Genomic DNA, 72,089 nt, shown 5'->3' with positions numbered 1-72,089 from the left:
GAGTGATGGACACCAAGGAAAAATGACTATGGGAAGCAAGAAATATTCACACTCCCTGTGAAAGATTAGTGTGATGGGGAATACAGTTTCAGATGGAACTGTTAGATAGAAACTAATTTGAAATAATGTCATCTATTACAAGCTCAACATAATTTATTGGTCTATTTATCATCCCATCTTCTCTTATGTATAATTTCTCTAAGCATTGCTGTTAGATATTTACAAGTCTCCTAGATTCAGCCTATTATGTCTCTTTTTATCATCCTGCACCCCACCCCCAACCTTGGCCATGCTTAACTACTGTTTTCCATGCTTTATGCTCTCACTAAGACAAATACTTAAGAGCAAAAATCAGTTAATAATCAATCAATCCATCTAAGATGACAATGAACCCAGAAAATCTGGCAGAGTTCCACATAAACACAGCAAATTAGTAGTGGTGACATCCAAGCAGGGATGAAAAGGAGCAAAGACTATTTCATTTGGCTCCTTGTATCACCAGTGCCTGACACACAGTAGATGCTCAATGAAGTCTCACCGATTTGAGAAAGTGAAGGAAAGTAACTCAAATATAGGTTTAAAAAGTGTTGAATATTGTTTTCTCTTCCAGTTTGTAGTAAGCAAAGTTGGCTCAGGAGTCAAGGGATTTAGATTCAATTTTAACTGATACTTACCCATAAGACGTTTGGGATGTGTCTTAAATTCTCTCAGCTTCACATTCCTCATCTATAAATGAAGGTTAGATTATATGGCTTCTGAGATTCCTTCTTCTTCTAAATCTATGACCCTAGGTACCTATAATCATACATAAACCATATCAGTTTAGCAAAGTGAAAGACTGACCTCCAGAATCACACATTGGAAAAATATTGTGTTTTATCAATTACTCCACCACTATTCAGGGAAATAATCTGGAAGACAGGGAGATAACTTTAGGGGATGTTTATCTCTTTAGTTCTAAACTATTACTCTAATACAACCAATATAAACCTTGATAATTCTGTATGGTTATTAAATATATGCTATATACAAGGCACTCTGCTAGATGTTGCTGTGAGAGAAAAATAGGACATGGTCCCTTGCCCTCAAAAAGCATGTAATTTAGATGAGGAGACTAGATATTAGTTATAAGGTAGTATTATATTGCAGATAAAATACTGGACATGGAGTACAGAAAAATTAAAATCCTACCTCATCTATTATTAGCTGTGAAACCTAAGGCAAGAGCTAGAGGCTTATTTTCTTAATTTATTACATTAGTGCAATGCAACCTATACTTCCTATCCCATAGGGTTTCCACGAGTATTAAATGAGATAACCATAATGTGTATTTATAATGTGAAGTTAGGTTTGCAAAGCATTTTCCTCACAACAACCCCAGGTAATGCCCCCAAAGTACTATTTCAAGGCAGCATGGGATAGTGGTTTGAGAGTTGACCTCAGAATCAGGAAGAATTCATTTCAAGCCCTGTCCCTGCCACATCAGTTGGGTGGCTCTAAACAAATGAATTTAGGTTTTGATGTCCCACATAACTAATACTGTAGCTGCTGAATGTTTCCAATCTGCATTGGTATAGAGAGAGTTTGCTCACCAGGAGTTTCGGACACCAATAGAATAATAGGTGATGAGAAGAAGAAACAAATCAGCTCTTATTAAGTCATAAATGCAAGGAAAGTGCTTTAATAGAACAATTATGAAAGAGATACCACAAGTCAATATATAATTAATTCCAATAGCATATATAATGTGTTTATAGACATGTTATATTTTGTCACTCTATGAGTTTATAAGCTGTTTGAGGGCAAGGTCCAAATGCGATTTTTCCTCTTCTACTCCTCATCCCTTCCTATAGTCCCTAGTACAATGCTTTGCACATAGTATTCTCTTAGAATGTCCATATAATTGAATTGTTAAAATGAATTCTAAGGATAGGGATCTCTGGGTCCTGGAATTCCTCAACTTAGTTGAATTCATAGAGGAGAGAGGACTTGACGTGGCCCTTAAAAGACAAGCAGAGAATTGATAAGCAAAATAGAGGGGAAAGAATTTTCTTAGTAGGTAGAAGAGTGTGAATCAAAAAACAAAACCAGGAGGAGGAAGAGTACAAGGTCTGTGATATAAAGATCAACGAGGTGACTTCTGGACAACGTCATGGAAACCCTTACAGGATTCCATTCCTTTTATGGAAAGTAGAAAAGACCATGGTCTCAGGGACTGTAAGAAAGGAGACTGTAGTAACATAAGAAATTTAATAGTACTGAAAAGCCATAACCCAGAACATTACTATTATATTTCCAACAGTTCCTAGATTCGCTACAAAAACTGGAATGTGAAATAAATTGCTGAAAAGAATTCAAACTGGTCAAATTTTTAAATCTCATTTTCAAGGCCATATTGGACTTTAATGAACTATTATAGTATCTCTAACATGACTATTTGAAGAAGATGTGATTTGCTCTATTAAGGAAAAAATTTGATATTTATATAAGCATTTTTTTTTGTCAGATGCTTCCCTCACAACACCTTGTGGTTGCAAGGGTAATTAACCCCATTTTACAGATGAGGAAGCTGAGACTGATCAATGTCAGGCATAGGAATTGAACTTTGGCCTTCTGAACCAAAGTCTAATGCTCTTTCTACTTTCATACTTTTGTTATTCCACTTAGCAGTGACACTTTCAATTTTTACTTTTTCATAGTTAGATTCCCTCCTGGATTCTTTTCTTGCAGAAAATGTGTCCAGTAATAGTATATTCCTCCTCCTAAAAATGTTTAATTTATTCCCTGATTTTGAATTCCACTCTTTTTTTGAGAGAATACCTCAAAGAGAATCAGTACATCAGATAGATCCCTGACTAGAATTAGAGGATGGGGTATGAAGGCTACCTTTAATCTTTACTTCCCAGGTGACCTTGGACAAGTCACTTAAACTCCTCAGCTTCAGTTTGCTCCTCTATAAAATGAGGGAGCTGAACTATGGCCTCTGAGATTCCTTCTGGCTTTATGTCTATGATTATATGATTTTATGAAAAATGCGAACTGTAGCTACCCCTATTTGTTTCACTGTGAAATCACCATTTCCCAACTGAATGGGTTTTTAAAAAATTGAGAAATACATTCTCAAAGCTTTTATTTTGGAAACTGGCACCAAGGCAGAACCATGGGAAAGGGGAAAAACAAAAAGTTTGCTGCTCAATTTCCCTTCCAACTTTAATAATTACTAGAGTTCCAGTTCATAGGAAGTCTTGTGTTAAATATAACAATAAAAAATACCTTAGACTTGCATTGGCTATTGAAGCCACAAAAGCATCTAGGTTGTAAATAATAACTGATGGATTTTTAAAGCTGGAAAGAAACTCAGAGATCAACTAGTACAGATTCTCTTTTCACAGATGAGAAAACTGATGGTCAAAAAGGCTATAATCTGTCTGAGATTACACAATTAATTAATGACAGCTACCTAGAGAAATTTCTTTCCCACCCCCTTCCTAAAGACAAGAGGGTGCTTCAAAGGAATCTTCCCCTTAAGCCGAGGTGGGAGAGAATGTTAGACAAAGCACTTTTACTTGTATAGTCTAGACTCAGGGCTGGAGAACCTGCAGCCTCAAGGCTGCATGTGGTCCTCTAAGTCCTTTGTGTGGCCCTTCGACTGAATCCAAACAAGTGTTCTGTGAAGTTTGGATTCAAAGGGTCACACTTGAGGACCTTGAAGGCTACATGGGGCCTCCAGGCCACAGGTTCCCCACCCATGAATATTAGCTGTCCTACCCCTCTTGAATTCTCCTTCTTATCAGGGAATCTTTAGCTACTACCCACTACAAGTAGAGTACCAATTGGGCAACTTCTCAGATATTTCAGACATTTGTAAAGCAAACTTCTGCTGGCCTCATTCTAGTCATAGGTCTTTATTAGAATAAAGAATAAGAGTTGGGGAGATATTATTGTAGCATTGTCAAGGGAAGACTAGAGACTAAACCAAGGAGATTGTAGGTTACACAGAAAGAAAACAGATATAAGAAATGTTGGGGAAGTAGAATTAATGAAAGTTAAGTACATAATTGTCTATTCTCTTCATGGGATAGGTTTAGATTTATTTGTAAAATCATCGATGTGGACAATCTAGGATAATTAGAAGGACACTGAATTTGGAGTCACAGGACCTGAGTTCAAATCCTATTTCTTCCTTTTTACCTATGTGACTTTGGGCCTCATTTCCTTATCTTTCCAGACTTTTTCTTCATTTATGAAATGAGGCAATAATATTAGTGTGGAGTTCTTAATCTATGGTCCATTAACTTTTTTTTTCCTTTTTTTCCTTTTTTCTTTTTTCTGTTTGGGCAATTGGGGTTAAGTGACTTGCCCAGGGTAACACAGCTAGTAAGTGTCAAGTGTTTGGCTTGAGGATGTATTTGAACTCAGGTCCTCCTGACTTCAGAGCCAGTGCTCTATCCACTGCACCACCTAGCTGCCCCCCATGAACTTTTAAAAAATATATTTTATAACTATATTTCAATATAATTGGTTCTTCTAATTCCATATATTTTATCCATTAAAAAAATATTATTTTAAGAAAGATCTATTGGCTTCTCCAGACTGTTGCTTTCTCTAAATCCAGTTCTTATTGTTGCTGTATTGTTTTTTGGTCATGTCTGACTCTTTATGACCCCATTTGGGGTTTTCTTGGCAAAGATACTAGAGTGGTTTACCATTTCCTTGTCAAGTTCATTTTGTAGTTGAGGAAACTGAGGCAAACAGGGTGAAATAACTTGCCAAGGCACGGCTTATGAGTGCCTGAACTCAAGAAGTTGAGTCTTCCCAACTCTGGGCCTGGCGCTCTATCCACCATGACACCAAGCTGCCCAAATCCAGTTCTAGATCTGCGAAATTCTAGTTTTCTCCTACTATGAAATCTTTTCCTTATCAACTGAATCAATTGCACACACACACACACACACACACACACACACACACACACATACACACACACACACAGTGTTTATACCATCAAGTGTCCTTGTTTAATGAAAAATGCAAGCACACATGTCCATCATGTAAAAAAGACAGCCTGACACATAAGCCCTCTTACTTGACCTAGAAATAAGTTCCCTATATCTGCCAAAACTGTTCTCCATGAGAGACATTTCAATAGTTTTTCTGTAATCACAATCTTTGTGGCAGGTCCCCTTTCGTATTTTACTCTCCCTCCTTCCTTCAGAAAAGCATATATCATCCGTAATTCCTGATGAAAATCACAGACATAGAGGAAACCAGAAATGGGTGCTTGTTCTATCAAAGGTGAATCAGTACCAATTAAATAGAACATTGTAGGACCATAGCTCTACAGCTGGAAGGGACCTCAGCAATCATCTAGTCCAAATTCCATCTCCCATTTTACAGATGAAGAAACTGAAACCTAGGGACATAAGTGACTCGCCTCAATTCACACTTGAAGTAGAAGCAAGATTCAGGATTGCTCCAGTGCTAGTATTCATTCGACTAGGCTGTTTGTCCTTCCTTTTTGAAGAGGATCCGTAACATGATATGGTGAAGTCTTGACTTGTCTGTGAATTGGATTTAAGTCAGGTAGAGCTGCACAAAGTCATCAGCCTCACTTTCTTCCTGTGGCATTGAAGTCCAGTGGAAACACAAAAGTCCAGTGATGGCCTGGGATGAAGTGGATGACCTTGGCTTGGCACGTTTGATGTCTGACTAAGCTCTAAGCACTCCAAAGAGCCCTGCTTCAGCTGCCTTCGTGGCTGTTGGAACAAATTGTTCTCATTTACCAATTCCATGCAGGAAAATCTTCACATGCTTGGAGTAGATATCTCCCTAACTCACAGATGGGTTTGAGGGTTGTTAGTTACTCTCAGCCTGGTTTAGCCTGTCTGCTGAGATAGTTTTGCAGGTGTATGGCCTCTGTGTATGCTATAGCTTCTTGGACCCACAGGTAGATTTTCCACCATACCACACAAGAAAGCTAAAAGTTTCAGTAAAAGTGTCTGGAAGTTTCTCTCTTTGATTTGTCCAGAGGTAGAGATGGGGGAGAATTGGGATGGATTTCTCCCTTTCTTTCCCCTAAATATATCCTCCAACAGAGCAAGAAAATTCCTTACAGAATAGGGTGTTAGATCAACAAAGGATAGATTCCAGGCATTTTATCATACCATATTCTCCAATAGCTTTATCCAGCAATGGAGAACACTGCCCCATGTCCCTTTAAACATTGATGAATTAGGTGACAGCTCTGTGCCTGCCACCATGAAATTAATCAGACAGTATCAGCTGCTTCTGGGACCCTCCACGGAAGGAACTCCACGGCTGCATGATGGGAAGCCCCAAAGACCAGACGCTAGCATGTCCCCAGATTCTTTATTGTTGGAGAAATGGCCTTAAAGAGAAATCCCTCAAAACAAGTCAAAAATGTAAAGAACTTTTTTTCCCTAAGAAATATAATGATGCTCAGTCATAAATTGCAGTTTATTTGAGTGGGAATAATTCTGAATCACTTTACTGGTTTTTTTTCCTTTTGAATTTACTTTCATCACCCTAGTGGGGATGAACAAGGTGCCTCTGGGCATTATGTTAGATAGAGATTCTGAGAGGCAGCTTGACATGTCAGATAGAAAACTGGCCTTGGAGCCAGGAAGACCTGAGCTTAAGTCTCTCCTCTGACACAGGCTGGTTGTTTGACCCTGGAACTTGCTAAGCTGTCAATGATCTAGCCAATTCTCTGAGTCTATAGGCTGCAGAGAATAATAACCAATATTAGCTCTCCTTAATATGCTGCTTTAAAGCTTACAAAATGCTTTACACATATTATTTCATTTCATCTTGACAATGATCCAAATATATATGTGTGTGTGTGTGTGTGTATGCATGTATGTATATATGTATGCATGAGTATGTATATGTACGCATGCACGTATGTATGTATATGTGTGTGTATATATGTATGTGTGTGGGTATATATGTGTGTGTATATATATATATATATATATATATATATATATATATATATATATATTTATATCCATTATCAGAACGTAATCACCCTGACAGAAGGGATTTTTTTTTCATTCTTTATATGTATAACGCCAGTGCTTAGAATGGTACCTGGCACATAGAGAATGCTTAATTGTATGCTTGCTTGTCCATTTGCTTGACAGAGACATTCAAGAACCAAAGGGTTGCTTCAAAGCCATATGGCATGGACCAAAGAAGACTACCTTTGGAGTAGCAAGACTGAGTTTGAATATGGCTCTGTCATTTACTTCCTGGATGACCCTGGCCAAGTGACTTCACCTGGCTGAGCCTGTTTCCTTCTCTGTGAAATGAGTAGATAGGAGAAGATGACATCTCAAGGACCATCTACCTCTAAATATATGATTCTCTGAAGGCCTTCTGTGGATTTTTGTGGTTGTATTTGAAGTGGGTCTATTGTTCATTGTTCCTCTTGTTTAGTAAACCAGGCAAATATCCTTCAGTTGTTTCTTTGTTTTGTTTTGTTTTGTTTTTTTACTGATAATCTTAATCTCTCACAAATAACTGTAGCAAAAGACTGAAACTCAACCCACCTAAATCATCAACATTTGTTTAATATGACCAACAAAGTCCAGCTGCAAGATATAGAAAGAGAAATTCCATTGAAAATAACTATAGACAATATACAACATTTGGGAGTCTACCTGGCAAGACAAACCCAGGAACTATATGAAAAAAATTACAAAACACTTTTCACACAAATATAGTCAGAGCTAAACAATTCGAAAAATATCAATTGCTCATGGGTAGGCCAAGCCAATAAAATAAAAATTCCAATTCTATCCAAGTTAATTTACTTATTTACTACCATACAATAAAACTACAGAAAAAAAATATTTGATAGAGCTAGAAAAAAAAATAAGGAAATTTATCTGAAAGAACAAAAAGTCAAGGATAGCAAGGGAAGTTAATGAAAAAAAAAATATAAAGGAAGATGGACTAACAAAACCAGATCTCAAACTATAGTTTTAAAAAAAGTAATCATCAAAACTATCTCAGACCGGCTAAGAAATACAGTGGCGGATCAGTGGAATAGAACATGTACACAAGCTACATTAGCTAATGACCATAATAACCTAGTGTTTGATAAACCGAAAGACCCCAGCCTTTGAGATAAGAACTCACTATTGGACAAAAAACTTCTGGGAAAACTGGAAAACAATAACTAGACACACGCTAGGTATAGACCAACATCTCACAATGTATACCAAGATAAGGTCAAAATGAGTGAATGATTTAGACATAAAAGGTGACACATAAGGAAATTAGAGGAGCAAGGAATAGTTACCCTGTCAGATCTATAAGGAGGGGGAAGAATTTATGAGCAAACAAGAGAACGGAGAGTATTACATAATACAAAACAAGTAAATTTGATTATATTAAATTAGAAAGCTTTTGCACAAACAAAAGGAAAGCAAGCATGATCATAAGGAAAGCAGAAAGCTGGGAAACATTTTTTTTTTCTGATAAAGGCCTCATTTCTCAAATGTATACAGAACTGAGTCAAATTTATAAGAATACAGGTCATTCCCTGATTGATAAGTGTTCAAAGAATATAAACAGGCAGTTTTCACATGAAGAAATTAAAGCTATGAAAAAACACTCTAAATCACTGTTGATTGGAGAAATGAAAATTAAAATAACCCTGAGGTACCACCTAACACCTATCAGATCAGCTATTTATGACAAAAATGAAAAAATGATAAATGTTGGAGAGGATATGGGAAAACTGAGAAACTAATGCATTGTTGATGGAGTTGTGAACTTATCCAACCATTCTGGAGAGCAATTTGGAATTATGCCCAAAGGGCACCCAAACTGTGCACACCCTTTGATCATTGCGAAATTTATATCCCAAAGACAGCACAAAACGGGGGGGGGGAACTACATGTGCAAAAATATTTTAGGTAGCACTTTTTGTGGTAAGTAAGAATTGGAAATCAAAGGTATGCCCATCAATTGTGGAATGGCTAAACAAGCTCTGATATATGATTGCAGTGGAATTATGTTGTGCAATAAGAAATGATGAACAGGCAGATTTGAGGGAAAAAAAACTCAGAAAGACATGTACAAACTGATGCAAAGTGAAATGAGCAGAACCAGGAAAACATTGTACACAATATCCACAATATTATGAGAAGGTCAACTATGAATAATTAAATCCTGAGGGCAGCTAGATGACACAGTGGGTAAAGCTCCGGCCTTGAAGTCAGGAGGACCTGAGTTCAAATCTGGCCTTAGACACTTGACACTAGCTGTGTGACCCTGGGCAAGTCACTTAACCCCGATTGCCTCACAAACAAAAAAACAAAAAAACAAAAATAATTCAATCCTTCTCAGCAACACAACAATCAAAGACAAGTACAAAGGGACTCTCAAAGAAAAATGCTATCCACATCCAAATAAGAACTGATGGACTCTGAATGAAGACTAAAGCGTGTTTTCATCACCTACTTTATTCTTTTTTTGTGTGTTTTTTTCTTTTATCTGTTTCTTCTCTCACAACTGTGACTAATACGGAAATATGTCTTACTTGATAGCGCATGAACAACCTATATCAAATTGCTTACCATTTTTGAAAGAGGGGAGGGAAGGAAGGGAGAAAAACTTGCAACTCAAAATCTTCTAAAAATGAATGCTAAAAATTGCTTTGACATGTAATTGGGGGGGTGGGAATAACATACCATTAAAAAAAAAAGAAACTGAAACTCAATTATGAATAGATATGTCCCTGAAGGACAAAAGAAACCCCTCTACCCCCATCCCCTAAATATCTTTCTCCTCTGTCCAAAAAGAGTATCATAGACACTCGGGTCCAAGCTTCCCCAGGAAAATATATTTTTGTCCTTCCACTCCAGGCATTAATCACTAGCTATGTTATCTTGCTTTCTCGGTCACTTATCTCTCTGTAGGTTCAGGTGCATTTGAGCACCTCACCTAGAAATGATGTAGCTGCTTTATTGTAGCCTCTTTGGAACATGTGGAATGCCATAGATTACCTGCTTTAACTCTATCTATTGTCACACCACTGCCCCTTAGTTCTATTTTTCATTTAATGTGCTTTGAGCTAGTCAGATAAAGGAGCCTATAGAAGTTCAAAGTCCGGTATTATTACTGCAAGCATCAGAGCTGTCTCCCCTCAATTCATCAATGAAATACTGGTCCATTGACTAAAAGTTGTATATTTTTTTGAAGTATGCTTCTATCATATCTTCAGGGTATTACAAAAATATTAAAGTTCATCCAGTGAATTGCAGGCTGTGTTTTTTTTTTTTTAATGTTGATGTCTATCAATTCTAACAAGCATTTCTAAGTGCTTACTCTGTATTGGGCAGTATTCTAGGGTATAAATACAAAGATTGAAATGATACCTGGTCTCAAATTTTTGTCTTTTAGCAAGGAGGACAGCAAATAAATATAAGTATACACAATATAAACAAAGAGAATAAACACAAGTAAATTTACATTGAGCTACAAGGTAGATAAATTTAACTAAAAAATAGTCAAACACTGGACAGCTAGATGGGGCAGTGCATGCATCATCGACACTGAGTATAAATGCAACCTCAGACACTTACTATCTATGTGACACTGGGCAAATCCCTTAACTCTGCTTGCCTCATTTTCCTTGCCTATAAAAATGAGCTGAAGAAGGAAATGACAAACCACTCCAATATCTTTGCCAAGAAAACCCCAAGAGAGTCAGACACAACTGAAACAATTCAACAACAAAGTTAAATACAAGGTGATTGTGGGATATGGCATCACCAGTTGGAGGCATCAGAAAAGCTTTAGGTTAAAGTGTGGGCTTAAACTGTGACTCAAAGAAAAAGAGGGATAATATGAGATAGAAACAAGGACGGGAAGATATTCTAGACATGGAGGATGGTCTACTGCAAAGGCATGGAAATGGAAGATAGAATTTCCAAGCTTTTGTTAATCAATCATTCAAACTTTTAACAAGCATTTATTAAGCACTATAGAAAACACTGAATCCTTTTCCCTCCCTCAGATTAAACGAGGTTTAATGTATCAATTATTTTCTTTCTTGAAAATGGTTTGAAAAAATGGGGAGAAGTAGCTTGTGTTATGGATGTTGGCAATAGCATTAAGAGTGTTTTCCTCAAATGTAAAAGGTAATGGGCAGAGCCAAGATGACAGAGTAAAGGCCTCACCTGAGCTCTCCTCCAAACCCCTCCAAATGCTTTTTTTAAAAATGACTCTAAATAAATTCCAGAGCAACAGAACTCACAAAAAGACAGAGTGAAACAAATTTCCAGTCCCAAATAACTTGAAATATCAGCAGGAAAGGTCTGTCAGACCAGGGTAAGAGAGTAGGACAGTCCAGTGCAAGCTGCACAGTGCAGACCAGGCCCCAGCAAACCAGGAGCAGGCCTGGGACAACTGAATCACTAGCAGCAGAGGCAGTTCCCAGATATCTCAGCCCGCAGACACCAAAGACAACTTACAAGGTTAGCAGGAAAGTTCTATCACACCTGAGTGAGAGTAGAGCACTGTCCAGCCAGGCTGTGCCAGTATAACCCCAGCCCCAGGAAACCAAGAGCAGGCGTTAGGACAGACTGAATCGGTAACTACAGCAGCAGCGGCTGCTTCCTGTGCTCCCATCCCACAGACGGCAAGGGGGTAGAACAACTAGTCAGAAGGAGATTACAGAGATCTTTTTCCTAGCACTGAGGAAAGATTCTGTTGCTTTGCCCATGCTTGGATCAAGGTTACAGTCTTGGGCGGCAGTCACAGGGAGAAGAGGAGCACCAGCACATCAGAGCTTACAGCCACAGTGGAAAGGGGGAACTCTCCTCACAGTTCCAGGGCAGAAGAGTGCTTGTGGTCACTAACAGACTAGAGCAAAGACCAGGAGAGGAGTAAGCCCCTCTCCTTAGATCATACCACTTTGTGAGAACTAGAAACTTATAGATCCCTAGAAGTATCTCTGAAAATAGCTGTACAAAACCCCTGAAGTTTGGGATAGTGTGCCCTCCACCCTGGAAACAGAGCCTTACTTTAACAAACAGTTAAAAGTCATGTAATAGTGTGGGAAAATGAGCAAACAATGGGGAAAAAAAACTGACTCTAGAAAGTTATTATAATGACAAGACCAAGACTCACACTGAGAAGAAGACAACGAAGTCAAAGCTCCTACATCCAAAGCCTCTAAGCAAAATATAAATTGGTTTTAGGCCATGGAAGACCTCAAAAAGTCTTTTGAAAACTAAGAGAGGGAAAGGAAAACTTGGAAAGAGAAATGAGAGTGATATAAGAAAATAATGAGAAAAGAGTCAACATCTCGGTAAAGGAGACACAAAAAATGCTGAAGAAAATAACACCTTAAATATAGACTAGACCAAATGGCAATGAGGAGAATGCCTTGCAAAGCAGAATTGGCCAAATGGAAAAGGAGGTCCAAAAGTTCACTGAAGGACACAGTTCCTTAAAAATTAGAATGAAGCAATAGGAAGTTAATGACTTTATGAGAAATCAAGAAACAAAATGAATGAAAAAATAGAAGATAATGTGAAATATCTCATTGGAAAAGCAACTGACCTGGAAAATAGATCCAGGACGAATAATTTTAAAATTATTGGACTATCTGTAAGCCATGATAAAAAAAAAAAAGAGCCTAGATAATTTCAAGAAATTATCAAGGAAAACTGCCCTGATATAGTAGAACCAGAGGGCAAAATAGAAATTGAAAGAATCTACCGATCTCCTCCTGAAAGAGATCCCCAAAGGAAAACTCCTAGGAATATTGTAGCCAAATTCCAGAGTTCCCAGGTCAAGGAGAAAATATTACAAGCTGCCAGAAGGAAACAGTTCAAGTACTGTGGAAACACAATCAGGATAACATAAGATTTAGCAGCTTCTACATTAAAGGACCATAGGGCATGGAATATAATATTCCGGAGGGCAAAGGAGATAGGATTGCAACCAAGAATCACCTACCCAGCAAAACTGAGTATAATCCTTCAGGAGAAAAAAATGGTCATTCAGCGAAATAGAGGACTTTCAAGCATTCTTGATGAAAAGACCAGAGCTGAATAGAAAATTTGACTTTCAAATACAGGACTCAAGTGGAACATGAAGAGGTAAACAGGAAAGAGAAATCATAAGAGACTTATTAAGATTGAACTGTTTGCATTCCTGCATGGAAAGATGATATTTATAACTCATGAGACCTTTGTCAGTATCAGGGTAGTTGGAGGAAAAAAATTATATGTATGTATATGTAGATAGATAGATAGATAGAGGGCACAGGGTGAGTTGAAGATTAAGGAGTCATATCTGGAGAATAAAATGAAGGGATGAGAGAGGATTATATTTGGAGAAGAAGAAAGGGAGAGGTAGAATGGGGTAAATTGTCTCACAAAAAGCAGAAAAGAAAAGTCTCTTACAGTGGAAGGGGAAACAGGGGAAGGTGAGAGGGAATGAGTGAATCTTATTCTCACAGGATTTGGCTTAAGGAGGGAATAACATACACATTCAATTGGGTATGGAAAGCTGTCTTACCCTACAGGAAAATAGGGGGGGAAAGGGGACAAGAGAGCAGGGGGATGATAGAGAGGAGGGCAGATTGGGAAAGGGTGTAATCAGAAGTAAATACTTCTGAGGAGAGACAGGGTCAAAAGAAAGAATAGAATAAATGGGAGGGCAGGATAGGATTAAGGGAAATAGAGTTAGTTTTTCACAACATGTCTACTATGGATGTGTTTTGCATAACTGCACATGTACAACTTATATTGAGTTGCCTGCCTTTTCAATGAGGGTGGGTGGGGAGGGAGGAAGAGAGAAAATTTGAAACCTAAAGTTTTAAAAAAATATGTTTAAAAAAATGTTTTCACATGCTACTGGGAAATAAATATAGGAAATGGGGTACAGAAGTCCATCCTGCCGTGCAGGAAAATAGAAGGGGAAGGGGATAAGAGAAGGGGAGAGAGATGAAGAGAGGACAGAGTAGTGGAAGGGATATTCAGAATGCATGACATCTTGGGGTGGGGGAAGGGGGGAGATGGGGTGAAAATTTGGAACTCAAAAACTTGTGGAAGGGAATGTTGAAAACTAAAAATAAATAAATTTATATTAAAAAAAATGAAGAGGTTGGACCAGAAGACCCCTGAGTTCTCCTTTAGCCCTGCCACTCACAAAACCTTCCAAGTCCATTCTGAGCTACTCTTCCATGCTGACCTCCCCCCTCAGTTGCCCCTTCCAGGAGAAAAACAGAAGCAGCAAACAAAAAGCAACTTGCGAGTCCAATGCTTTCCCTCAAGGCAACTCCGAAGCAAGAAGTTCGTCCTGCTAGCCAGTGATCTGACTTGACAGCCTGCAGTGAAGCCCCTGGGGCTGTCTGCAGCTTCCTCCCCATCAGAGGTGTTCCCCACTGCAGCCGACTGGCTCCCCTGCCAACCTAAAGGGGTGAAAACGATGATCAGATAAATACCACTTGGGGACCATTAAACTATGTCAGAGTTCAATTCGAGGTCTTGAGGCAGGTGCAGTGTGGCCCCTGACGTCCCCCGACCCTCGGGAGGGCGTTCAACTGCTCTCCTGCAATTTCACAGCCCGCCAGATTTAAACTCTGGGCCACCAGACAGACTCAGGCAACCATGGGCGGAGCAGAGTTGATGGTCGGTGACGTCAGCGATGGCCTTTGTGAGGTCGGAGCCCACCTGGCTGCCTGGCCACGCGCCTCCAGCCCCATCCACACAGGCCCCCCGCTGAGACGCCAGGAGCCGCCCTCTCGGTCTGCCCATCCCTTGGGTCTTTTCAACCCCCCCTTTCCCCCTCCCGGCCACGAGCCCTACTGGGTTCGTTTTACACACCCCACCCCCAACAGAACCGCAGACAACAGAACCTGACTGTTCTCTTGACCTCCAGCTGGCTTACCTTACTGAAACCGTTGCAGGTGCCACACAGGTATAGAAGAGGGAGCGGCAGTGGACCAGTGTCCATGGAACACTCTAGCCATCTCTTTGGCCATCCCTTGTTCCCGGAGAAAAACCTATTTGTTTGTATCTACCTATCCTCAAGACTTTCTATACGTTTTCATGATGTTCATAATATTGAAGAACTCCCATATTCTCTTTCCATATTCATACTGAGAAATACTTCTGGATTCTTTCTATATTCATATGAAGGACTTCTGGTAGAGCCTCTGACATGGGTACACATATATTTTCTAGGTGGTTCAGTGGATAGTGTCTGGTGTGGGCTCAGCAAGACCTGAATTAAAATGCAGTTGCAGATGTCAGCCTGGGCTATGTGCCCCTGGCCAAGTACTTCACCCTCTCTGCCTCAGTTGTCTTTTCTGTAAAATGAGCTGCAGGGTGAAATGGCAGACCACTCCAGAATCTCTGCCAGGAAAGCCTCAAAATGCACCACAAAGTGTCACAAATGACTGAAAAAACAACGAAATGGTACTTCTCTATTTTTTTCTTCATTCAAGTGTGAGCACTTTTTGTCTTTGTACATTAACAGGTATCCCACCGTTTCCCTGTGGGAGAACATGTGGACTCCTATATGTTGAGAAAGAATATGATGATTCCTATAACAGCATATACACATGGAGAGAGAAAAAGAGGACTCATCTATAGAGAAACAGAAAGAATAGTCGAGGACTTATTTCTGTGAAAAGAGAGAATACATGCATACTTCTATGTCAATAAATGGAGAAGGATGTATGAATAAACATACATAATACTGAGAGATAGAGAAATACATAAATGGGAATGTATCCTCACAATTTATGATGGTTGACATGCTTGAATAGTGAACAGAGGAGTACATATGTGTGTGTATGGATCTAAAGAAAGGATATGTGACTATTATTGTTTGAAGACACTTAGATAATACTGGAGTATTCGTATACGAGAATCTAGATAGAAAATATCAGTATAAATATATATGACTATGGAGATTAGGTGAGTAATCACATGTGTCACCATTGAGAGAATATGAATACCCATCCATAAGAAAGTCCCTAGATTTCACCCACTTTTCCCATGAGATTGGACAAATGAGTTCTTATTCCAAAGCTGTTTTGCCTATGGCTATCCCATCTCTCTCCTTAGAAAGTAAGTCAACTGTTGGGCACAACACTATAGAGCACCCTTTCCTCACCCCCGAATTACAAATGATTTCTCTCAGTTTAAATTCCCCATGAAATGATTGTATGGGGGAGGGGGAGTGTTCCCTGCCTCCATGTGTCTGTGTGTTTGTGTGGGTGTGTGTGAGAGAGAGAGAGACAGAGACAGAGAGGGAGAGAGATCCTTAGCCCTGTCTTCAAAACACATCCACTTTTCCATCATGAGCAAGAGAGAAGAAGAGTTCAGCTTCGAGGAGTTTTTATTGTAAGGCACATTTCTTTTAGCTCTGCTTTGTCACTGGTGTGGGAGCAGCCACTGAGCCTTTTGATAAAGCATTCCAGGACTCCTGAACTCCTGTATTTGTGGCATCATTTCTACAGGCAATTTGATTTAGTTGCTTCCCCGATCTCCTCCCCCTTCAGACATTTGGCATCAGGGAGATGATCTGAGAGCTGTCCTTGAGAATGATCTCAACAAGGTAGGGAAGAACTCATCTTCCTGAGAAAAATCTCATAGACCTGCTAAGGTTTGTAAAGGCAAGGGCACATGAGCTTTGGTCAAGGTGTTATTCAGGCTCCTGTACTCACTGTGACGCCTGCAGGACCCCCATTGAACCCACATTGCTCCCTTTGTTCAGTCCAAAATTGATACGTTTGCTATGTGACCACCTTCCAACCTCTTTCCCATCTTTGAAAGGCCACGTGCAGCAAGCTGTGGCAGATGCCCCTGTCACCTAGCTTTTCCTCCTTTGCCCAACCTCTAACAAGTTCACCATATCGCAGACACTCCTCTCCCCCCACACTAGACTGGGTGTTTTCGGAGGGCAGGAAAGAGGGCTTTGCCTAGGCTTTCACATCCAACTTCCAGGAACACATTCAGGTAGGGCTAAGAGTGAAGCCACTGAAGATCATCCACTCCCTCCCCTCCCATTTCAGAAAGGGAAGAACCCCATTCAGGAAAGGGGTGATATTTGCTCTGACCCACCCTGGTAACTCTCTGGGCAACCTACACAAATCCCACATGAGGCAGGAAGCTGTTTCTTGGCAGTGCTTTGTGAGCGATCTTCCCCCTATGAAACTTGGATGCCAAAGGAGAGAGATGTGAAGACATAAGCCAAGTAGTGTGTCAAGCATGAGCAACCTGAGCTCACGGTCTCCTTCAGGTACTTACTGGCTCTCAACCCTTGGCCATGTCCCAGACCTCCTCTTGTCCTCATTTACACTTTCTGAAAAATGAAGAGGTTGGTGGGGGCAGAGCCAAGATGGCGGAGTGAAAGCAGTGACTTGCTTGAGCTCTCCTCCAAACCCCTCCAAATACTCATAAAAAATGGCTCTAAACAAATTCTGAAGCAGCAGAACCCACAAACAGACAGAGTGAAACAAATTTCCAGCCCAAGACAACCTGGATGATTGATCAGAAAGGTGTGTCACACCGGGCTGGGAGCGCAGCACAGCACGGTGTGGGAGCGCAGGCCACAGCAAACCTGGAGCAGGCCTCAGAGGACTGAATCGCGGGCAGCTGTGGAGTTTTCCAGACTCCTCAATCCATGGATGCCAAAGACAACTTAGAAGGTAAGTGGGAAAAGTCTGTTTCTGTCTGTGCTGAGAAAGGAAGGCGGGGTCTCACCTTCATTCCCCAAGAGTGTGGTCCTGGGGCGGGGCAGCTGCTTCCCGAGCTTCCTGGCCCACAGACTGAGGGGGAATCCAGTGGCTGATCAGAGAAGGACTGCAGGGATCTCTTTGCCAGTGCTGAGGCAGGAATCTCTTCCTTTGCCCATGTTTGGATCTGGGCCACAGTTCTGGGCAGCGTTACTGGGGTGAAAAGGAACGCTGGCTTGGTGGAGCTTGTAGTGATTGCGGAGAGAAGCCCCTCCTCACAGTTACAGGACAGAAAGGAGTACTTGTAGTCGCAGGCCAGGAAAGGAGTAAGCACCTTGCCTCTTATCATACCACCTTGGAAGAACTGAAAATTTGCAGGTCCCTACAAGTATCTCTGAAAACAGCTGTACAAACCCCCGAAGCTTGGGACAGTACATTCTCCACATTGGAAGCAGATTGGTACCTTAACAAAGAGATTAAAACTCAAGTAATTGGCCGGGATCATGAGCAAGCAGCGCAAAAAGAGTAAGACTATATTATCTTACTTTGGTGAAAAAGAAGACCAAAATATACAACCAGAAGAAGACAACAAAGTCAAAGCCCCTACATCCAAAGCCTCCAAGAAAAATATGAATTGGTCCCAGGCCATGGAAGAGCTCAAAAACGATTTTGAGAAGCAAGTTAGAGAAGTAGAGGAAAAACTGAGAGTGATGCTAAAGGAGACCCAAAAAAATACTGAAGAAAATAACACCTTAAAAAATAGCCTAACCCAAATGGCAAAAGAGGTCCAAAAAGCCAATGAGGAGAAAAATGCCCTAAAAAGCAAAATTGGCCAGATGGAAAAGTAAGTCCAAAAGATTACTGAAGAAAATACTTCCTTAAAAATTAGAATAGAGCAATTGGAAGATAGTGACTTTATGAGAAATCAAGACACAGTAGAACAAATCCAAAAGAATGGAAAATTAGAAAACAGTGTGAAATAGCTCATTGGAAAAACAACTGACCTGAAAATTAAATCCAGGAGAGACAATTTTAAAATTATTGGATTATCTGAAAGCCATGATCAAAAAAGAAAAAGAACCTACACAGCATCTTTCAAGAAATTATTAAGGAAAACTGCCCTGATATTTTAGAATGAAAGGGTAAAATAGAAATGGAAAGAATCCACTGGTTACCTCCTGAAAGAGATCCCAAAAGGAAAACTCCTAAGAATATTGTAGCCAAATTCCAGAGTTTCCAGGTCAAAGAGAAAATATTTCAAGCAGTCAGAAAGAAACAATTCAAGTATTGTGGAAACATAATTAGGATAACACAAGAGTTAGCAGCTTCTACATTAAGGGACCAGAGGGCTAGGAATATAATATTCCAGAGGTCAAAGGAGATAGGATTACAATCAAGAATCACCTACTCACAAAAACTGAGTATAATCCTTCAGGGGGGAAACTTGCATTCAGTGAAATAGAGGACTTTCAAGCACTCTTGATGAAAAGACCAGAGCTAAATAGAAAATTAGACTTTTAAATTCAAGACTGGAGCAAAACATGAAAAGGTAAACAGGAAAGAGAAATCATAAGGGACTTATTAAGGTTGAACTGTTTACATTCCTGAATGGAAAGATGGTATTTGTAACTCATGAGACCTTTGTCAGTATTAGGATAGTTGGAGGGAAAAACTTTATGTATGTAGATAGATAGATAGATAGATACAGGGCACAAGGTGAGTTGAAGATGAAGGGGTGATATCTGCAGAATAAAATTAAGGGGTGAGAAAATTATACTGGAAGAAAAAGAAAGGGAGAGAGAGAATGGAGTAAATTATCTCACATAAAACAAACAAGAAAAGGCTTTTACAGTGGAAGGGAAACGGGGGAAGGTGAGAGTGAACCAATGAATCTTATTCTTATCAGATTTGGCTTAAGGAGGGAAAAACATACACACTCAGTTGGGCATGAAAATCTATCTTCCCTACAGGAATATAGAGAGGAAGGGGACAAGAGAGCAGGGAGATGATAGAGAGGAGTGCAGACTGGGGGAGGGGGTAATCAGAAGCAAACATTTCTAAGGAGGGACAGGTCAAAAAAGAGAATAGAATAAATGGGGGGTGGGATAGGATTAAGGGAAATATACTTAGTTGTTCACAACATGACCACTATGGAAGTGTTTTGCATGACTAAACCTATATAACCAGTATCAAGTTGCTTGCCTTCTCAATTATGGTGGGTAGGGAGGGAAGAAGGGAGAAAATTTGGAACTGAAAGTTTTAAAAACAAATGTGAAAAATTGTTTTTACATGCAACTGGGAAATAAGATATATAGGCAATGGGGTATAGAAATCTATCCTGCCCTACAGGAAAATTGAAGTGGAAGGGGATAAGAGAAGGAAGGGGGTGAGATAGAAGAGAGGGCAGATTAGGGGAAGGAGTATTCAGAATGCACACCGTCTTGGGGTGGGGGGAGGGACGAGATGGTGAAAAAATTTGGAACTCCAAATCTTGTGGAAGTGAATGTTGAAAACTAAAAATAAATTAATTAATAAAATCTGAAAAAAAAAAAGAAAAAGAAACCGAGCCTCAGGGTTAAGTGCTAGGTCTCACTGACTCTAAGTACAGTACTCTAATTACCTACGGTATGTACTTTAGGTTGATATGGAGATATCCAAAAGAAATACCAAATAGCAAATAGAAAATTCCAGAATTCCCAGGTCAAAAAGAAAATATTGCAAGCATCTACATTAATGTAGAATTGGACCAGTATTACTAGAATGATTACTCCTTTCATGTGGGCAGAAGACATTAGAATAAGGTACAAATGGATAGTCGTAGACACACCACATACAATGACGCACCAGGTGAATAAAGTCAATAATAGAGATATGAAAAAATATATATGTATACATACATACATACATACATACATACATACATATACATACACACAAATATTATATATGTATGTGTGTATATATATATATATATATACACACATACATATATATGTATACGTGTGTGTGTATATATACGTGTGTGTATATATATATACATATATATATACATATATATATATATATATATACACACACACACACACATATAATTATGATGGAAATAATGGGAAGCAGTTTTGAGTGTTCCATATCCATACTGGACAGAACAATAGGAAGTGTTCAGTTTTTATCCAACTTAGGAAGTTTTCCATAGAGTGGAAAGAATTTCATTGCTCACAAGATAACTATTAGATGATTAGGGAGCTCTTGGACCATAATGGGGTCTTAAGAAATAAATGCTGATTAAATGAATGAATTGAATGCAGAGGCAATGCAAATATGTAACATGGCTTTTTTAAACTATTGTGATAATGATAATTAGCATTTATATAGTGATATAATGTTCAAACCTAATTTGATTATTGTGCTTTTATTTTAATTCAATAAGCTTTTTATTAAGCAGCTACTGTGTTCCAGACATGATGCTAGGTGGAGGAGAAGATAATATGAACATGTATAAGTACATACCCATTAGAATGTAAGCTCCTTGAGGGTAGGGATATTTTCACTTTTTCTTTGTGTTTTCAGGGTCTAACATAGTTCCTAGATGGAAGGAAAGAAACAAACTTTTAAGTGTCAACTATGTGCCAGGCATTGTGGTAAGTGCTTTAGAAATATTATCACATCTGATCCTGACTAGAAGTTTGGGAGGTAGGCACTAATATTAATCTCATTCTACAGTTAAGGAAACTGAGGCAGATATTGGTTAAGTGATTGACACACATGTAGTAAGTGTTTGAGTCTTGATCTGGACTCTGATCTTCCTATCCCTGACTGTAACATAAAATCTCTTAATAAATGCTGGCTGATAGATTTGCTGATAAATATAATTTCCCAAGGGGTGTCACTGGCATCTAGGGGGATGAGGGAAAGCCTCATATGGGATGTGGTCCATTAGTGAACTTTGAAAAAAGCCAAGAATTCTTTTTTAGGCGGGTTTGCAGTTGGGGTTAAGTGACTTGCCTGGGATCACACAGCTAGTAAGTGTCAAGTGTTTGGTCTGAGGCTGGATTTGAACTCAGGTCCTTCTGACTTCAGGGCTGCTGCTCTATCCACTGCATCACCTAGCTGCCCCTGCAAAATAGTAATTTTAAGAAGCAGAAGTGTGGAAGGAATGTGTTCCAAGTGTGGTAGCAGGTAAAAGTAGGTCAGGAGAGTATTTTAAAAATGGAACTATAAAAGAGGTTCAAAAGATCAGAGTAGTACAAACACTCAAAGAAGACAATTCCCCTAATTATCCATGTCACCTAAGACAAGTCACTACATCTCTCTAGAAATCAGTTTCCGTATCTGTAAGTTCAATGGTTGAGCTAGGTGACCTCTAAGTTTGAGCAGATGTACTTGAGATGCAGGGAACTAGGGAGTAAGGGTCCAGTATGTGGGGAGTAGTTGGCAAAGTGCCTTAAACCTGGTGAGTGGATTATGTGAATTACTTCAGGGTATCATTTCCCCTTCAACTTTTTATCTCTCCATTTCAATAAATGAACAAGTTGAAGAAGAGAAAACCTCTCTAGTCAGTTGAGAATCTTGTAGTTACTTTACATTACCTGCTCTTTCAGATGAACTTCAAATTAACAAGGTCTTATTACATTGAAATTGTGTTAAATCTCATTAGAAGGGGGCTTTGTATTGTGAACTTCTAACATGCAATAATAGAAGCCCATTGAAATATTAAGAGGATAAATCTACCAAGTATTAGATGCCGTGGAAATTCAAGAATTTTCAAGGACTATCAAATTCAATATGAAGGGTAATGCTAAAGAATACTGTGAAACAGATAAAAGTGGACTTCAGTGTTCTTCACCCTCTGCTCTCATTTGGAAGTAGTCCCTCTTATCTGAAGAGAAACGTTAATGGTCTGACATTACCTTGGGTTCGCCTAGCGTTATCACATCAAATGCCGCACCTGGTTATACAATGCCCCTTGCTCAGAATTGTCCTTGTCTTTCCGTTACAACTTGACTTTTCTTCTATACACTCTAGGGTCTGGCAGAACTATAACCGTGACAGGTGGACTAGGACACGGTTGCAGGTCACCAGCATTTACAGAGAATAAAACAAAAATTGATGATTTTAAAAGATCAAGAAATTTTGAAGATCATAACCTCTAATTTTTTAAACACTTTCATTCCTTCTGTGGGGTAGAAAATATCAAGAATAATTAGATGAACTAGAAAGCTACTAATTGGTATACTTCATTTTGCAATCAAATACCAAGAAAATTCCTCCTTGGCCCACTCCACCCTGCTCCTACTCCTTTAGTGGACTGCCTAGAAGCAATCATGTGGTACAGGGTCTCTTTCTGTCTTTGTGTCTGTCTAAATCTCTCTCTCTCTCTCTCTCTCTCTCTCTCTCTCTCTCTCTCTCTCTCTCTCTCTTTCTCTCTCTCTCTCACACACACACACACATATGATGGTGTCACATGATCTCTCCCTCCCCAAGAATGGTAGTAATACATATTTTGTGGCTCTTGCTTCTGGCTCCAAAATTATCAGCTGTGGCTTTGTGAACCTCTCCCCTTTCATAAGTCAAAAGAGTGCTTAAACTAAATAAAATATCCTCTTATGAGAGAATACTTTATATTTTATCTCTGGCTATACAATGTCTTCACCTAAGTAGAGCAGTGGGAATACGAAGCATTACAAAGGACTGGTCAGGGAATCAGCCAATAAGCATTGCTAAAGTGTATAACATGAGCCAGACATTATATGTTGTATTAAGCGCTGAAATTGTAAAGGAAGGCAAAAGACAGTCCAAGCTATTATTAACAGTCTGCTTGGAGGATGTGGGGGCAACATATAAGTAACTATTAACAAACAAGATTTATTTATACAGGGTAAAACGGAGACAATTACTTGCAACTTTAAAGAGGTCAGGACGTTGAGACAAAGAGTGAAAGAATCACTGACTGGAGGGCAGCCAATGAAAAAGTATGCAGCCAGGAGAGGAACAGTAAGGAAGCCAGTATCATCGAATCACAGAGCACATTGGAAAAATAAAATGGAAGGAGACTGGAAAGGTAAGAGTGGGCCCAGGTTAAAAAGGACTTTGAATGCCAAATAAAGGATTTTGTATTTTAACCTAGAGGTAATAATGGGCTATTGGAGTTCATTGAATAGGAGAAGGGGTGCCACAATCAGACCTTTGACTTTAGGATGATCATTTTGATAGCTGGGTGGAAGATGGAATGAAGTGGGGAGAGACTTGAGGCAGAGAGACAAATATGCACACATGAGGTGACGAGGACCTAAATAAGACATGTTATGAAGATAAAATTCAAGAGGACTTGGCAACAGATTGGTTTGGGGGAGTATAAAAGACAGAAAGGAGTAGAGCATGCCAACTAGGTTGCAAGCCTGGTTGCCTGGGAGAATGGTGGTACTCTCACCATTGAAGAATGAAGATGGGAGGGGCTTGGTGGGAAAAGCAGTGTAGTTGGCTTTGATATGCCTATTCAACATTGAGTTCAAGGTGTCCCAAACGCAGCTGGATATGTGAGATTGGACGATAGCAAAGAGGTTATGGCTAATTAAAAATATTTGATAAGCATCCATCAGCATAGAAATGACCATTAAATCTCTGACAGTTGATGAGATAACTAGGTCAAAAAGTATGTAGAGAGAACTAAATAGGGCCCAGAGCAGATCCCTAGGGGACACCCACCATTTGCAGTGAAAGTCCTGTGAAGGCTTCCGAGAAAGGATCGGGCAGGTATAACTAGGAGAAGAACCAAGATAGAGTAGTGTCATGAGAATCTAAAAAGAAGAGAGTATCAAAGAGAGATTGATAGTGTCAATGGCTACAAAGAAGTGAAGGAGTTTAAAGGTTAAGAAAAAGCCATTAGCTTTGGTAATTAAGAGATTAATGATAACTTTGGAGGGAGCGTTCCTGTCGGAATGAGGAGGTTGGAAGTCACACTGTGGAGAACTAAGGAGAGATGAGAGGAATGGAAATGGAGCCAACAAGGAGACTGTTTAAAACAAAAAGACTCCTCTTCTTGAGGAGTTTAGCCATGAAAGAGAAGAGAGATATGAGACAATAGCTAGCGGTGATGGATGGAAAAACTAGGGCTTTTCGAGGCTGCTGGAAACATGAACACGTTGGTAAGCAGTGGCGAAACAGTCAATAGACAGGGAGAAATTGCAGTTAGGTGAAAGAGTGGGAATGTCAGAGAGTGTAATCTGTTAGAGGAGATGGGATTGAATAGGATACCTTATGAAGGTGGGGCTTGCCTTGGGAAACTGGTAGATGTCTGTGACATCAAAATATTGGGTTGATTTTTAGTCCTTCATATTATTTAACCACCAAAATATTTAATGATAAAGTGAGATACAATACAGGGAATGTGCTTTGAAAAGTTGGGTAAAACACAGTATCCAAATTACCCTTTGGGTAAGTAATAAGATTAAACCAGGAAAAGCATCGAATAACCCAACTGCCTCCTGGACACCTTTACCTGCATGTACTATTGTCATTTCAATTCCAACACGTATAAAATAGAACCAATTATCCTATTCTCTTCAATCCTCCCAGCTCCAAAATGCCCCATTCTCCCAATCACCTCAGTTTATAATCGCAGACTCATCCCTGATTTTTACTTCTCCTTTAATGTATAATATTATTATATATAATTATTATATTACATATTGTATATTACTTATATATATGAATAAAAATAACATAAATATGTATATCTGCCATACATCACATTCTTTCCATAATCCTCATAACCTCTCTTCCAGGCTATTAACAGCCTCCTGATTAATTTCCCTGCTTTGGATCTCTACCTTCTTCAATTAATTCCACTGGCTAGATTACATAAAAATCCAGAGTAAGCTGTTTGAAGGCAGGGACTGTTTATTTTTATTTTCCTATCCCCAGGTATAATAGCTGTGTTATTCTGGGCAAGTTACACAGTGCTCTAGGGAGCTGCTAAAGTTTCAGAGAAAGTCCTGGCCTACGTTGGTAAAGTTTCCCTACCCAGGAGATGCCGACAACATGGAAATCATAGGTCTAGTACCTATCCCCTTTCTATCCCCAATGCTTGGCACAATGCCATGGACATGGAAGGCCATCAAAAAATGTTGGTTGAATTGAATTGAATTCACCACAATCTTAAAAAAGTTTCCTAAAACACCATGTCTATAACATACAAAGAGAATTAAAAGAAGAGTTGGCTGTCTTACAAAAGAGACCAATAAAATGTATTAACATCTCTCTCTCTCTGCCTCTTTTCCTGAGTTTGTTCTGACTTTTGCTCTTTTCCCTGGCCTTCTCCTGACTCATTCTGAGTTTCAGGCAGGGATGGTGAGTGAGTGATGTGGAACAAATCTGTGTCCTTCACTCTCATCCTCCAATCTATCCCCTGATTTTTTGTTCTTCTGAAGGCTCAGTCAGCTCTCTTTAGCTTTCTGAATAAGATGTCTCTCTTCATTTCTTCTTTTTATTCCACGTTAAACTTCTCTTCAGCTGCTCCATAAATCTGGCCATACTTCGTGTAAAAGGCATTGCAGCAATCCATGCTTTAGAATACAGAATGCCTGTAGTTTCTTAGAAAATGAACTCACCAGCACTTTTCAAGAATCACAAGAGACCACCTTTTCCCATGGAACTGATTTTTTTCCTCTTACTTAATTCAGAAAAATGTTTTGACAGGCTATTAGAAACAGATGAATGTCATACTTTCGGTATTAAACATTTTTTTAAATAATTTTGCTCCAGCATCACAGAGATATTTATCACTTGGCCATGTGCTTTGGCATACCCTTGTTATGGGTCTCCACATCCATGGGAAATGTGAGAAAAGAATTATGTCCCATGTTAGTTAATACAATAACATGAATGAAAAAATAGCAAGCATTGTGTATAAAAGCCTTCATCATAAAATCATAAGATCACATATTCCGTGTTGGAATAGACCATCAGGTCCAACTCCTCCATTTTATAGACAAGTAAACTGAGATGTAGAGAAGTTAAGTAAATCACTCAGGATGGAACAGCTAATCTGAGTCAAGATTTGAATCCATGACTTCTAAACTTCAAGTCCAGAGTTCAAGATAACTGAAACAACCTCCTGACAAGTCTCCTTACTTCCACTCTTTTTTTTCTAATCCATCCTCCTATTCATTAGGTTATTTCTCAAGTCACTTAAATAAATATTTTTAAACATCTACTCCAAAGCAATAAAGCAACTCCTCTTCTCAAGAAACTTGCATTTACTCTCATCCATTTACAACACTGTTCAGGAAAAGTTCATTGCCTACCCATTGCCTATACAACCAAGTTCAAATTCATTATTGTAGTAGTTAAGGTCCTCCATAATCCTCTGAATACCTTACCTGTTTAACTCTATCTTCCCCTAGTCACATAAATGGAGACCATTTTTGAGTCAAGTTAGTCTTATAACTTCATAAACTTCACCTACTACTTGAATGCACTGTCTCAATATCCTCTATGTCTATTTGAGTCCTAGCTCATCATTCAAGCCTGCTTAAGTTTTGCTTTAAGAAATGAACACTTCCTCAACTAATTTGATAAGCAAACTTCTGATTCCTCTCCCCCAGTTCTTGGAACCCTGAGTTACCACCTGCCAGGATGAAAATCCCATTTCCCCCTGCTACTTCCCCACCTCCTTTGATCTCTTATCTACCTTAGTGTCTATTGCTACTTCCCCACCTCCTTTGATCTCTTATCTACCTTAGTGCCTATTGACAGGTTACACTCTACTATGCCATTATCCTACCCCAGCTTCCATTTTCATCATGTCCTATGGAACCTCCATTTCATTAAATCATGACTTTCCTTCACCCTAAACCTCTTCCTCTCATATTCTGCTTTCCATATTTTTCTAAGTCCACAAATTCATCATTTCCTATACCACAGAAATATTCCAACCTTATACTGCCTAATTTTTTAAATAGTCTAAAACAATACTGATTAATATTGCTGAGATAGAGTTTAATGCTCCTATTTTTCTCTTTTGATTGACTCTATTTTAGATTTAACATTGTCTGAGATCATTACCACCCCTGCTTTTTATTCCTAATAAATTCTATTCCTAATCTATATTTCATTTTTGTGTTTATCTCCTATTTTCTATCTCTCCTAATTTCTCTACTTTATCGCTACCTGCTGCTTTGTCCTCCTATTACTTAACCTACCCCTCCAAATATCCCTCCCTTATTCTGTCCCCCCAACTCTTTCCCTTTTCCCCCTTGTTTCTATCTGAATTTAGACTTTATAGCCCTCCGAATATTATAGCCTTATTCCCTCTTCATCCCACTGTCATTGGTCTACACACTCTTCTATACCACTTTATCCTATTCCCTCACTCTCTTATTTCTTTGTAAATTCAGAATACTTTTACTCCCTTATAAATGTATATATTGTTCTCTCTTTAACCCAAATCTGATGTGAGTAAGGTTCCCTCTATAAATCCCTCCCTTATCTTCCCCCCTCCCTATTCCCTTAGCCTTTTATTTATTTCTGAATTTAGAGAACGTTTATACCCTAATATGTATATATATATATATATATATATATATATGTATATGTGTGTGTGTGTGTGTGCGTGTGTATTTGTATTGTTTCCTCTTTAACTCATTCACAATAAGAGTAGGGTTCCAGAACTACCAGCACTCTTCCCCCATCTAATTACTTTGTGTCAGTTCTTCCTCTCACACCTCATTTATATAAGATGATTTACTCTTTTTTGCCTTTTTCTAAATGGTTTTACTCTTTGGAATCACATCATACTCAGGTCTACCTCAATCTTTTTTTTTTTTTGCACTACCCAATTGCTAATAACAAGCTTAGACATACATTTTACATTTCCTCATATAAAAAGTAAACAGTTTGTCATTATTGAGTCCTCTGTAATTAACCTTTGATGTGTACCTTATATTTCTCTCAGATCTTATATGTAATTTTTCTATTAGGGTTTTTTTTTTTTGGCAACAAAGTCCTGAAAGTCTGGCAATTCATTGAATGTCCATTTTTTCATTCATCATTATGTTTAACTTTGCTAGGTATGATATTTTCAGCCATAACCCCAGTTCTTTTGCTTTCCAATATATAGTGTCTCAAGTCCTGTGGTCTTTTAGTGTTACCACTGCTAGGTCCTGTGTGATTCTAATTGTGTCTCCAACATATTTGAATTGTTTTTTTTTTCTTATTGCTGATAATTTTTTTTTTCCTGAGCTTCAGGTTTTGGAATTTGACTATGATATTCCTGTAAGTTTTCCTTGAAAGATCTCTTTCAGGTGGTGATCAGTGCATTTTTTTTCTATTTCTACTTTCCCCTCTTGTTCTAATGCTTCAGGATATTTAAAAATCATTTCTTGTATTATTGTATCAAAATTCTTTTTTTAATGGTGTGTTTCAGGTAGTCTGATTATTCTTGTGTTTTCCTTTCTTCATCTGTTTTCCACATCAGATGTATTTCTTATGAGATTTTTCACATTTTCTTCTTTTTTTTCATTCTTTATATCTTGTTTTATTATTTCTTTGTCTCTTATAAATTCACTGGCTACCCCTTGCCCAATTATAATTTTCAATGATTCCTTTTCTTCCTTAAGTTTCTGGATCTACTTTTCCAATTGGTTAACCTTTTCATAATTACCTTGTTTTTTCAAGGATTGTTCTTACTTTAAAAATATTCCTTAATCTCTCTCATTTGATTTTTGAAGTCTTTTTTAAGTTCTCCTACGAATTCTTTTTGGGCAGGTGATATTTGATGTTATTCTTTGGGATAATGTAGGCATTTTTTTCAGTATCCTCCTCTGAAGATGAAACCCAGTCTTCTCTATTCCCATAATAACTTTCTCCTTTGCCTGCTCATTTATTTTTTTTTTTAATTTGTAACAGCTTGTTATTGTAATCACTTCTAGTCTTAGGGTGTGGGGGATGGTACCTCTGGTCTTAGATACTCCTTCAGTTCTCCCCTCTGGTGTGGAACCAAAAACAAGAACTCCACCCTCCTGTAAGTGGCCACAGACAGGACAGTTGCTTCTGCACTCACCAGGCATGTGTTGGTTCCTTCTCATCCATGAAGCATATCTCAGTAGCACATTTGGGCCTGACATACTTTATCAACAGAGGTTCCCTCACTCTTCCCCATTTCAGATGCTTGACTCCCCACATTGCCCAGGAGGTAAAAATTCCTCTGACTGAGGTGAGGCTACCTCCCCAGCTAGCCCTAGGGCTCACCACTTGCTGTTTCAGCAGAACTGGCCTGGAGGGAGCAGGGACCAAATGTTGGTCCTAGAATTTTTCTTCAGATCTTCTCAACCTTCTCTCAGGAGGACTGCTGTTCTGCCCCAACTCCTGTTTTGTTTTGTTTTGTTTTGTTTTGTTTTTTAATCAATCCATTTTTGCCATGAGGTGCTATTTTGTCTTGTTTGTAGGAGAAATCTGTAGAACTTGGGATTTTCTGACCTATGCAGCCATCTTCCCAGAATCCTCTCCTCCTCTCATATTCTGTCCATGTTTCTTTACTAAGAGAAATTCAACCCTTGACATAAGACACTATATCCTCAGACAGCTTCTCTGGTATAGGATATGTCTTTTCTCACACACATAAAGGACCAGGAAAAATAAACATATTCCTTCATCTAACCTGCCATTCACAGACCCCCAACCTCCTTTAAAGTTCACTTGATACATGCCTATAACTCTAACAATATCCTATTTTCAGTCAACTATAGGCCTCCAAGTTTTTCTTCTTTTCTTCTTTCATACAGAGTTTAAAAACTCTATAGGCATTCAAGGAAGATTAGTGCCTCTGGTGTGAGAGCAACTGAGCCCTTTTCAGGGCTGCTTTCTACTTTTGGTGTCCACCTGTTACCTCACTCTCACCTGTGGCTCCAAGAAGCTGTAGCATGCACCGTGTCCATGCCCCAGTATACCATCTTGGCAAATGGGCTAAACCAGGTTGAGGGTAACAAAGGAGCCTTAAATTTGTCAAGAAGCTAGGGGGGTATCTACCCCAAACATATGAAGACTTTCCCCAGTGGAATAGGTCCCAAGTGGCCATGAAAGTGGCTAAAGCAGGTACTATGGAGTGCTTAGAGCTTAGTTAGATAGGAAAGATGCCAAGATAATTCACTTCGTACCAGGCCATCACTAATCATCCTATCTTTTACCTTGCTCCTGGACTTTCATAACTCTGGAAGAGAGTGAGGTCACCAACTTTGAGCACTTCTTTCAGCATTTAAATCCAATTTATGCCTGAGTCAAAAGACATCACCCAATGGTGATGTTATTTTGGTCCTCTTTGGAAACAAAGGCCAACCACCATGAACTAAGCAACAAGCCACTCCATATGTGCTTCAGTTTTCCTCCTCCTCAAGTCCTTTATCTCTTCCCCTTAAATGTGTATATTCATATTCTGTTAAGAACTCTTCAAACAGCATGGCCTCTGAATTGATCTAACACATCCTCTCTCACTATTTACAACTTCATTCTACATCAGTCCTACAGAGGTGGTGATGCCCTTTATTTCATGATTTCCACAACTGTGGTAGCTTCAGAATTGATTTTTTTCTCTTCTCCTAAGCTCCTTTGCTTCCAAATTGCCCTCTCTCACACTCTTGTTAAACCCTTTATTTGTTCTCATTGTAACCCCTCATCACTCCATCCCTCCCTGTCATTCCATTCCAACACCCCAGTACTGCCCCCACTTTTCTGCCTCCATACTCTTGACACTACAGTTAAACAGTTCACCCATATCTCTCTATCCTTAAATTATTTACTCCCACATAACAGCCCTGCTCACATTTTGCCAAAATTCAGCTCTGTTACCCTTAATATCTACTTTCTCTGCTTCCATTTAGGTGGTGACAAATATCAATAGAATATGTCATATGAACCTTCTAACTGGGTCAACTACAAATTTGTTTTATGTAATCTCAACTGGACCCTGGCTGTTGTACAGTAATTCTTGCATTCTTCTGTATGGATTGTTTATAACAGTACTGATAAAAGCTATTCAGAACCTCTTTGTTCCTCAAACACATTACCATATGCCATCCCACATTTCTTTTTTTGTTGTTTATAAAGTATATTTTATTAATGTAGTTCATTTCTACATTACTTGAATCTTTCCCCTTCATGCCCAGAAAACCATCCTTATAATAAAGTTGTTTTTATTTTAATTACAGAGGAAGGAGAAAAATCAGCAAAACCATTCAGTATTTATTTAAAAATCTAGTATTATATGCAATGTCCAATACCCACGAAATCCTTCCTGTGCAAAAGATCAGGGAGAGATGTCTTCTTATATGTCCTCTTTGGGGCTATGCTTGCTCTTTATACTTTCTCTATAATTTTCCAAAGTTCATTTTTTTTTGGTAGCCTCATTTATTTTTTATTTTATATAAATTTATTTATTTTTAGTTTCCAATATTTATTCCACAAGATTTTGAGTTCCAAATTTTCACCCTATCTCAACCCTCACCCCACCCCAATATGCATTCTGAATATCCCTTCCCCTAGTCTGTCCTCTCTTCTATCTCTTCACCCCTTCTCTTATCCCTTTCCCCTTCTATTTTCCTGTAGGGCAGGAAAATAAACTTCTGTACCCCATTTCCTGTATTTCTTATTTCCCAGTAGCATGTGAAAACATTTTTTTAAACATATGTTTTCAAAACTTCAGGTTTCAAATCTTCTCCCTTCCTCCCTCCCCACCCACCCTCATTGAAAAGGCAAGCAACTCAATATAGGTTATACATGTGCAGTTATGCAAAACACTTCCGTAGTAGACATGTTGTGAAAAACTACCTCTCTTTCCCTTAATCCTATCTGCCCTCCCATTTATTCTATTCTTTCTTTTGACCTGTCCCTCCTCAGAAGTATTTACTTCTGATTACCCTCTTTCCCAATCTGCCCTCCTTTCTATCATCCCCCTCCTCTCTTGTCCCCTTCTTCCCCTATTTTCCTGTAGGGTAAGAGAGATTTCCTTACCCAATTGAATGTGTATGTTATTCCCTCCTTAAGCCAAATCCTATGAGAATAAGATTCACTCATTTCCTCTCACCTTCCCCTATTTCCCCTCCACTGGAAGAGACTTTTCTGTTGTTTTTTTTTGTGAGATAATTTACCCCATTCTACCTCTTCCTTTCTTCTTCTCCTAATATAATCCTCTCTCATCCCTTCATTTTATTCTCCAGATATGACCCCTTAATCCTCAACTCACCCTGTGCCCTCTATCCATCTCTATCTCTCTCTCTCTCTCTCTCTCTCTCTTCTTCTCTCTCTCTCTCTCTCTCTTTCTCTGTCTGTCTGTCTCTCTCTATCTATCTACCTACCTACCTACCTATACATACATATAATTTTTTTCCTCCAACTACCTTAATACTGACAAAGGTCTCATGAGTTATAAATATCATATTTCCATGTAGGAATGTAAACAGTTCAACTTAATAAGTCTCTTATGATTTCTTTTTCCTGTTTACCTCTTCATGTTCCACTTGAGTCTTGTATTTGAAAGTCAAATTTTCTATTCAGCTCTGGTCTTTTCATCAAGAATGCTTGAAAGTCCTCTATTTCACTGAATGACCATTTTTTCCCCTGAAGGATTATACTCAGTTTTGCTGGGTAGGTGATTCTTGGTTGTAATCCTATCTCCTTTGCCCTCCAGAATATATATTCCATGCCCTGGTCCTTTAATGTAGAAGCTGCTAAATCTTGTGTTATCCTGATTGTGTTTCCACATACTTGAATTGTTTCTTTCTGGCAGCTTGTAATATTTTCTCCTTGACCTGGGAACTCTGGAATTTGGCTAATATTCCTAGGAGTTTTCCTTTGGGGATCTCTTTCAGGAGGAGATCTGTGGATTCTTTCAATTTCTATTTTGCCCTCTGGTTCTAATATATCAGGCAGTTTCCTTGATAATTTCTTGAAAGATGATGTCTAGGCTCTTTTTTTGATCATGGCTTTCAGATAGTAATAATTTTTAAATTCTCTCTCCTGGATCTATTTTCCAGGTCAGTTGTTTTTCCAATGAGATATTTCACATTGTCTTCTATTTTTCATTCTTTTGGATTTGTTTTACAGTGTCTTGATTTCTCATAAAGTCACTAGCCTCCAATTGCTCTATTCTAATTTTTAAGGAAGTATTTTCTTCAGTAATCTTTTGGACTTCCTTTTCCATTTGGCCAATTTTTCTTTGTAGGGCATTCTTCCCATTGTGTTTTTGGACCTCCTTTGCCACTTGAATTAGGTTATTTTTTAAGGTGTTATTTTCTTCAGAATTTTTTTGGGTCTCTTTTAGCAAGCTGTTGACTTGTTTTTCATGATTTTCTTACATCACTCTCATTTCTCTTCCCAGTTTTTCCTCTACTTCTCTTACTTGCTTCTCAAAATCCCTTTTGAGCTCTTCCAAGGCCTGGGACTGATTCATATTTTTCTTGGAGGCTTTGGATGTAGGAGCTTTGACTTTGTTGTCTTCTTCTGGTTGTATATTTTGATCTTCTTTTTCACCAAAGTAAGATAATATAGTCTGACTCTTTTTGTGCTGCTTGCTCATGATCTGGGCCAATTACTTGAGTTTTAAACTCTTTGTCAAGGTAAGAGTCTGCTTCCAATGTGGAGAATGTCCCAAGCTTTGGGGGTTTAAATAGCTGTTTTCAGAGTACTTGTAGGGACCCATAAATTTTCAGTTCTTGCAAGGTGGTATGATAAGGGGCAATGTGTTAACTCCTTTCCTGGCCTCTGCTGTGGTCTGTTAGTGACCACAAGCACTCCTTTGTGTCCTGGAACTGTGAGGAAGGTTTCCTCTCTACAGCCACTACAAGCTTCACCATGTCAGCGCTCCTCCTCACCCCTGGACCCCCATCCAGAACTGTGACCCAGATCCAAGCACGGGCAAAGCAAGAGATTCTCAGCACCAGCAGAGAGATCCCTGCAATCCCCCTCTGATCATCCACTGGATTCCCCCACAGTTTGTGGGCCGGAAGCTCAGGAAGCAGCTGCCCACACCAGGGCTGTGTTCTGGGGGAACTGGATTGAGACCCCGCTTTCCTCTCTCAGCACCGAAGAGACAGAATTTTCCCATTGACCTTCTAAATTGTCTTTGGCACTGGTGGATTAAGGAGTTTGGAAACCGCCACAGCTGCCCAGGAGTCAGTCCTCTGAGGCCTGCTCCATCCAGATTTGCTCACAGCCCGGCGGGATATGCCTTTCTGATCAATGATCCATGCTGTCTTGGGCTGGAAATTTGTTTCACTCTGTCTTTTTGTGGGTTATGCTGCTTTAGATTTTGTTTAGAGCCATTTTTATAGGTATTTGGAGGAGTTTGGGGGAGAGCTCAAGCAAGTTGCTGCTTTCACTCCACCATCTTGGCTCCGCTCCCCTACATTTCTTTTTGTACAGGACTTTGCCTCCTACATTCCTGAAAAAAATGCTTCTGCAATATGAGCTCATTTTTTCCTGACTCTAGACCTCATACATATAATAATAATGATGATGATGATGATGATGATGATGATGATGATGATGATGATGATGATAATGATGATGTTTTGCTTTAACATTATCCTTGCCAAACTAATCCCTCTCTTTATTCTCTTGACCTTATCTCTCCTCAACTTTTCCATGTCCTCTTTTAGTTACCTCATTACCTCCCATCATTCACTTAATTATTCTAAGCAAATGACTCATAGCCAGTACTAGTCTCTCTCCTTAATTCTAGCACTGCATCTCAAAACAGGTTTTCACCTGGTCTACTGTTAGCATCTCAAACTCAACATGTACAAAATGGAACTCATTACACACTTAACAAATTATTCTTGATTGATTGATTCCCCTCAAAAGCTAACCCTCCTCCAAACTTCCGTATTTTTATGGGTCAGTCAAGTTTGTAATCACAATAATAGTTAACTGTTCTTTCTTCTTAAAATCTGTATCCAATCATTTGCAAATCATGTCCATTCTACTTCTCCAATATCTCTTACACTCATCCTCTCCTTTCTATTCACAAGGTCCTCAATACCTCTCATTTTCAAATCATTATCTCATCAAAGCACTGCCAGAGTATACATCTTGAGAATCATAGGATATTGGGCTCTAGGGACCTTAAAGATCACCCAATCATAAACTGTTTTCTAGATGTGGTCTTTGAATTCATTAGCTCTTTAGAGAGATGGAACAGAGAACCATGAAAAGCTAACTGCCAATGTAGATATAGATAATATAGAGGTGCACAGAAATGCTAAAAGTATGGTGTAGAGAGTGATACAGGAATTCAGAAGGAGATGTAACTGCAGGCTGTAATGGTCAGAGAAGGCTTAGAAAAGCATTGAGAAACTTAATTGCCCTGAAATACGACCTAGGATTTAAACAGGTGGAATGGAGCAGAAAGGAAAGCATTCCTGGACGAATAATATTAACAAAATGTAAGAAGAGACTATAAGCTCCTTGAGGTGGATACATTTTTGTTTCTGTCTTTTTGCCCCTCTCTCTGAGCCTAGTACCTTTCTTGTAGTTATTTTAAAATGTTCGGATAATTGAATTAAAATGAGTGGTGGGTTCCTTCTCCTTATAAATTTTCAGCCAGAGCCTGGGTAATGGGTACATTATAGTGGGGGTTCCTTTCATGTATGGACTGGACTAGATGACCACTAGGGTCTCTTTCAACTTTTTTTAAGTTTTGATTCCATAAATCCAATAATTAAATGCATTAGGTATGTTTATGGTAGAGGCAATAGGCAAACATAGCTAGCGTGGAAGCTTCATTTTAGATAAGAATGAGAGTGTCAATAAACTTTAATTTAACAAACGGGTTAAAAGGCAACTGTGTCCATGCTGGGTATAGGGGATAACTATTTGTGCATTTTGTCGGAACCACAGTTTTGGTTGCATGAATAATCCTTCTACTTCTACACTCCAATTTAATTAATTTCATTTCAATATAAAGAGCACTTGTATGGAGTCAGGAGATCTAGGTTCAAATCCATCCTCTGACTCTTAAATGCGTGACATTAGGTAAGTTGTTTAACCTCTCTGGACCTCAATTTCCTCATTTTTAAAATGAGGTAATAAGACTAGATGGCATCTGAAGGATGGAAGAAAACAATTAATTAAATGCCTACTATGTGCCAGGTATTGTGCTAAGCACTTTACAAATGTTATCTCAATTTGTTTTCATGATAACCTTTAGAGGTAGGTACTATCATCATCCCCATTTCTGAGTAGACATTCCCTAAGCATGTGAAAAATTACCCGACCCCCACAACCCCCCAGGAATGGGTGGATAAGAACAATTTGTCCCAGTTGCCAAGAAGGCACTTCAAGCAGGCACTGTGAAGCTCTTAGAGTTTGATTAGTCATCAAACCCACCCAGGTTGTCCACTGCATCAAGGACCATTGCTAGTAATCTTGAGTTTTGCTTTGATGCTAAACTTCAAAGACTTTGAAAGAGAGAGTGGGGCTGACATTTTGTCTAACTGCCTCACTTAAATCAAATTCACACAGAAATCAAGACATCACACTGTGATTTCATTATTCCTTTTCAAAAATGAAAGACAAACAACAGCCCTATTTTACAATTGAGGAATCTGAAGACAAAAGAGGTTAAGTGAATTGCTGAGGCTCATACTGCTACTAACTGTCTGAGGCTGGATTTGAACTCAGGTCTTCTTTACTACAGACTCAGCATTCTAAGCACTACCACAAATATCCCTAATTACTTCAATAAATGCACATACGTTATGAACTCAAAGTTTGGTGTTGAGGGCCAGAGCTGAGGAGTCTAATATGGGATAAAGAATTTATGTCAGAGCTTGACTCTTTCCTTTTCCTACCCTTAAGGGCTCACTTACTCATTTACTCATCAATTTCCTCTGCCTGAATCCTTGAACCTTGGTAACAAGCAGGTGTATATAATTACAGTAGCACATTAGGCCTGGGGTTAGTCACTTAAGACTCATGGGAATGCCTCGGTTAGCCTTTAGTATTTAAACTGGGACCCTCAGATTAATAAATGGCTCAGTCTTCACTGACCTGCCTGGCCCATGTCTCTTCATTTCCAACTCTCCCGTGAGGTGCCTCACTTAGTTGCAGGCGACAGTTTGGCTTGATATTTTTTCACCAGTTATTTGCTCATAAGGTCATAGATTGAATGCTAGAAGGGACCTCAGGTCCCCTCAGGTCAAGTAATTTAATCCCCTGTTTTCATTTTATCTTATTTTTGCATTCTAGACTATACGGTTCTTTACACGAGTCATAGTTTGTGAACTGTATCAGAAAATAGAACACATACATACACAACTGTACACATACACACACACAGGGAAAGAAGATGTTTTAGATTAAGATTGCAAGATAGTAGAACATTTCTATCCCAAATAAACTTATATGGTTTGATTTTATTTGAATTTTATTTAAATATTTTCAGCTGTCCCTTGCTCTTAAGTGTGTCTGGAGCTAGCCAGTGGGAGCCTATTGTTAACCTTTCAGTGTCAGTACTTAACACCTTGTATATCATCAAACAGTAAAATCAAGGCTTCATTTATTATTTTAGTGATTGTCTAGACTTAAGAAAGTAATAAAAAAATGCTATTAATGCAAATTAAACTTAATAGTGTTTCATGCCATGTTGGCAGATTTAGTTGTTAAACATTTGCTGGCACCCTCCTGCCTCTGGGTACTGCCTTAGGTCAGGCCCTCAGCCAAGACTACTGCATCAGCTGTCTAAGTAATCTACCTGCCTCAAATCTCTCCCCTCTTCCATTCACTCTAAACAAAGATGCCAAAGTGGTTTTCCTAAAGTGTAGTTTGAGCATATTGGCCCTTACTCAATAAACTCTAGTTTTTCCCTATTACTTCAAGGGTCAAAAATGAACCCCCCTGATTGGCATTTATTTCAAGCTCTTCACAAGTGGTCCCAACTGACATAGGAGTGATTCATCACATTCAGATGGAGGGGATCAGGAAAGTCTGATGGACTTGCATGTTCTAGGATCATAGGAACAGAGATTTCGAGCTGCAAGGGACTTTAGAGGCCCTCAAACCCACCCCTCTCATTGCATAGCCTTATTACACCTTTCTCCCCTCCACATTTGCTACAGCCTCCAGGGGTGGGGACCCTTCGGCCTTGAGGCCCTGGTAGCCTGTCTTTTTTTCTTTTTTCTTTTCTTTTCTTTTCTTTTCTTTTCTTTTCTTTTCTTTTCTTTTCTTTTCTTTTCTTTTCTTTTCTTTTCTTTTCCTTTCTTTTCTTTTCTTTTCTTTTTTTTCCTATTAAATCCTTAATACCCTATATCACATCTCTGTTCAATTGCACTGACTCTCCTATCCCTGGAATTCACTCCCTCATTACTTTGTCTTTAAGAAGCCCCACTTTCCTTTTTTAAAAATTGTATTTATTTTATTCTAAACTAATAAATAAAACAAAACTTTTCCATAACATGGTAGAATAGAAAAAGAGATGATTGTACACAAAACTTCAAATCTACTATGTGCAATTTGATGTTCCTTTTAAATATATAATAAAATCGTCATGTATTTTTTCTCCTCCCCCACCCCAGAGATGGCTGCCATTAGGCACAAATAGCTGTTTCTGTGTATATATGTGTGTTTGTATATACATACACATATACATATACATTTGTGTGTATGTATGTGTATGTATGTAAAATCCTTCTATCCATACTTCTATTTATCAGTTCTTTTTCTGGATAGAGACAGTGTCCTTGCAATCATATGACCGTTGTAGTTAATTTATGCATTTATAGTAGTAAAAATTACTTATTGACCCAGAGTTGTTCTTAAAACAATATTGTTGCTGTATACAACATTTTCTTACCACTTTCCCTCAAAGGTCAGGTTAAATACCATGTTTTATATGAGTCTTTTTCTTATTCCCCCCCATATTTTATGCCCCTCATACCTTTCCCCTCCAAATTACCTCCTGTCTAGTTTGTAGCTATATTCTGTACCCCTACAAAGGAGCCCATTATTTCTCCTTGCTGGATTGTAAATTCCTTTCACTATGGGGATTTTGGCTTTGTGTCCCAAGCACTTAGCACAATGCCTGGCACATGATGTTGTTGAGTTATTCAGTAGTGTCTGACTTTTTATAACATCGTGGGTCATAGCATGTTGATACTGTCCATGGAGTTTTCTTGGCAGTGATAGTGGAGTGGTTTGCCATTTCCTTCTCCAGTGGATTAAGGCAAACAGAGGTCAAGTGACTTGTCCAGGGTCACACAACTAGTAAGTGTCTTAAGACACCCTGGTACATAGTAGGTATTTAATAAATATTTGTTGGTTCATTGTTTCACCCCAAACCATAGCTAACTCCTACAGTCATGAGCAGATATACATACATACAAACATTCATTACAGACACTTTACTATTTGTTTTTTCAATGAGGCTTATCTTCCTGGCTTCTAAGGAGTTATCTGTCTTTGACCTACAAATCCTGACAATCAGATGAAAGACAGAGTCAAAATCCAATAACTCCATCCCTTCACACCCTTCAGTTCTACTAACAACCGGGCTGTGTTTCTTGTTTCTCCAGAAGAGAGTGAGTAACAGCAGAAGTATGCAATGATGATGCCAGGTGGTCTAGCATCCTAGAGGTCAGAGGAGTGAACTGGCAGAACGTTTTAAAATATGCTACTTTGTCAGAATGATTGGCAGGGCTGTTCTGTGCATATAATCCCACATTTCTCTGAATGCTAAGTTCCTTGTCAAGAAGTCATTTTGCCATTTTGTTGCCTTGTGTCATGTAAGATTCCTTGAAGCAACTAAAAAAACAGCCATAATCCATTTGATTTTCTGCCTTCCCACGAGGCAAACTTTTGACAGATGATAAATAGCAACTGCTGACAATCATCAATGTGGAGCTATCATGCTTTTACATTCAATACAAAAACAGAGTTGTAAAGTCACCAGGGAGAAGACTTTTGACACATAAGAGACAAATATATAATCCTCAGAACTAAATCAGTGTTGGGATGTAAGCAAGCGCAACACAGCCCAGCTGCTTTTACAAAGTCAAACTAAAGCTAACTTTGATACTGGGGGCCTCATGCATGTTCCCATCCAGAGCACCATGATGCTTCACCGGGAGTGATTGCTCAACATGCAAACATCAGCGACTGCATGAGCACAGGGGCGATATCAATTTTATCATCTTGTCTCATTTAATTAAGGCCCCAAGATGATTCTTAAAACAATTTAAAAAGACTGTGAAAGTCTGACAGTTAAGGTAGAGGACTATAACTCTGAATAAAAGGAGTTTGGCCCATCCCATTCCTACACGTGAAGTCAAATCAAGTCAATAAGCATGCATTTCATGCTCACCTTCTGCCAGGCACTGTTGAGAATCCAAATATATTCAGAATAAATGAATGGTTATGTTCAAATGGAAGAAAACATGGAAAAGGCAGCTGAAAAGTTAGAGGAGGAAGGGGACAGAATGTCTTGCCCCTAAGGGGCCACGCAAAGGAGTAAAATCTGGAGATAAAAACAGGCAAAAGTTCAGAGCCCAGAGCAAGGGCAGACTTTGGATTTCATTCAGCAAGCAGTGGAGAAGCACCTTCTGCTGGTGTAGATGCAGTATCTCTGAGAGTTGTCTGGGAACTCTGAGAGTTGAATTTGTATTCCCTTGCTGGCCCAATTAAATTTATGTTAATGGCAGAACTTAGCACAGGTCTTTTGGATTTCAAGACCAGCTCTCTGTTCAATGCGCTTCTTCCCTCCCATGTATAGTAGGCACTCCAAAGACCTTTGCTGAAAGAAAGAAAAACACTACAGAGAAGAAAGAGCTGAATTTGGAACTAGGGACTGGGATTCCAATCTTGCCTCTATTATGCTAGTTGATACCTGTGGCATATCAGGCAGGCTATTTTAGGTCTCTTGCCCTCAATTTTCTCCTTTGTAAAATGAAAGGAACCTCTGTGGTCTCTTCCAGTACTAAGTTTATGATCCTAAAGCCCTATGAAAGAAATGGTAAAGTATCCTAATTGTTCATCAGCAGACACAAGTTGTCTGAAGAGTGACTTCCTTCCCCCATATGCCCCCTCTCCCTCTTCGACTGTTGACAAGTAATCAGGAGGGTTCTCAGATCATTATTTTCCTTAAGGTTAGCTTGCCAGAAGATCTGTGACACTTACTTCAAGTTATCTGGCCAATTTAGTCACCCAAAGCCCCCCTGGGAGCTAGTTTCCACCTCAAATTATGTCTTTTCTGTACTTTGGATTAAGTGAATGATTTTAATAGGGACATCTTATCTAACTGGCGGGGGAATAGCAGTTACATCAAATTTCATGGTATTCTGAATGATCCTGATATCAAATTAACAAGGTTTTACTGCAGACTGTTTACTTACCCAATTAGTAATACACTGGTCCTTTGAATTTTATCTAAGCTTGCTTTTGCTGCCTTTTTGTCTAGGTTTTCCCCTGGGAGAGAAAAGTGGGTTGAGAAGGGGTAGGGATTTTTTCCCCTCTCCTTTAAGACCACTCCTCTCTCCTTCTTACTCCCTCCAGAGAAGGCCAGAGACACAGAGATAAAGATAGAAACACAGAGAGACAGATAGAGATTTTGATAGTTCTATAATTCCAGAACATGACCAATTGCTAGGATCTACCTATGTGATCTCTGACACTTGAGTCCAAGGGGTAGGGGTGGGGGAACTTGGGTCTATGCTATATAGAAACTGAGTTAAGTTGGGAACTAAGAGTGTGAGGTGGTACAGAGGGAATTATGCCTTTGATGTTGGGTCAGCATATTTGTATGTTTATTCTTGGTAAATATTCCTTTTTAACACTTAATCTGACTTAAGTGGATAAATGGAACTGAGGGTCAGCAAACCCCACTAAAATGGGAGAACTCCATTGGTGGGGTCCAGAGCCAGTAGTAGAGAGAAAAAAACCTGAAAACCTCCTTAAGGATATCAGAGAACCCTGGGGGAGGAGGGCAATGTTACTTAGCTGACTGCTGGGCAGTGGGCACCAAGGCAATCATTCTCTCTCACAGACAAAATCTGCACCTAGTTAGAGAGTCCTTTCATTGTCTGTCTCTATAAATCAAACATGAAGTTTAAATGATTTTCCCTAAGATTCTGGTCCTTTTTCATCCTTTGCATTACTTTATTTTCAGAGGGAGAAGCAAAGAGAAAGACAATGATAAGGACTTGTGATTTAATTAATGTAGGAAACTGCCAGTGTAGAAAGTCCCTCAACAGATGTTGGACAGTGACTCATCTGTTCACAGAGAATTGCCCAATGTACTCATAGGCTAAATGATTTCCCACAGTTGTATAGCTGTGAAGAGATGGATTCAAATCTATGTCTTTCTGGTTCCAAAAGTAACCCTCTGCTCTCATCCTAAAGGAAGTGAAAATAATTCAATAATTTCATCTCTCGTGCTATGGGTTCAGTATCCATCCAGAATGAAAGAGCACTACCATATTCCCTGTCACCATGAAGCTCAGAGATCCAAGCATTGCCACCCAACATGCCAGTGCATACCATCTACCATTCAACTGAACCCTTAGGAACATTCTCCCCTCCCATATACCTTGGAAATGAATACTACTATATGTAATCTCTCCCTCCTAGAAGGTTAGTTCCTTGAGGGCAGGGACTGTCTCACTTTGTATGCCTAGAACTTAGCAAAATATTTGCTATATAATAAGCATTAACTCATGTTTTTTAATTCATTCATTCATTCACTCACCTACTTCATTCATTTAATTCATCAAGCATTTATTAAGCATTTATAGGTGGGGATACAAAGCTCATAGCTTAACTCAGTTCCTATGTGGCATAGTCCAAAGCCCACCCTCACTCCTTGGGCTCAACTTTTAGACACCCTAGCTACTTAGGACCACCTCCCAGCTGTGCTTTCTCACTGCAAATCTGGCCTGGAACCCTGCCCCCAAGTTTGCCTTGTAAGGATCAAAAGAAATAATTGGTGGGAAGTATTTTGAAAACTTTAAAGTACTAGTATTCATATTTTCCCACACTTTTTGCTACATTATGGTAAGTCACAAAAATATTTTCAATTCAAAATCATGAAAGAAAATAAAATTTCTTATCAAGAACAGTATTATAGACTTCTCAAAGTGTGGTCCATTGGCTTCTGACCAATTTCTTTTCAATTGGTTAGTGAATTAAAACTCTTTTCATAATAATATTAAATGGTTTTTTTATTTGTAATGTAGCTTATATCTATAGGTAACATATATAGGCAAATTCTTTGGGGGGGGTCTTCAATAATTTTTAAGAGTGTAAAGGTGTCCTGAGACCAAAAAGTTTGAGAAATGCTGATCTATAGAATACAACAAAGGAATACCAAAAAATGAGAAGGGAAAAAGTTTATGTCTGTTCATGAGGAATTCTGACATTTTAAAACCAGGTAGTATGTGTACCTCTGTGTGTGTGTGTGTGTGTGTGTGTGTGTGTGTGTGTATATGTATAAAATAAAATAAGTTCACCTTTACCACTGAAGGTTGTAATAAAGATTTTGTTCACAGCATTATACTTCAGGTACTGTGCCTTCTTAGGAAATTGAAAATAATTTTTAAAAGATATACGTGAAGAGTAAATATGTAGTTTTCTAAGCACATCAGCCAGAAAGGTCATTCTGCTGAACTTTTAAAGCTGGAGATGGACAGAACAATTAATTATTATTCAAGTAGGCCTGACTGAGAAGAGGGAAAATGACAGCAAGCAGTCTGAGCCTAAAGACAGAGTTCTGTTGTATTCGAGGCAAGTGATTTAGATTAAAATGCATTTGATTCTGAACTCTGCTATCCTCACTTAGGCTGGGCAGGACTGGATATTCTCAAAAAAAGGTATGAATATTTTGGAGATGCTTTGAATCTCAAAAGCATCCATAGATTCCCATACTAAAATTCTTGTTTGAGACACAAATAAGGCTTGAGTTAAAAACACTGTTTCTTTATCATCCTGTTCCATGATGATGACAATAAATTGGGAAGCATCATGATGTCTTGGAAAGAATACTGGATTTAGAATCAGAGAATGTGAGTTCAAATCCCAGTTCCCTCCCTTAGTATCTGTGAGTTGTTGTGCAAGTCACTTGATTTCTCTGTATCTGAGTTAACCTCTTTGTAAAATGAGGGGATTGGACCAGATAACCTCTAAGGTCTGCTCCAGCTCTGAATCTTTGATGCTATAATTTTCCATTAAAACTAGGTAGGTAGATGCTTTTATGCCATGATATTGCATTCTCTCTCTGAAATATTGAGAAAGTTAACTGACTCAGGTACAGATTTTTAATGGGAGAATGGACATGGAGCCCATACATTGTAAAATTTCAGACGATCAGTTTGCTCATAAAAAATATTATCCAACCTTAAAAAAGAAAGTTTTAAGACCTTTGTCTTCCTACAGGACACTAAGTACATTTGAGAATACAAAGCATTGGAAAAACAAATTTCTATCAAAAATATCTTTATTATTCCCATTTCTCTCTAGCAGAACTTCACAAACTACCTAAAATCAAGAGCTATCGATTGTGCAAGTTTCACATGTGCACTAAAGATGAAAGGAGGAACAGTTTTAGTGTTTCTTGCTAACATCTACTTACTGTATTGGCTTATGGTAGAATTGCCTGGGGAAATGATGGCAAGAGGAAGGGAAACCCCATCTCTTCCAGTCCAAATATATATACTTAATATGGATGGGGAGAAGGGCTTCTTCATTACTAACCTCAAAGCAGTGTCAAGACTCCAGAACTTCAAAGGAACAGTATGAGGTGATGCATCTTTATTTATATTACTGAGTAATTATTATTTTTAGGATTCAAAGGAATTCAACTTTTTTTTAAAGTATTAAGTCATACAACATATAGGCACTATGCTGGACACTTGGAATTCCAGGATAAAAACACAACCATGCCCTGCCGTCAGGGAACTGATGTTCTCATAGGGGAAGCAACATATATTCAGATAACAATGCCAGTGATGCTTGAAACTGCAGGTGGCAAGTTATAATGAGAAATTGCATCACATCATATTTCTTTTTTACTTCCATAGATGCAGATCAGTATCTCCTTTGTAATTTGTAGTCTTCGAGCTTTACCTGGGGTATTGAAATATAAGTGACTTGATCAAAGTTATATACTTCATGTGTGTCAGAAGTGGCATTTGAATACATCTCTTCTTCACTCCAAGGCTAGCCTTTTATCTGTTACACCATGATGCTTCTCATCACAGTAAACAGTTAAACAAAAGAGTGTTTAGTCAGCCTTTCAGGAGTGGAAAGCAAAGTCCTATTGCTAAAATAGTTCAGTCTGCTGTACATGACTAACATCAGTGAAGATCTACAAGGGAGGCCTAGAAAGCTATGTTTCAGGGAGTTCAGAGAAGGGATGTCTATTCAGGTAGAGGTTGGGTAGTTGACCTCTTACTTGTCTTCCAAATTAGAGTCTGGGAAGTTCTAAACTAAATAGAAAAATGGGAGCCTGGGAAAAATAAATGATCTTGGAAATAGCTGAGTCTACTGGAAGATTCTAACAGCTGTCAAGTACCATTCCTCTTTTGAATATACTCTTTCATCATTCCATGAAAAAAGTCTGGGTCAATCAGTTCAGTTGCTAGCTCTCAGGGTTCAGGAGATCAAGGTTTTGGGTTTGGTCCTCATATAGGTCACTTAGTTTCAGATGCAGAAAAAATGCCTCTTTGTTCCAAACCACATGCTCTCTTCCCCACCTTAAGCTCACCCACTCCCATTCTCCCAGCCACCTGTCTTAAATCAATCACCATCGCAGCCAAATGTTTATTGCAAGCTCATTACTACTTGTGAGGAAATGGGAAAGAAAACAAAACAAAACACATGCAACTCATGTCTCACTGATAGTTAGTCAATAATATAATTTTGCCATACAAAGACAGCTGCATACTAAGTACCCATCAGCATGAGTACTTCTTCAAAAATTATACTTCTACATTGTCCATTATCCCACCAGAGGTGTGCTGGTAAACGTTTAACAAAGGCTCTCTTAAAAAAAAAAAGCTCTTTTTTTTTTAAAGTTTATTCTTCAAAATTAACATTATTTCTTTCACTTTCTGAAGTCTAGACAATCTACAAAACAACCAATTAAGCCCTGACTTGCAGCCTTTGCTAATTTCTGATGTAGCCAGTATGAATTCTTATACTGAAAATTTGAGTTGATTCTTGTTAGCCAGTTAGAATGCCACTGCATTTCTCAGTCTCATAATATGATAAGCCTGTTCCTTATTATGGTCATTCATGCTCCTGACATTGTCTCCTACTCCACTTTTTGCATTCAAGTAATGAGAGTCAATAGTTGCAGCCCACTTACTAATTTTTCGTTGCCTTCTGGGTGATGTGCAATGGTGAATCTTCTGAGAATCGCAAAAAATTTTCAGGAACACACTGGTGTTAAAAAGATGACCATTTTGTTCAAGCAAAGTAGATTGGGATCATTGAAAGTGCTGCACAACTTCACAAATGCCTGCAAATCAATCTCTTCCTCCTCTTCAATTCTGGATGGAATTAATTTTCCATCCATGGCATTAAACCAATCTTTTTCAAAAAAGGATAGATTCCATCCAGGTCATTCCATAATGTACTGGGACTTAGGATCAAATGAGATACTTATTGTAAAGTGCTTATCACAGTGTCTGGCACATAACAACCATTATATAAATGTCAGCTATTGTTATTATTACTCCAGTAAACATTTTAGTTGGGACTTTATATCTTTGATGGTGACATTCAATTAATGGATCACAGGCACCTACATTACTGTGTCTGTTATTGAATCATTTCTATTTTTCCTTACCTGTGAGGGACACCTTGACTGGGTATACCTTTTAAAGCTACGTTTTGTTCCATGGGGTCATTTTATTAAAAAAAAATCAATAAGCAATATTCCCCACACTTCTCATTAAGTTGTATGAGTATGAAGAGATAACTAACTGGCTATAGAAAATTATCTGACAAAGCCAGCCTTTTTCCCTTCTTGTGTTTTCCTATAACACTAAAGCAGCCATAGACCTTTCTTATGCAGATTTTGTAGAAATGAGATCATAAGCATATGAAATGACGGGTACCAAAGTCTCCTCCATCACTTTGGGGCAAGAAGGGTTTTTCCCCTCCCCTTTCCCTCTGAATTATCACTGAATGTTTATCTCCAGGTATTTTAATTTTTTTCAATTAATGATAGTGCTTGACCAAATGACTTTGAACTCCTGGACAGTAGTCTTACTCCCTCGTCTGTGCAGATTAAAGACTTTTTAAAATCTCTTTCATGGATTATCAAAATATTCCTCAACTAATAGAACCCAGTATTCTAGTGATGTGCACCTCTGTACTTTGCTAGGCTGATCCTCAGAAAATAGAAGCAACCTGTTGCCAGGTCTCTACTGCAAACTTTTCTAGGTTGGCAGAACCTACCAGGACTTATACTCTGTTAGTATGGACTTCAAGAAACCAGGATAAATCCCTGCAAAGAATATGAGTCAGAGTAGGACATTAGAAAGAAGTACTATGTGATTCAATGAAAACTCATATTTTGTCTTTGTCCATAAGGTGCTAACAATGAAAAAAAATAACTATTTTAGTTATTTGTCATTGTTGTTGTTAGACAAAAAGAAAAGAAAAACACCCTAAACAAATAGTTGAATACTCTTTTCATTTTCTGGCTGGCATATTTAAAAAGCCTAAATCTCTATTTTTGCCTTATTCATGCTTGGTGGCATTCATCAGTTATAATCCATTTCATATTTTCAAAAGTTTGAGGGTTTTTTATTACTTATTCCATTTGTTAATCTACTAAGGTACTTTGTTCTCCATTTGACAGATATAAGTGAAATTAACATGACAGAAACTGTGAGACTAACCCAAAGTGACAAAGCAGGCCAGCTGAAAAAGCTGATGATGAGACTCCCTCTTCCCAAATCCCTGGCATTAGGAATGATCCAGCTTCAAAACCACCTTTAATAACTTCTGATTGAAGACTTCTCATTATTGCTTTACTCTTATTATTTGAGGGACACTTCTAAAGACATAATTTAACTATCCCTAATTACAATATCCTTCCTCAGAACCTAGAATTATGGTTAATCCCAGTAGTTGTGAATTGCCTCCTAAGTTATTATTGCCAAGGATTTTTTCCATCATAAATGCTGAACCAATGACACAAAATGAATGACACATTGATTAAGTCTTCTTTTACTTTCTTAGTGAGCATCAGAAGTTAAGACACTAAACAGAAGAGAGGAAGTATGGCATAATGGAAAACCTGAATGCAAGTACTGTCTTTGACCCATACTACCATTTAAGTATCACCAAGTCACTTAACCTCTGAGTTGCCCCAAACAACTCTAAAAATAAACACATAAACAAATACTAGCTGAGTTTGCTATCCTCATTGGAGTAAGAACCCAACAAGGGGCTCTCTCCATTGATGTAATTACAAATCCCAGATCACAAAACAAAATAAAAACCCTACATAAAGAAACCAAAGGGAGTTGACATGAAATTTGATATCTTCTCTTAACGTTTTCTAAAGTTGTGTTACATTAGTAGTAGTATAGCATGGTTAAGTCACTTGGAACTAGCAAATAAATGGCCATATTTCAAAATCATTCACATTAAAGAATCAGAGAGACAGAGGAGATTTCTGAGAGGGCTGAAATGTTACCCTGTTTTCTCCATCATCTTTCTGATTTACCCTAAAGTCTTTTATTGTCTTTAAAGTGGACATGATCCTACTTTCCTCTGATATCTAGCATTGAAAAACTTCAAAGAACATCTGAGTCATTCACAAGTGTTTAATTGTAAATAGATTACAGCTTGGGATAATAGTTAGCTCATCATGGATTCCCCAGAAATGGAAAACCAAGATTATCTATCAATAAATCAATAAACTTTTATTAAGCACCTATTTTGTGCCAGGCACTGTGCTGAGTATGAAGATACAAAAAGAGGCAAAAGACAGTCTTTGCCTTCAAGGAGTATATAGTCTAAGGGGGATTTAGAAGAAACTAAGTAGATGAATAAGTAAATTTTCACAAAAAAAATGTGTAATTCTCAATGGACATCCAATCCTGTTTTGATTTTTCTTTTCATTTCTCTACAAAGGAAGGAAACTAGATTTATTAAGCACCTAATACCTGTCAGGTACTATGCTAAGTGTGTCACAACTATTATCCTATGTGATTCTCACAAAACCTGGAGAGGGGTGTTATTATAACCCCCATTTTACAGCTGAGGAAAATGGAAGAGTCAGAAATCTGTTGTTGTTGTTGTATTTTCTTCTTTTCAAAGAGGACCAATGACATCACAGGTGATAGCTTGACTTTCTAGTGAATTGGATTTAAGTCAGGCAGAGTTGCACAAAGTCCTCAGCCTCTCTCTTCCTAAGTCATTGAAATCCAGTGGCAAGACAAAAATCAAGATGATTGGTGATGCCCCATGATGCAGTGGATGACCTTAACATCTTCAATGGCTGACCAAGTTCTAAGCATCTGTAACACCTGCTCCAGCCTTCTTCATGACCTTTAGAACCTTTCTTGTCATCTAAAGATTTTGCCAGGGAAAGTCCTCACATGTGTGGGATAGACATCCCTATAACTCACCAACAAGTTCGAGACCAGTTGTTTACCCTTAGCCTGATGTAGCCTGTCTGCTGAGACAATTTTACCAGGGTATAGCCACTGCATGTACTACAAACTTCTTGAAGTCACAGGTGAAAGTTGGGTGAATAACATGGACACCAAAGGTAGATGAGTAGCCCTGAAAAGAACTTGGCAAGCCCTTATACCAGAGGTGCTAGTCCTCCCTGAATGCCTCAAACCCTCTCCATGATAATTAGTATTGGAACCATGTTCATGAATAATTACTGTACCTCCATCAAAGGCAAAATAGGGAAATCCAGTCTCGGGGAGGAAAAAGGCAATAAGGCCTTTTGATACAAAGCCAGATTCCCTGAACCCCTTATACACTCCAGTCAGAGATCTGTGACTTTTCAAAGGTCACATAGCTAATAAATGTCTGAGGCTATGTTTGAACTCAGGTTTCCTGACTGCAGGCCTATAGCTCTATCTGCAGCTCCTCCACCTAGTGATCCCTAGAGCACATTATATTTACTGACTTTTTTTTTCTTGACCCCATTTGTGATTTCATTGCTGTGGGGACCCACAATCAAGTGGGGATTCCTCTGTAGACTGATAACTCAGCAGTTGCTCAGTGCCCTTAAAAATTCTTCAGAATTAAATTAAAGATGAGTTGCTCCTTTACAATGGTGGAGATAGACTACTAATCTTAAAGACGTACCTGGGGCACTGAGATGTTAAATAATTTGCCCAGAGTAACTCTGACAGCATGGGTCATAGGCAGGAGTGGAACTCAGGTCTTGGATTGACTTGAACTCAAGTTTTCTTGACTCTAATACAAGTCATATGTCCGCTACACCATGTTGCTTTTCTTCATGCTATGAAAAGTTTTTAATAAATTTTGGTGAATTAATGAAATAGAATCTGATGTTGTTATACTCAAGATGTACTTTTAGGTTAGCTTTTTTGTGTCAACCCTCTAGTCTCCTTTAACTCTTTGGATATTTGTTTAGAATATGACTGGACTCTACCCAATCCCTCCCCCCAAAATTCTTTAATACCTGTATATCATAAGATTATTTTACCATTGTGGTCCACAGGTCATTTAAGTGACATCTAAATAGTTGTTAAATTTTCTGGTATCATCACAGAATACTGGTTAAATCCTGGTATGGCCCCAAAGTACTAGATAACTCTTATAATTACTGCTACTGCTACCAGGTTTTTACAACTCTTTGGACAGAAAGAAAAGGACATTCAAATCTCAAGTGACAAAACACCTTCCAAATGAGGACATGTTTCCCTGACCCTTCTCTTGAAATGATTTCTGCTGGCATAAATGCTTGAGTCAAACTCCAGTATAGCCCTTTGACAGGGGAAATAGAGAAAGGGAAGAAAAGACATAAATTCAACAGTCAGCTGCTTTTGCATAACTTGACTCTGAATTCCTCATAAAGAGCAGTTTCTTAAAGAGGCCAATTGGAATTCTGACAGAAGTGAAGCCCCAAATCCCCAAATGCTGGCAAAAAATACTACCAACCAAAGAAATAAAGGCTAAAAGAAAGTGCTTGCAATAGTATGGCTTCCTCAAGTATTATACATAAGCAAGAGTACAAATTATTGCTTATGTTAATAGTATATACAAAGGAGACACCTCGGTAGAATCTCCTAATTTAATTAAATTTAGCAAATATTTGTTGAATGTCATTGTGTGAAAAATGTTGTGTTAATGTAGTGTAATGAAAATCAGTCCTTATGACCTGTGTGATTTGAGACAACAATCATGGGGAGAAGAAGGATCTGATATTTATATAAAACTTTAAAGTTTGTAAAGCATTTTATACACTTATCTCACTTGAGCTTCACAATATCCTGTGACATAGGTAATACAGATGTTATTGTACCCATTTTTCAGATGAGAAAACTGAGGTAGAATTAGATTAAAGCCACATAGCTAGTAAAAGTCAGAGGCAGAATTACATCCTTGTGGCTTCTGAACCACCTAACTGTTCATGTATAAAGTGAGGTTGTTGGAATAGTTTCCTCTGATCCAGTCACCAAACATTAAATTCCTACTGTATGCAGAACCTTGTGCTAGAAGTTGGAGTGATTTAAATTTAGATAAGATACATTCCTAGCCCCACTATAGCATATAGTATAGAAGTGGGGTAAGACCCCAACACAGTCAAGTATAGTTTTATATGATGGGTACATTAAAGAATTCTATACAAGAGTAAAAATGAATCTCTATCTTCAAGGAGATTAATATCAAGTTGAGGGGCCAAGTCATGTACACACATACGCACACCCAAAAAAATTATAATACAAGATAGACCTGTAGTAAGGACATAAAAGACAAACACAGTTCTATAGGAATTCAGAGAAGGGAGTGATAATACTAGTTGGCAGGAACAGAAACAAAAACTTCATAAAGGAATTAACATTTGTAGTAGAAATTTAAAGATGGATATGACTTTGAAACACAATCAAGTGGGGATTCCAAGTGGAAGAAAGGACATGAACAAAGGTATTGATGTGGTAAAGGATAGGGCATGTTCAAGGAACAACAAGGAAGTCAATTTAGCTGAAGCTGAGAGCATATTAGGAAAGTAGCTACTGAAAAGGTATTTCTTCCCCTCACCGAAATCTTCAAGTAAAAAATACCATTTAATTAGATATATTTTAAAGAAGACTCTTGTGAAGCTAAAGTTTTTAGGAAGGGAACCTAAAATGGTGCCATATACTGCACTCAGGATTGCGATTGATTGATATAATTTCTCCTGTGAGGCAAGCAAATCTCTAGTATGTTGAAGAGTTAGATGAGGACCTATCTTCATAATTAAGAATATGCATTTCAATCCAACCTCTGAGGCATATTGCCAATGTGACTCTGGGCTAATTGCCTACCTTAAGTGACTCAGGTGACCATAAGACCAAGTTGCAGAGAAGGCACTGATCTGTCCCATTGGAGGGAGATTCTTACACAAATGAAATCTTACACAAATGGACAGATCATGTCCAAAAAAGTCTATAATCACTGTCTTCACTTATTCACAGAATTCAGAAGTTTGGAAGGACCATAAGTAACTGATTATTCCAACCAATGCCTGACAAAGAAACCCCTCTACAATATCTGGGGAAAAATAATCGCCCAGGTCTTAGCTTGAAGATATTCAAAGAAAGGGAACCAAAAACATCTTCAAGCTGCCAATTTAATGTTTATTCACTGTTAATATTAATGGTTATAGATTTTTTTCTTCTTACATAGAGCAGAAATTTGTCACTTTCCAACTGCCATGCTTTACTTCTTGATCAAACTTCTTGGGCAAAGCAAAAGCCATCTAATCCTCCTTCAGTCTGACAGTCTTCCAAAAACTTGGAGCCTGGTATCAAGCTGTCCTTGGGCTCTGCAGCCCAATCTACCCCCACATCACCATCAAGTCTGGCTAGAGTCCCAAAAAACTATGTTTTCTCTTCTTTGAGACACTATGTCTCTCTTAATGTAATCAACTGAGATTTTTAAAGAGCTTTTAAAAATATTATATGTTAAAGAAGCAAATGAGACAGCATGTATAAAGTTCTTCACAAAACAAATCACTACAGAAATGCTAGCTATTATGAAGATGATGATAATGATGATGATGATGTAGCTTAATATTGAATTAATGACAGTAAGGATGTAGAGAGTCAATTGCTCAGTAGGAAAACGAGTCTAGACTAGCTGGTGCTCCAATAAGATATGAGGTTCATCAGCACAGATAGAATTTTAAGAACATAGAATTAGTGCTGAGATGTACCTTAGAAGTTATCAAGTCCAACTGTCCATTTCACAGATGAGGAAACTGGACCACCAAGTGATTAAGTGACTTTAATTGAATCATATGGTAAATGATTGAGGTAATATTTGAACCCAGATCTTCAAACCCTGACATCAAATCCAGAGCTCCATCTAGCAATAGGTCACATTGTCCCCTTTTCAAACAACCTTCCCATTGCTCAACTTGTTATTTCCCCATTTCTTTAGCTGTAAGATAGAGGTGATTAAATGAGATAATATACACAAAAGCACTTTGCAAACCTTAAAGCTCTATATTAATGCTAGCTATTATTATAATATAACATGTCAAATGAGATTGCATATTAAACCACTTAGCAACTAATATACAATAGAAACATAGGTGCTAATATCACCATCCTCAGTACTATCTGTACTGCTACATATTGTGCCTTGCTCCTTGTTCTCTTAGGGACAAAGCTGGAGTGAAGGATAGTGCATCTTTCATCACAACCCAAGACATCTAGAACCTGGGTATTTTTTAAAATCTCAGCAACAACATTGTAAGAGGACTTTATAACATTTTAAAATAAAAATCATAGCATCTGACATTGATACAGCACTTTAATGTTCTCAAGTTTTCCATTCAATCAATCAATAAATAATTACCTATCAAGCCCCTACTCTATACCAAGCTTTTTGTTAGGTGCTAGGGATACAAAGACAAAAAAAAAAAACAGTCCCTGCCCTCAAGGACCTTACATTCTAAAAGAAAAACAATATGTATAAAGCTAAGTACATAGAATATATATATACATATATAAAAATTTATATATGCATATTTATATAAAACAGATAATATAGTAATTACTTGGTCATAATATTTGTCTATATATATAGCATATAAATATAATATATACTACATAATATATATCACATGATATAAGTATGTTACTTATATATATGAATTTATGCATATGCAAATTGAATGCCTTCGATTTGTATTATACATATACAACTGTATGTGCACATGAACATACATAAACATGTATATACATGTGTGTATGTGTGTATGCACACAAATTCTTTGTGAATAGATCTCTAAGTAAATGGGAGAACCAGGGAAAGTTTTATTAAAAAGGTATTGTTTGAACAGTTTTGAGGCAAACTCAGCATTCTAAGGGATTTGAGGACAGTTGGTACAAAGGTACACAGACAGGCTATGAGATGCTCATGTGTGAGAAACATTAAGTATAGCTGCAGCCCTGAGTGCAGGAAGGGGAGCATATCATAAGGATGGAAAAACTGGTCAGGGCTCACTTATGAAGGGCTTTAAAAGCCATCCAGAAGAACTTATCTTTAATCCTAGAGGCAACAGGAAGTCATTACTGGAGTTTCTTGTTTTTATTGTAAAGATATACATGATCTCATTCTATCCCTAAAACACCTCTATGAGGCCAATGCTATAATTATCCACATTCCCATTTTCACAGAGAAGGAAGTTGAATCTGAGAGGAGTAAAGTAACTTGCCAAGGCTGCAAGAAACTCTAGAAGACAGGATTTGAACCCGGAGACCTTTCACCACCCTTCACTTCACTCTTTTTCTGTGTTGCATATGAACATTTCAGATTTCTCTGGATGAATGGAAAATACTGCAAAATATATTGAGCTGTTCTACTTCAGAAGTTCAGGGCAAAGCTTGAAAGAAGTCCTTCCTTGTCCGTTAACTTTCAAGAAAATTGCTTGTGATTTTAGTATCCACTGGGCTGCACAAAGCAATGTATCCCTGGGTTCTCTGGGAAGTCAAAGCATGGGTCAAGTGTTTAATCTAATTCATTTTTAATACCTTTAGTAATGTCACTTCAGCAACCTCCCTTCATGCACTTTTTCATTGTCTAATTGCCCCTAACAATTTGAAAATGCTTCCTAATGTTTAATTTCAGGATCTCCTTTTCAACTGCAGGCCATCACCAATGAATACTTTTCCTCGGCGTCTTTAAGATGGTGCTCTTGAAAGTCTCCGTTCAATCTTTTTCTTTTCATCCGTTTTGAATGACTCTACATCCATTTCAATCATATGCTTAATTGGGTTGCCTTGCTTGCTATTTTTTTAAATATTGTTTTGCAATTACATGTAAAAAGAATTTTAACAATCTTTTTTTTTAAATGTCGTCTTCCAAATTCTCTCTCTCTTTCCCTCCCCTTCACCCTCATTGAGAAGGCAAGTAATTTGATATAAACTACATGTGCAGTCATGAAAATCATTCTTCTGTATTAGTTATATTGTGAAAGAAAATACTGACCAAAAATATAAATAAAAAATAAAGTTTTATACAATTTTGCTTTGATCTGCATTTGGACTCCATCAGTTCTTTCTCTGGAGATGGATAGCATTTTTCATCATAGGTCCTTCAAAATTGTCTTAGATCATTGTATTGCTGAGAACAGCTACATCATTCACAATTGATCATTATACGTTGTTGCTGTTAATGTGCATATACACTGTTCTCCTGGTTCACTTTCCATCAGTTCATTTTAGTCTTTCCAGGTCTTCCTGAAAGCATACTGTCTATCATTTCTTATACCACAATGGTATTCCATCACAATCGTATACCACAACTTGTTCAGGCATTCTTCGAATAAGGAGCATGCCCTCAATTTCCAATTATTTGCCACCATAAAGAGAGCTACTATAAATATTTTTTCTACATATAATACATATGTACATTTGAGAGTTCCCAGCTCAAGTTCAGGCACTCTATCTATTGTATCACCCAGCTGCCCTCATCCATTACCCCTTACATTCGATCAATGCCAAGTCTTGTGAAGTCTTAAAGATTCGACCTCCATAATAGATCTCATAATTCTCCCATTCCTGCTATTGAAAGAGCCATCTCCTCTGGTTAGGCCTTCATCACTTTTCACCTGGACTAAACTGAGTCTCTTAATTGGTGTGCCATTCTCCAACATCTCCCTACTTCCATCCATCTCGCCCCCCCATCTTCCAAATTGAGATTCCTACAGGAAAGATCTAAACATGTCCATCTCCCTTTAATGAAACTACAGTATTACAATACTGCCTTTAAGACAATATACAACCTCCACTGTCTGGTGTGTAAAATCCTTTACAGTTTGGCTCCCCCTTTCCAGGCTTATCACATGTTCTTCTGCTCCACACACTCTTGTATTCCAGTAAAACTGGTCTACTTCTTGCTCCCTACATATAACATTAGGGCAGCTAGGTGGTACCATAGTGCATAGAGTACTAGACCTACAGTCATAAAGACTCGACTTTTTGAGTTCGAAACTAGCCTCAGGCACTTATTAACTGTGTGACCGTAGGCATGTCACTTCACCTTGTCTGCCTCAGTTTCCTCATCTGTAAAATGAGCTGGAGAAGGAAATGGCCAACCGCTCCGGCATCTTTGCCAAGGAAACCCCAACTGGAGTCATGAAGAGTCAGATATGACTAAAAACTACTGAACATACATGACATGACATCTACTATATCCATGGTTCTACAGAGGTTGTCTCTCATTCCCAGAATTCGCTACCCTATATTTCTGCCTCTGCAGAATGCCTAATGTCTTTCCATCTTTTGCTAAAGTTCCGGTTCTTATGGGAAGATTATGTTGGTCCATCTCTGGTGTTAGATCTCTCTGGAAAATATTTTGTATTTAAAATTGACTTACTTATTCCTAATGTAGACACTGTATCACCCACCGATAGAATGTGAGTTCCTTCAGGATAAAAACTGTTTCATTTTCATCTTTCTATCTCAAGTGCATAGTAAGTGTTGAATAAATAATTGTTAATTGATACTCTTATTAGAATGTTAGCTTCTTACAGCCAGGGACTATCTCACTTTTATTTTATATCACTGGAGGCCTGCACAGGGGTGCCTGATACATGTACTAGTACTTACTTTTTGGAGAGATATTAAATAAATTGAATCAAAATGTTAATTGAATTTCATTAAATATTTATAATTCATAATTTCTCTATGCTCTCCTCTAAGTCCCTGGGTCTCTGTCTGCCTCAATTTCTGTTTCTATCCCTTCATATTACTGCAGAGGCAATCCTTTGCTTAGTTTTCCATCATGAATTATACTAGATTAATCATTTCAATATGTTAAAGCATTTTGTCACATCACATTCCCTGGTTATTTTCCCAGCTGTTCTCTTTTACTGGACTCACCGTTAGCATCTGACCTCAATGAATGTTTTCTGTATGTAGCCTCATTTATTTCTTTACTATTCTTTTGGTAAGGCCTCATAAGCTACTTGGCGTCCTGTAAACCTAATCTATCCCAAACATTAAAACTTTGTTTGCTTGGCTTCTGCATGTTTACTGCTCCTGAACTCAAATATGCGTGATCAGCAAATTTAGCCTCATACTAATGAGACCTTGCTGAAGGACGCTTTTAGCCAGCCAAATAGATGTGGTCTTTGCCCAAATGCTTATGTCCTGCATTCTTAGGTTGGAAGATAACTGGTGACTTTTCAGTCCTTTGGCTTTATTTCCCACAAGGTATGTGATATAGGATTTTTAACTTGATTTTATTGATATCTTTTTTTTTCATATTGTGTGAATATCCCCCTGTTTTCTTTCCTCTTCCCTTCCAGAAAGTCATCCCATCAAACTTGGATTATTTTTAAATGAAAACAAAAGATAGTTTAATTGGTAGGACATTAAAATCATAAGTTAACTTTGGGGAGTATTGTCATTTTATTTAATTGGCACAGCCTAGCCATGTGCACTGAATAGTCTTCAAGCTATTTAATTAATAATTTATTGCTTTAAGGAGTATTTTGTCATTGCATCAAAAGATGTAATGAGCGTACTTTGGTAGAATGATTCACACATATTCTATGTGATACAAAGTTTTCTATGATAATGTGGATATGTGTGTTAGGATTCTTTTTTTCCTTTGTCTTGCCATAGAATCATTGCATCAGAGTATTGTAGCCCTGGAAAATACTTTAGTGCAAACTCTACATTCTACAGTGGAAGCTCAGTAAGTTTAAAAGACTTGTCCTGCTGGTAGAGTAGTGATGAAAATTCTGAGTTCTTTCTATATGACACAACCTCCCCAATGGTCCTATTCACCCACAACAAGATAACATGAATGCTTTGAGGTCCTTCTCTAGTGATTCTTCATGTTATAGTAGTTACCCTGATTGTGAGGGTCTCAACAAATTTGAAAGCTTTTCATTATTATCCTGGAAATAGAGTGTGTTTATTTTTTTTTAATATAAATTAATTTATTTTTAGTTTTCAACGTTCACTTCCACAAGATTTTGAGTTTCAAATTTTCACCCCATCTCCCCCCTCCCCCACCCCAAGATGTCATGCATTCTGAATATCCCTTCCCCTAGTCTGTCCTCTCTTCTATCTCTCTCCCCTTCTCTTATCCCCTTCCCCTTCTATTTTCCTGTAGCAGGAGACTTCTGTACCCCATTTCCTGTATTTCTTATTTCCCAGTAGCATGTGAAAACATTTTTTTAAACATGTTTTTAAAACTTTAGGTTTCAAATTTTCTCTCTTCCTCCCTCCCACCCACCCTCATTGAAAAGGCAAGCAACTCAATATAGGTTGTACATGTGCAGTTATGCAAAACACTTCCATAGTAGACATGTTGTGAAAAACTAACTCTATTTCCCTTAATCCTATCCTGCCCTCCCATTTATTCTATTCTTTCTTTTGACCCTGTTCCTCCTCAGAAGTATTTACTTCTGATTACCCCTTTCCCAATCTGCCCTCCTCTCTATCATCCCCCTGCTCTCTTGCCCCCTTCTCCCCTATTTTCCTGTAGGGTAAGACAATTTTCCATACCCAATTGAGTGTGTATGTTATTCCCTCCTTAAGCCAAATCCTATGAGAATAAGATTCACTCATTCCTTCTCACCTTCCCCGTTTCCCCTCCACTGTAAGAGACTTTTCTTTTCTGTTTTTTTGTGAGATAATTTACCCCATTCTACCTCTCCCTTTCTTCTTCTCCGAGTATAATCCTCTCTCATCCCTTAATTTTATTCTCCAGATATGACCCCTTAATCTTCAACTCACCCTGTGCCCTCTATCTATCTATCTTCATATACATACATATAATTTTCTTCCTCCAACTACCCTGATACTGACAAAGGTCTCATGAGTTATAAATATCATCTTTCCATGAAGGAATGTAAACAGTTCAATCTTAGTAAGTCTTTTATGATTTCTCTTCCTGTTTCCCTCTTCATGTTTCACTTGAGTCCTGTATTTGAAAGTCAAATTTTCTATTCAGCTCTGGTCTTTTCATCAAGAATGCTTGAAAGTCCTCTATTTCACTGAATGACCATTTTTTCCCCTGAAGGATTATACTCAGTTTTGCTGGGTAGGTGATTCTTGGTTGTAATCCTATCTCCTTACCCTCTGGAATATTATATTTCATGGGTGCGGTCCTTTAATGTAGAAGCTGCTAAATCTTGTGTTATCCTGATTGTGTTTCCACAGTTCTTCAACTGTTTCCTTCTGGCAGCTTGTAATATTTTCTCCTTGACCTGGGAACTCTGGAATTTGGCTATAATATTCCTAGGAGTTTTCCTTTGGGGATCTCTTTCAGGAGGAGATCAGTGGATTCTTTTAATTTCTATTTTGCCCTCTGGTTCTAATATATCAGGGCAGTTTTCCTTGATAATTTCTTGAAATTATCTAGGCTCTTTTTTTGATCATGGCTTTCAGATAGTCCAATAATTTTTAAATTCTCTCTCCTGGATCTATTTTCCAGGTCAGTTGTTTTTCCAATGAGATATTTCACATTATTTTCTAGTTTTTCATTCTTTTGGATTTGTTCTATTGTGTCTTGATTTCTCATAAAGTCACTATCTTCCAATTGCTGTATTCTAATTTTTAAGGAAGTATTTTCTTCAGTAATCTTTTGGACTTCCTTTTCCATCTGGCCAATTTTTCTTTTTAGGGCATTTTTCTCCTCATTGGCTTTTTGGACCTCTTTTGCCATTTGGGTTAGGCTATTTTTAAGGTGTTATTTTCTTCAGTATTTTTTGGGGTCTCCTTTAGCAAGCTGTTGTCTTGTTTTTCATGATCTTCTTGCATCACTCTCAGTTTTTCCTCTACTTCCCTTACTTGCTTCTGAAGATCCCTTTTGAGCTCTTCCAAGGCCTGGGACTGATTCGTATTTTTCTTGGAGGCTTTGGATGTTGGAGCTTTGACTTTGTTGTCTTCTTCTGGTTGTATATTTTGATCTTCTTTTTCACCAAAGTAAGATAATATAGTCTGACTCTTTTTGCGCTGCTTGCTCATGATCCCGGCCAATTACTTGAGTTTTAAACTCTTTGTTAAGGTACGAATCTGCTTCCAATGTGGAGAATGTACTATCCCAAGCTTCGAGGGGTTTGTACAGCTCTTTTCAGAGATGCTTGTAGGGCCCTGTAAATTTTCAGTTCTTCCAAGGTGGTATGATAAGGAATGAGGTGTTTACTCCTTTCCTGGCCGGCAACTACAAGTATTCCTTTCTGTCCTGTAACTGTGAGGAGCGGTTCCTCTCCACAGCCATTCCAACCTCCACCAAGCCAGTGCTCCTCCTCACCCCAGCACCGCTGCCCAGAACTGTGGCCCAGATCCAAATACAGGCAAAACAGGTGATTCCTGTCTCAGCACTGGCAAAGAGATCCCTGGGAGCCCTCTCTGATCAGCCACTGGATTCCCCCTCAGTCTGTGGGCTGGAAGCTCAGGAAGCAGCTGCTCCCCCCAAGGACCACGCTTTTCGGGAATGGAGCTGAAACCCCGCCTTCCTTTCTCAGCACCGACAGAAACAGACTTTTCCCACCGACCTTCTAAGCTGTCTTTGGCATTGGTATATTGAGGAGTCTGAAACCTCCACAGCTGCTTGAGATTCAGTCCTCTGAGGCCTGCTCCAGGTTTGCTGCGGCCTGCATGCCCACGCTGTGCTGCGCTCACAGCCCGGTGCAATACACCATTCTGATCAATCATCCAGGTTTTCTTGGGCTGGAAATTTGTTTCACTCTGTCTTTTTGTGGATTCTACTGCTTCAGAATTTGTTTAGAGCCATTTTTTATGAGTATTTGGGGGGGGTTTTGGGAAGAGCTTAAGCAAGTCACTGCTTTCACTCTGCCATCTTGGCTCTGCCCCTCCCTGAGTGTTTATTGTAGGAGAAAAAAATCTAGGTTCAGAGTTTGACTGCAGGATGATAAAATTTTTAAGCTTCAGTGATTTTCAAAGAATATCAGGTTGAAGATCACTGAACTTGTGGGTCTACTATACAATCTGAGTTCAGTCAGTAAGTCAACAAGCATTTATTATAATATACTTACTATGTTCCAGGTAGTTTGCTAAGTGCTGAAATTTTAAACATAAGCAAAAAGAAAGACAATCTTTGCCCCCAAGGCTCTTGCATTCTAGTTGGAGGAAATTGCAAGGGAATGGTGGAGAACTCACACAGAAGTTGAGTCAGGAGAGGAAAAAAGATGGCTGTCTAGAACCCTTCCTCAAAATGGAGGTTTTAAAAGGAACTCATCAATGGGAGTAGGGAGTGGTGAAGGCTTAAAAGACCTTTTAGAGTGAGAAGATAGATAGGATATAATGGTGAATTTCAGAAAGATAGAAGGAGAGATCAAATCCCAGCTCTGCCTCTTTACTTCCTGTGTAACCTTGGACAAGTTCCTTTATTCCTCCAGGCCTCGGTTTCTTCCTTATAAAAGGATGGTGTTGCACTAGATGGTCCCCACCAGAACTAGATCTTTGATCCTGTGATCCTACTAAGGCATAGAGGCATTATCATTTGCATTGGGGGATAAGATTACCCAGATGAAGAAAATCATGGCTTCTTATAGTCTTAAAATTACACCTAGGAAAAATTGATGGCACATCAAGAATGCTTGAAAGTCCTCTATTTCACTGAATGACCATTTTTTCCCCTGAAGGATTGTACTCAGTTTTGCTGGGTAGGTGATTCTTGGTTGTAATCCTATCTCCTTTGTCCTCCGGATAGTCATGAAATCACATAATCCTAGAGATGAAAGTGACCAGAAGTCATGTAACACATTGCTCACCCAAGCACGAACTCCATCTCTAACACTGCTGAGACATGGTCATTCAACTAGAGTATTTCCATTCAGAATATTTCCATTCCCACCTAAGGAAACCCACTTCCATTTCAAGGACATCTTTAATTTGTATTAAGTGATGAACCTGAACTCACCTAATTGTAACTTCCACCCAATGCCCTTGGCATCACTGTTCTGTCTTGAAGGTGAGGTTCTGGTTTTTTTTTCTTTCCCTTTTCTTTTCTTCCCCACCCCACCATATTAATGCACTCATATTAATGTGAGAACCATTGGGATCCATTGAAATTTGTAAAACATGAATAAGTCAAAAAATACTCTCTAAGTGGTAGGCATTACACAATTATTATATTAAATGATTATTAAGTGTGACAATATTAAATGCTTTCTTAAAATTTTGGCAATAATCCTTTTAAAGAACAGAGAGCAAATTGATAGGGAGGCTCTGCCTGCACTGACTATGGCCTTTCTAAACTGTGTACTTAGCTAATCATTGGTGATTATTTCATCAATAGTCCGAATGCCATCTCCCTGCCAAGAGGACAGCAATGTAATGCAGGAAATAATTCAGTCACCTTAACTTTTCCACTCACTTTCTAGGTGGCTATGTGCAGGCCATTCAGCTTTGGTGCACCTGGGGATTTCTGATCTTACCTACAAAAAGCAATGTGGGAGGTTCTAAAATTAGTCTCATTACCTTTGGAAGAAGGCTTTAGAAATCAATGGGTGCTTGTCCATAAACATGCCACAGTCATTGCCTATAAAACAGCCAAAGAGGAGACCAGATCATTCTGTTTTTCCAAGGTAGCTATTTCCAGGAACTTGTATACTCTTTTCCTCAAATGCAGGATTACATTAGCACCCTACAACCCTCTGGTGGTATGTTGTCCTCGCTGAATTATCAAAAGTATTCATGGAAGATTTTTTTTTTTTTACTATTTGTTACTTCCTTCAGAATTCTGGTATGTAATGCATTTAAACCTAATGCTCTGTCAAATTTAATAGTTGTAATTGCCTAATTATCTGCTCTAGTGTGATGGTAAAGCCTTTTAACATCTCACTTTCCCCCAAGGAGAATGCATTGCAGTCTCTAGAATGTTACCTTTTTTTTCTTCTTTGGGGAATACTGCAGCAAAGAATTCATTTTGCTTTCAGCTAAATGAACCTCATCCCCTTCCTCAAAGACTTGTTTCTCTGCTGTCTCTCTTTGCCTGTCTTCTTTCTTCCCAGATATACAGAATATTTTTATCCCTGATTAGCATTCATATTCCTGTGATATCACTATTCCTGAACTCTTTTGCCTTTTAATTACTTTTAGAGCATTCATTTCCATTTCATTCTTTCCCTTGTTCAATATTCATTTAACAAGCATTTATCAAATGTGTCAGACACCGTGCTAGATAATCAGTGGGCATAGAAGGACAAAACCAAAATATTCTTTGCCCTCAAGGAGCTTATATTCTATTTGAAGAAATAATATATGCCACAAAAATATTAAATGCTAACTATATATACAGCATAAAGTAATTTTCAGGGATGAGAGAGATCAGAAAACCTGCTTTCATTTCCCAACATAATTAACAATATTTTTATTCAACTTCTTAAGAATTATTCTATTTCTCTCATTTGTTAGGGGCTTGGGAAGGGGGCAGATCTGTGATTTCATTAACCTGGAGAACTTTTAGTGTAGAAACTCTCTCCACAGATGCAGATCAGCAACACTGGGGCACTGAGAGATTTAATGACTTTCTGTTAATCAGATAGCTAGCATGTATTTCTGTGTCAGAGATAGTATTTGAACCCAAGCCTTCCTAACTCCAAACTTAGCCCTCTATCCATTTGCCATACAATCTCTCATTCTGGTCATTTCAGCCAACAAATTGGCAAATATGTCTTTGTTACCTAAGTGGTAAGGTGGGTTCATTGCTGTTATTTAAAAAAAAAAAAATGTGTTTAAGTACTGTGTGAGTGACCTGGATTTCCAGAAGCCTAGGCCAGTGGAGGGCAAGCTCTGCTAGATACTGCCAGCTGGAAAGACTTCAAGAAGAAACAAAGTGATGGAAAATACATCTATTGTCTGCAGGCCAGCCTAGCTAAGTTTAGAGAATCTCATCAGTCAGTTAACACTGGTAAGAATTTTTTTCAGATGGTTAAGTGATTTAGGGCCTACATAGCTGGACTTGGAGTCAGGAAGACCTGAATTCAAGTCTTACCTCAGAAATTTACCCTGGGCAAGTCACTTAAGTGCCTCTTTCAGTTTCCACATCTTTAAAATGGGGACAATAATAGCATGTAATTCTTACCCAGAATAACAATTTTAAAATGGTCAAGATAAAAGTGAAATAATATTGTATCCCAGATGAATAGAGTCTATGGAGTTCATTGAGTAGAGGAATGATGTGGTCAGACTTGTGCTTTAGCAAAATCATTTTGGCATTTATGTGGAAGACAGCTTGATGTAGTGAGACACATAATGGATGAGACCAAATAAAAAATTATGGATAGTCCAGTAAATGGGGAATGAACGTCTGAGAGAAGGTGGTGGTTATGTGAGTAGAGTTATGGAGGTAGAATAAACAAGATCTGGAGAGTGATTGGGTTTGTGGTTGAGAAGTGAGCAAAGTGAAAAGTTAAAATGGATACTTAGGTTGTGACAAGCTGAATGACTAGAAGGACAGTAGTGCCCTGGATAAGAATTTTGGAATTTGGGTAGGCTTAAGAGTGAGGCACAATCCATCCTTGCATGTTCATTCTGTGGGACTCACTCTATCCCACAATTAAGGGGCTAGTTGAGACTTTTATTAACCTGTCACTGGCTCAAAGGTTAGAATCTAGCCCAGCCAAAGTGTTGAGGGAGGATTGTGCAATATTCCCCATGACACCTTTGCTGATGCTGTGAGGGGCTGTCACTCAAATCAGAAAGAGGGATTTGGGGAACTTGGAACAACATATGGAGAGTAAGTGGTGTGGAGAGTTGAGGAGGGTTGGGAGATAAAGATAGAGATTGTATTGAAGACCAGCATCTCAATAATGGCTATTTCAGTAAGAATGAGGTGCAACTTGTCCTGCCCTCATGTAACCTTGAAGGCAGGTCACAAATCTCTTCTTCTCCACCTGAACCCCTACACACACACACACACACACACACACACACACACACACACACGCACACACACACACTACCAGTCCATACACTTGACTCTAGAAGACCACTGCCACGGAAGAGATTCAATAGATAAAGAGAATACATCCATTGATGAAATAATGGATTTTTGAAAGTACCAAAAAAAAAGAAAAGAAAGGATAAATTAGTGAAGTAATCATTGACTGAGAATCTCTATGTGTGTGTATGTATGTACATAAATTTATATAGAAATATATAAATAATATATGTGTGTATTTTGCTCCATAAATCTTACTGCACTTTTAAGCTACTAAAGTTTAAAACTACACTAAGACTTTTGAAATACGCCCTGGTATGCACATTTTCACCATCTGATGGAATGTAATCCCCTTGAGGTCAGGCAGCATTACACATTTGTTTTTCTCTTTGTATCCTTAGCCCTTAGTATAGTGCTTGACACATAGTGTGAACTTGATAAATACATATTGATCGATCAATTGCTGAATCAAAGTGTTTAGCCTTAGAATTTAAAGGTAGTTCTTAGAGCACAGTTTGACTGTACTTTCTTTTGGATGATTTTATCCTTTCTAAGATCTAGACATAAGTTAAGGAAAGAGGGTGGGGCTAGGGAGAAAGACCTTCTTCCCTGGCAACAGTGAAGAAGAGTACCTATAACTTCTTTTAACCTCTAAACTTCTGATGCCTAAAAATTGTTCATAACATTCCCCTGCACAAGGGTAAGGTAAAAATTTACTACAAATAATTGGAATATCATAAAATGCTATATAAATGCTAAATATTCATGAAAATTGGAACTAAACCAAGCTTGTGTCCAAATGCAAGAAAACTCTCATGAACATTTTAAAATAACAGAAGAGAAAGGTTGTGTCTCTCAGGGATGGGGAGACTAGTTGAGAAAATGAAGAATCTTTCATTATATTTTACATCAAACCAAGTAAGATTCTGAGATGTTCAAGAGTGGAGTGAGTGAGGGAATGAATGTGATTTTTTTTTTAATTCCCCATTTCTGCTTGGAGTCTCTAGCAAATGAGTGAAATACCCAGAGAGCAAGGTCCAATTATGGTATGTCATAACCAGGACCAGAAATCTCACAAAGGATCCTGTTTTAATGAGAATTTCCTTTTATTTATGCTGACTCAAAATGTTGGAATAATTTAGATGTGCTAGCCACAAATTCCTAGTAATACACATATTTCCATGTTTGTGAATTTTTATTGTTATCATGCATTTGAGCTAAGAAAAGGAAATTGTCACTGAGAGAATAAAAATAAAAGAAAAAAATGGCAGAAGGAGAAGCTTCTTATTTAAAAGTTGTATCATTTTCCAGGAAAAAAATAGTACATATCCCAACTAGAAATTTTGATTTTAATATATTAACAGGTTTAGTCCTGAAAGGATCCTTAGAGGAAACCTAGTCCAAACCCTTTATTTTGCACATGAAAAAAAAAATTAGGCCAACAAATTTTAAATGATTTGCCCAAATTCACAGCTAGTTAAGTGGAAGAGATGGTATTCAAATTCAAGTCCCAATTCTAAGTCCAATATTCATGTCACTGTGCCATGTATCACAGCTTTGATGTTCCCTTGAACCATTATGTTTCTATCAACCCACTGATCCCCTTTAGATTAACTGTTGTCTAGCCTCTTCTTCCCCATCTCATAGGTATTCATAGGTATGCCTAGTAGGGTGAGTTAACACATCCTGTATCCTATTGCCCTTCCTCTTCCCTCAAGAAACTCGGAGATGCTGTCTTTTGGTTCAAGCATAAATTGGATTTAAGTGAGGCAGAGTTGCACAAAGTTGTGAGCCTCACTCTCTTTTCCAGGGTCATCAGAGCCCAGTGGTAGGACAGAGTCCAGATGACTGGTGATGGCTTGGGATGCAGTATACCAGCACTATTCCAGGAAACTGAATTGCTTCCATTTGAATTGTCTTAGGAAGATTCTGAAGATCACTGGCAGGATAAGATACCAGACACTGAGGTCCTGCAGAGAACACAATTCCAATGGCATGGCCATGTTATTCAAATGCCAAACATATACTTGCCAAAAAGACTATTTTATGGGGAACTCACACAGGGAAAGTGCTCACATGGTGGTCAGAAAAAGTGATACAAGGACACTCTCAAGGTTTCTCTTAAGAACTTTGGAATTGATTGTGTGATTTGGAAGGCACTGGCACAGGACCACCCAGTATGGCATGCCTTCATCAAAGAAGGTGAGCAAAGCAGAATTGAAGTAGCTGTAAAGAAATGTGAGATGCACAAATTTTGAGAATCCACCCCACATGTTCACATGGACTAGTTGTGCCTGACCTGTGGTAGAGCATTCCAAGCTCCTATTGATCTGATCAGCCACAGTCTGACACAGTATAACTTGACTCTGAGATAGTAATGTCATTTTGGTCCTCTTCAAGAACAAAGAAAACAATAAAAACAAAGCCGAGACGCTGTAGAATAGTTCTCTCACATTGGGCACATCCTTCTAGGCCAGTCTATGCTCATATTTGTGAAGCTGACTTTTTGAACCAAAATAGAAGAATTAATACTTTCCCCTACTAAATCTCACATTCTCAGCTAGGTTGTCAAATCTTTTTGGATCTTAATGCTGTCATTTAATCAATTAATCATCCCTCACCTATTTCTGTCTTTAGCAAATTTGATAAGCATGCCACATTTGTCTTTATCCATAATTGGTAAACAACGAAAGATCAAATGGTATATTGGATGGGCCATTGAATTTGGAGTCAGGAAGAATTTGGTTGGATCCTACCTCAAACCCTTAATCCCTCTGTGACCCTGAGCAAGTCACAAACTTTATAGGCCACAATTTCCTCAACTGTAAAATGAGATTATACTAATCTACCTTGATCCTATAGTACACAGCAGAGGGTCAAGCACAGATCTCAAAGACATGCCATTAAAAACCTCCTTCCAAGAGGCCATTGAATCCTTACTGACTGAGCTTTGGGCCAAGTCAGTACATGCAGGTTCACACTGCAGAAACCTAGAAATAGAATCTTCCTACACATCATCAGGTTGTGAAAACACAGATAGGTGGCACAGTGGATAAAGTGTCAGGCCGTGAGTCAGGAAGACTCATCTTTAGGAGTTCAAATCTGGACTCAGATACTTACTAGCTGTGCGATCCCGGGTAAGGCATTTAACCTTGTTTGCCTCAGTTTCTTCACCTGTAAGATGAGCTGGAGAAGGAAATGGCAAATCACTCCAATATCTTTGCCAAGAAAATCCCAAAGAGGTCTCAAAGAGTCAGGCACAATCAAGAAACAAACAAAAAAGAAACATATCATTCTGCACTCCTGAGTCTTTCCTTAATTTTATTCATTCTTTTTTTTTTTTTTGCAATTTTCACCAGAAACTATCTGCAAAAGATTTCTTTAAGTGTTTATACAACATGTCCCAAAAGCCTGAATGCAATCTTAAGCTAAAGGCTTAAAAGTCATTAAAGGTTAAAATTACATTAAGAACCCTGAATTTTACATACAAATGACTCTTAATTGTCTTTGGCAAATAACAACAAAAACAGTACACAGAAATGCGATCTCCAAACCTCACTTTACCCAACTTGATTTAATTTAACAAATACAAAATGCAAAGAATTCTAGACATTTCACTAGTTGCTTAGGAAGAAGCAGAAATAAATGACACGTAACCTTAGCTTTCCAGGTATTTATCATCTAGCAAAGGGATATGGGGGCATATATAAAAATAACTATAATATGCAAAATAGAATGAACGTATGAGGCATAAACGAGCAGCTTAGAGCGTTTATCTTTGCACCCCCAGAACCTCACACATAGTAGATATTTAGTAAATCTTTGTTAATTGATTGAATGATTGCAAGAATAATCCACTAATGTGGCCCCAGATGGAGTTCTGATATAGTATTATCCCACTGTTTCATGATTCAAAACATCACAGTCTGACTACCAAATAAAATCCTGGGCTGCATGGTGGGTATAAGCAGGACACAGCCTTTTATCAGTGATTTGTTATACTCAAGGAGCAATGTGAAATACATGGCCAATACTTAGTAGGACTAGAAAAAGATCTAGGCCACCCACACGTTAGAAATGAGACAAAAACTGGGAACACGGTCTCCTAGGTCCCTTAAAAAAATGAGGGGATTTCCAAAGTGTGGATTAGGTGCTCTTTCAGAGGACTGCAGGATTTGGAGCCGGAAGAGACATTAGAAGTCATCTAGTCAACACTCTCCTTTTACAGCTGAGGAAACTGAGGCCCAAAGGAGTTAAGTGGCTTGTCAAAGTCACAGGTAGAAAGTGATACAGGCAGCATGTGAACTCAGATCCTCTGGCTTCAAAGCCAGGATTCATTCAATGGTACCAGGCTTTCTCAGAGGATTTAATGGAAACAAGGACAGATTGCCACAGGTTGAGAAAGTATGGAGGGGTGGTGATTTGCTTTAATGGAGGGATAACCAATATGGATAAAGTCACAGATCTTTCAGAATAGCATAGGAAAGCTGTTCTGCTGGTTAGTCTGATGATGACTGACAGTTTAACCAACCAATGAAATTGGAGAATTTTTGATCGATGCCTCTCTATTCTTTCCTATCTGCTGAATCGGTCAAAGGAAAAAGCATTGAAAGACTTCACAAAGAAGGCCATGGTATGCCCTTGATCACATAGGCACTCATCAACAGACCAATAACTAGAATTGTGGGCTCTGTCCACTGTACTACACTGCCTCTCATAAGCAACAGTTTAATGATGCAAAATGCCTGCCCCTGATGATCTGAAAATTCAGGCCCCAAAATGCATATGCCACAGACTCTCCTGACTGCTCCTTAGTCTCCCTCATTATCTAGTGAGGAATTGAGAAGAGGGGTAGACTTCCAGCTGGGGCCCTGGGTTCCCTCAAAGGGGCAATAGCCTCCAATGCCCCAGTGAGATTTTAGCTTTGAAACTGTGTGCTATGTGGGAGTTCAGAGGGACAAATGTTTTGCATCAGCTTTGAAGAAGTCAAGATGGGAGAATATTATTTCATTTATGAAATAGAAAAGAAAAGCTGATGTCATCCCAGGTTCAGGACTGTATTGATGGAATAGACCATGGAAGTTTTCTTCTCTGATTCCCTTATTTTACAAATGAGTAAACAGAAGAATAGAGAGATTAAGTTACTTGCACAAGGTAGGGAGTAAATGTCAGAGTCAGGAATGAACCCAGGTCTCCCTGACTCAGTTCAGGATGTCATACCACAAGGGAACTTAAAGGCCAGCTATTCTAACCCTCCATTTTACAAATAGGGAAAGTGAAGACAGGGGAATTTAAGTGGTTTGCCTAAGGTCTCAAAGGTGTTTTTGTTGTTTGTTTATTGCTTCTCTTCCAAAGAGGACCAATGACACCAGGAGGGTTATGTCTTGACTTACAAGTGGATTGGATTTAAGTGAGGCAGAGCTATGCAAAGTCATCAGCTCACTCTCTTCTCCAGAGTCATTAAGGTCCAGCGGAAAGACATAGGTATCACTGGCAAGGCTTGTATGCAGTGGGAGATCTTGGCCTTTTTAAGCTGAGGTCTTTCCCAGGTCTCAGTTTTCTGAGGCAATACCCATTCAGTAGCTAAAGACTAGATAAGGATTGAGGCTAAATATGGCCTGGTTTGCCTTCACAAAAGAATCAATATGGGAGGAGAAGACCCTCAGAGGTTCAAAGGCAATAGTACCTCCGAGAAGGATTTCAATCCCAGGTCCTCTGACTCCACAGCCAGCAA

General features: G+C 38.5%; 1 long non-coding RNA gene across 1 annotated transcript; it reads left to right on the top strand.

The window, feature by feature from the left end:
• The first annotated feature begins 21,298 nt into the window (after positions 1-21,298).
• LOC144457440 (uncharacterized) lies at positions 21,299-49,151 on the top strand. Its single transcript, XR_013486744.1, has 3 exons — positions 21,299-21,378; positions 23,615-23,798; positions 48,965-49,151. It is a non-coding gene; the product is annotated as an uncharacterized LOC144457440 (long non-coding RNA).
• The last annotated feature ends 22,938 nt before the right edge of the window (positions 49,152-72,089 follow it).

This window comes from Phascolarctos cinereus, unplaced genomic scaffold, assembly GCF_003287225.1.
Source record: "Phascolarctos cinereus isolate Bilbo 61053 unplaced genomic scaffold, phaCin_HiC Scaffold_5;HRSCAF=322, whole genome shotgun sequence".
Lineage (NCBI taxonomy): Eukaryota > Metazoa > Chordata > Mammalia > Diprotodontia > Phascolarctidae > Phascolarctos > Phascolarctos cinereus.
The sequence above is the reverse complement of the archived record's forward strand: the minus strand, read 5'-3'. Positions and strand labels throughout refer to the sequence as shown.